At 46.8% G+C, this 71,273-nt stretch overlaps 3 protein-coding genes across 3 annotated transcripts; all 3 read right to left on the reverse strand.

Annotated features, from left to right (window-relative positions):
• Positions 1 to 9,570: 9,570 nt before the first annotated feature.
• On the reverse strand, positions 9,571 to 14,493 carry BPIFA1 (BPI fold containing family A member 1). The gene is made up of 7 exons (XM_059897887.1): positions 14,334 to 14,493; positions 14,009 to 14,168; positions 12,075 to 12,182; positions 11,608 to 11,757; positions 10,675 to 10,759; positions 9,998 to 10,061; positions 9,571 to 9,635 (listed from the first exon to the last, which is right to left on the reverse strand). The coding sequence occupies exons 1-7, from the start codon at positions 14,491 to 14,493 to the stop codon at positions 9,571 to 9,573; spliced, it is 792 nt and encodes a 263-aa protein (XP_059753870.1).
• A 7,478-nt stretch (positions 14,494 to 21,971) lies between these two features.
• Positions 21,972 to 32,850, reverse strand: BPIFA3 (BPI fold containing family A member 3). Its single transcript, XM_059897888.1, has 7 exons — positions 32,727 to 32,850; positions 27,066 to 27,216; positions 25,092 to 25,199; positions 24,293 to 24,442; positions 23,024 to 23,108; positions 22,540 to 22,603; positions 21,972 to 22,006 (listed from the first exon to the last, which is right to left on the reverse strand). The coding sequence occupies exons 1-7, from the start codon at positions 32,848 to 32,850 to the stop codon at positions 21,972 to 21,974; spliced, it is 717 nt and encodes a 238-aa protein (XP_059753871.1).
• Positions 32,851 to 43,381: 10,531 nt separating this feature from the next.
• On the reverse strand, positions 43,382 to 49,682 carry BPIFA2 (BPI fold containing family A member 2). Its single transcript, XM_059897889.1, is given in 5 exon segments — positions 43,382 to 43,568; positions 45,779 to 45,931; positions 46,499 to 46,609; positions 47,769 to 47,913; positions 49,547 to 49,682. Coding segments are annotated over 5 exon segments (732 nt in total).
• Between the last annotated feature and the right edge of the window lie 21,591 nt (positions 49,683 to 71,273).

Genomic DNA, 71,273 nt, shown 5'->3' on the forward strand with positions numbered 1-71,273 from the left:
ACTTCTAGTACCATGGGGTCTGCCTGATCATGTGGCTCAAGCAACAGTGTTGCTTGAACTGCTGCCTGGAGCTGCTGCAGAGCCCTTGATTGCTCTGGGCTCCACTCAAAACTAGCACAGAGTAGATGCTCAATAAATTTTCCCCTCTCTGGGGGAATGCAGTACAGGGCAGGAGTTATAAATACAAATGCCAGTAGGGTAAAGTTGCCAGAAAAAAATATAGGAAGCCCAGTTAAATTTGGATTTCAGATAAAAGATGAATAACTTTAGTTTAAGTTTGTTTCACGCAATATTTGGGACATACTTACACAAAAAATATTCACTGTTTATCTGAAATTCAACCTCAGCTAGGTGTCCTGTATTTTTATTGGTAGATCAGGCAACCCTACTTTTGGAGCCAAGCATTTAACAGCATAAGACAATTTGGTAGGATGGAGGTGTGGGAATAGGTGACTGCATTTACAATCAGTCCACAATTGGAGAATAATCAACACTTGGAGTAATTTAAAGTATAAAGGAAAAACAATGTGCCAGATTTGGCTGGAGGATGGTGAGTTTGCAGCCCCTGGCAAAGAGCTTGGGCTCTAGAGTTTGACTTCTGGGATTTGAATCCTGAATCCGCTGTTCACAGGCTGTATGACCTTGAGTCTTAGAGTCCTTATCTCTGTGAGGATTGAATAAGATCCTGCATTTAAAGAGTTTAGCAAGGTGTTAGGCCCACCATTACTGCCAAATAAATATTAATCTTCAAGATGACTGCTGGTTGCCATGCAGCAGCTCTCTCTAGTGGTCACAAGGCTATGCGAGAGTGCTGGTGCAAGGCTAGGGCCCTGGAGGTTTACGTGGCTTCAGGGTATCCAGCGGCCAGGCTGGCTAGGCATCAGAGGACGGGTCCCCCATTAGAGGACAGGCCCCCAGGGTCCCCAGATTCCAATCATTCACATATCACCTCCACGATTTCTGCCCCAAACCAGCCACCATTACTTTGACTTACTTAATATTCTCCTTTCAATTGTCTCCCTATTTTTAAAGAAAATCTATTGTAATAGGAAACTTCACAATTTTCAGTTAAAAGCCCCAGCATCAACTTTCAGAAATAGAAGATAACCACAAAGTAGATACAAGCGAAAAAGAAAAATGTTAAGTTTTATGGGATAATGTGGTGAGAACAATTGGAGGATCTCTCTCTCTCAAGAGGGATTGTAGCAGCATCACGCAAAGTAGTAAAGACAGACTAGCTCCCAACTGAGACTTTCTTCTTCCTGTGGTCAGAGGAAGGGAAAAAGAATAAAAAAGAGAACAAAAATGTTTCTCCTTTGGGATTTCATGCTCTGTCTCAAGTCATCTCACATACCAGGGGAAGTACCATCACTGCTGGCAAAGACACTGACAATGGGCAGAAATGTTGAAACTGTGCCCTTTATCTCCACTTCAATCAGAGTATTTCTACTTTTGTCTGATTTGAATGTGGTGGGAAGGAAAAACTGCTATTAAACAAACAGTTGCAACAGCAATAATATAAAATCCAAACACTGGATTGTAACCACTTCCACCTTCTAGGGAGGCTAAAGATTTTATCTAAGGAGGAAAGGCTTGTTTGCTTGGGAAAATATGCTTCTGAGCCTTTGGTCATTGAGGGCAATGTCCATGGGAATATCTGGAATGGAGAGGGGGATAGTGGTTTTAAAACACATCCAAATTCTTTGATGCTCCCTTCAAGAGACAGGACTAATTCTTCTCCCCTTGGGTGTGGAGTGGATTTAGTGACTCACTTCTAATGAAGAGAATATGGCAGAAAGTGATGATGTGTGACTTTTAAGACAAGGTGATAAAAGGTCCTGCAGCTTCCCTCTTTCCTTCTCTTGGATCACTTGCTTTGGGGGAGGCCAGCTGCCATGTTGAGAGGACATTCAAGCAGCCCAATGGAGAAGTCTGGGTGGCAAGGAACTGAGGCCTCCAGCCAAAAGCCATGTGCGTGAATCATCTTGGAAATAGATTCTCCAGCCCTGGTCAAGCCTTCGGAAGATGCAGCCCTGGAAAACATTTTAACTGAAACCACATGGGAGACCCTGAACCAGAATCACCCAGCTCTTTCTATATTTCTGACCTACAGAAACTGTGATAGAATAAATGTTTATGGTTTTGAGCCACAAAGTTTTGGGATAACTTGTTACACAGCAGTAGATAACTAATATAAGGGGAGAAGTATTTAGCTGCAGCATAAATAAAATGGTGCCCTTCCAGGGCAGAGAGTTTTCTTCTGAAACAAGGACTCAAATGCTGAAAGTCTCCCATTTCACAGCTTAGAAGACTGAGTCCCAAAAAGGAGGATGCCATGCAGTGAGTTCTGCTCTGCTGCATCACAGTTAATGCTCAAGAGGGCTGTGGGATTGTGACTGGTCTTGGTTACTTTGCATTAAGGGTCACATGCAAGTAGGGGCAGGGTCTGGACCAGCACTCAGTCTCTGGCTCTGCTCCACTGCCTTATCAAGTGCTTGGGCTCTCAACATCATCCACCGGAGGAGCAGGAACTCTCCCCAGCATCCCTGCATCTTTGAACTTGGAGCCTTGGAGGTGGGGAGACACAGAAGCAGGTTCCAGTTTGTCTTTGATCTTCCCCCACTCCACATCCATCTTCCCTTCCTGTCTGCCTGCGCTGCTGACTTCAGGCTCCAGCATCAGATGCAAAGACAACAACTTAACAGAGCCCATTCAACTTGCTCCTACAGTTCCATGAGTTGCAGGGATAAGGGAGCCCTACAATAAATCCCTTATTATACACATCACTCCTAGTGGTTCTATGCTGATCAAACCCTGACTGACCTTGATGCTGATTCTCTCTTGTGTGTCCAATTCCTAGATCCTGGTTGCTCTTCCCTGGAACCAATGATTCCTTCTAGAAAGATTTTGAAGCTAACTCAGGGCAGCAACATTTCTTAAGCACTTACTACGTGCCAGGTCTTGTACACATTATTTTGTGTTCACAATAATGCTGAATGTAGTACTATTATGCCTCCCCCCTTTTTTTTTCAATGATAAAATGAGGCTCAAATAATTTGCTTGAAATGCTATTCCAGGAAATAGTTGGCATGAATGATAATAATAGCTTGTTTCTTGAGCCTGACTCTTGTGTTTTATATGTATCACCTGACTTAATCCCCACAAAACCCCTCTCAGACAGGTTCTGTGATTATCCCCCCTTTTCAGATGAGGAGACTGGGGCTCAGGGGAAGAGAATGGCTAGCCAGTGGAATGTGAAAGAAGTGAAGCATGTCGCTTTTTGGCCCAGCTTTTAATGATGTCCTGCCCATCTGCCAGCCCTCATTACCCTGTCTTGGTGACAGAAGAGGTTGTGCATTCCAGACAGTATCACTCCAAAATGGTGTGTGGAGTGAACGTGGGAGTGAAAAATCAAATTTTATAGTGTTACTCCACTGAGGTTTCAGGGCTCCTTTGTTACTGTAGCACAGCCTTGCTCTGTCCTAACTAATACCATAAAATTGAGATTCCAATTTTTAAAAAGTGAGCAAATTCTGAGACGTTACCATTGAGTGTAATTAGTAAAAGAATGAAATGGAGAGTTGGGGATAGAAAAGAGAATACAAGCAGGTGGCAGAGAAACTGCTGAAGTTTTATGATGAAGATTTGGGAGAGAAGAAAAAGTCTGAGAGACAGTAGACCCAGGCCCTTGTGAGTTAGGCGGTGGGGGAGGACGGGGAGAGATAAAACAAGTCAAGTTGTTGAAGTTGGAAATTAATGATCAGAGACATGATGCATGGTGCAAGGGCAAGAACTCAAGCACATTCCCTCCTTTCCACTGGCTGACATTTGAGGCTGACATTGTGGCCCTGAATGGCTGGTCCTTGTGGATGACCCGCCTTCCCCCTTTCCTCCTGAGAACACCTCTGCTAGGCAGGACCCTGGGCTGGATGGAGCTTCTGCCCCCTTGTGGTCCAGAGTGTTCATGGTTGTGGTGAGACCTGCAGTCTTCATTCCCCTGGCGCATCAACTCCAGTTCATTGAAAATCTTTGATATTTGCCATACGTGTCCTATGGAGTCTTTAGCAGCCTCTGGAGAATTACAAGAGGAAATGCCACTGGACAAGGCAGGCTCACAGAGCCTGGGACGAAGGGCGAGGACTGTGAGTGAATTTATCCAGAGACAAGATAGAGCCTACTAGAGCCAGACACCTCCACACTTACAGGTGTGCGTCCTTGGGCAAGTGACCCCATCTCTCTGTGTCTCAGGCTTTGCATCTGTGAAATGGGGCAGTAACAATGCAAGCCTTGAGGGTTACTGGGAGGATTGATTAATTAATTTAATTAACCTACAAAGAATGCTTAGAGCAGAGGCTGTCCCACAGTCAGGCTCGATCGGTCTGCTCTTGTCATTCTTCCTGCCTCTCTTTTCAATGCCTGCGGGGGCTGTGGGCTGGTGCTGGGGGGCAGAGTGGGGTGTGGGATGGGGAATGAGTCACAGCTCCTCTGATGTTCTTCCTGTGGGCCTGGCTGCCTAGCTCCTGCCCCAGCCCCACCTCACCCAGCTGGGTGACTATAGGGAATTTACTCAACCTCTCTGTGCCTCTGCAAAGGGAGGCCAATAATAACGGTACCTAGCTCAGAGGGCTGTGTGGAGGATTAAATAAGCGATTACAAGCAAAGCTGCAATCACAGGAGAGGCTATGAACCAGAGCTTCCCCCTGAGCCGTCCTGAATTTCTGACCCACAGAAACCAGGGAACACCACGAAATGAGTATTGTTGTTCAAGCTCCTCAATTTTGGGGTGAAATGTTATACAGCAACAGTAACTAGAACATGAACATGAGAGGACCCCTCTGACTATTTTGAGACTCAGAGCAGGGGCAAGGCTGAATGTGTGCCATTGTCCATCCCAAGTGAATGCAAACTGCTTCTGGACTCGTTATCTGACGAGTATCGAAAAGAACACATTTTCCAGATAAATAGCTACATACCAAGTACCAGAGGCTGCATTCAACTGTTCTAATAAAGATAGTACATCTATGAGAGTGCCTGGTTAAATTTCTGGTAGTCCACCATCATGTGTCATAAGCCATTTGGTTTTGCAGATTGGAGAGCTGAAATAGATGGGGTAAGTATACTCCACACTGTCCTTCCTCTGGAATGAAATGAACCCCCTGGACATAGTGAATGAAGTGGCTCTCTGAGAATTCTGAAACATAAATGGTGGATTGGGGAAGGAAGTCATAACTTAAAGAATGAATGATCCGTAGTTGAGTTTCCTGGGTTTTTATCCCACTTATATCTTTCAGGCTGGACCCAAAGACAGTCTGAATCATGGAACTATGTACGGGTGTGAACAGAAAGAGCTCCAAGAGAAGTCCTCTCTTTCTGATCCAAGGACTAGGAAGAGGGACCCTTATGAGAGAAAGACAGTGGAGGAAATCCCTTGTTTAAAAACACAGCCCACAGGAGGTAGTTTGGAAACTGAACTTAACTGGGTTAGATTCTAATTGGGTCAATTGCATGCTAAAACAAACACCCCCCCCCCCCAATATTCTCCATAGGATTTAAATAAGACCCAGATTCTCATAACATAGTATTAAAAAGTATGCAGCCCAAAATTATTTGAAATACAATTAACTAGGAAAGTCTGACAAATTCTCAAGTGAACAGACAACTCAGAGACATCAACTCTGAGACGATCCAGACATTGAAATTAACAAACAATGGCATTAAAGCAGATATTATAAACATGTTCCAAGAATTAAGGACTAACACTTTTGAAACGAATGGAAAGAGAAAGGTCTCAAAAGAGAGATGGAAGCTACAAAAAAGAACTAAATGGAAATCTTAGAGTGTAAAAATAAAAGTAACTGAAATAAAAAATTCAGCGGATAGGTTCAGCAACACAGTGGAGATGAAAGAGGAAATAGTCAATTAACTTGAAGGCAAATCAATAGAAGTTATCCAATCTGAATAAGAGGAAGAAAAAAGGTTGAAAGAAATGAAGAGAGCCTCAGTGACCAGAGAGACTCTAACAAAAAAGCTTCATTCATGTCATCAGAGTCCTAGAATGAAAGGAGAAAAGGAGTGGTTGCAGAAAATAAATTTGAAGAAATAATGGTTAACAACTTCCAAAGAAGTCTCACTTTCAGGATGGCAGTGTGGGGGACTCTGGGGGCCCATCCTCTAGCTAAACGGAACTAACTGGTGAAGACTATGGCAAACTCAGACTTCTAACTTCAGCTCTCACGTGTACAGAGCTTGGAAGTTGTCACTCCCATCCTCACAACAAGAAAAGGGCTCAATGAACTGAAAATCAATGCTTAGATCCATCAGAGAATTGAGGGCATAGGGCAAACTGCCATCCTGAAATCTGGAGAGAGAGATAAACACATAGAATTATAGTCAAGATCATCTTACCTGAAGCAGAGGCTGCTGGAGCCCGTGACTGGCAGGAACATTTAAAAGGTCGTTATGACAAGTTCCTGAAGACTTGAATGTGGACTAGCTTGAGAGTTAAAGACTCCTGGGGACCCAGTCTTAAGGCCTGTGTACTATTTTGACAAATGTCCTTGGGGAAAAGATGATTCATACTGACTGGCTGAACGCTGAGTCAGGTCAAGTAAAGACAGCCTTGAGAACGGGGTCCTCCAGGGAACTAACAGACCGGTCAAACAATGACACTTCTCCGGGAATGAGGCTTTGAAGTTGTTCTAATCAATCCCCTTCTGCCGGCCTTCTGTGGCTGCCAGGCTACTGGTTTTCACCAAGATTATGGGCTTTTGGTTTTCAAGTCTACTGTGGAGCTGGAAAGTGGGAGATGCGTAAGCTAAAATGTCACAAAGCTTGCTGTTCTGACCAAGATTCAGCCATTTTTTATTGAATAAACACCCCCCCAACCCCAGCCCTGGATTGCTGCAAGCCTTTGGTTAATTTCCAGAGTTCTGAAAAAATTGTTTCGGACAATTTTCGCCGTTTTTCTGTTTGCTTTTATGTAGGAGAGAATTTTTGGAGGTCTTTAATCTGCCATTGCCACTGACATCCTTCTGAAGAGCTTTTAAAATGTGAAAATGTCCTATTATAAGTCATAAATGTGTTCTGATTAACCAGGTCACTTGTATCCAGGGGAATCTTAGACTGGTTAATTAGGAATTGAAATTGTTAGGGGAGGGAAGGACCCATCAGTGGGCTATAGGAAGAGGTCCAGGGAGCAGTAGGAAGAAAATAGTATCCAGAGATGGACAGTGGGTGTGTGTCCAGGCAGGAATGCAGTTTGGTGCCATGGTCAGAGGGCAGCAGGACCAGTGCTATAGTCCCAGGTGTGTGTATGTGCCCGTCTTTATCCACCTTGATCCTTGGGGCCTCAGCCCTGGGGGACTCTCAGTCCTGACCTAATGCTTGCCCAGAGAGGACATGAAGGTAGTTAATGCCTGGGTTCTCTCCAAGTCAGGTCCTGATTGCTGGTTTCCAGTCTGGAAGGTCCTTTCTGTATTTCAGGTCTTTCACAGTCATAACAATCATTCAGCTGCTTACAGAGTTTAACTACTCATCCTGAGCTCAAAGATCTTCTACTTCTGTGAGTGTGGAAGATGTTTCCCCTCGTAAACCCTCACCAGAAGACGCGCTGGTTTCCTACAATAAGTCTTCTTGCAGTTCTGAACCCCAGGACTGTCCTCCCCTGACACCATGTTGGTTGGTGGCAATAGCAAGTGGGGATAGTGGTGGGTCCGGACACGATGGCAGGTGTTTGGCAGGAGTTGAGAACCACCAGCCTGAATCTGTTCATTCTCACAAGGTCAGTGGGGTCTCTCAATGTCTAAGATGTTTCCGTCCTTGATTTGCCTTTTTGTTACTCTGTGACCTTGTGCAAGTCATTCACATACAACTCAAGGCCTCAGCTGTGGAGTGAAAGGGTGGGGCTGATCCTCTAAGGACCTCAAACAGTGAAAGCATATTTATTTTTTATTTGAGGGGACAACGTCCCCCAGCCTTGGTAGCCCTTCTTCTTCCTTCTTGCAACCAATTTTTCATAAATCTTACCTGTGTTCACAGTCTCAACTTCCTTACATCCCATTCTCTTCTCAGTTCCTTAAAATCAGGTTTCTTCCTCTAAAAATATGACTCTCACCCAGAGCATCAATAATCTTTTCATATGCAACTCCCATGACCCTTCTCTGTGCTTATCTTTCCCAAGCCTTTCAGCAATGAACATTTTGGACCAGTTTGTCCTTCCTCCTACACTTCCTCCTTGTCATCTTCATCATCCTCTTGCTGAGAGAGCAGAGAAGAGGCCAGTATGACTGGATGCAAGTAGGCAAAAGAGAGATGGTAGAGGACGTGTATCTATCAGCCTCCTGGACGTCTCCCTCGTGGTCCCCCAGGCACTTTCACATAGCAGGGCCACAGCTAAAGGCATAATATTCCTGCTGAGATCAACTCGTCCCCCCATATTTCCAGTTACCTTTGGGATTCCCCACCTGAGACACGGACGGGAGCCTCACCTGCTCCCTCACCTCCACCCTTCCAGGTCCGCCTCCTGGACATCCCTCTAATCTGCCATTTTCACTTCTTGCGTGGTATCTTGTGTATCATCACTTTTGCCTGGAATGTTACATCTACCCAACACTCTGTCCACCCATCCTAAGAACCCCAGAGCAGTCCCTCTGAAATCCACACCCATCTGAACATCTTCCCGTCCTGCCTAAGACCATTAAGATTTCCAATGTAAGGTCCAAACTCTGTTCTACAGCTCCAACCACTCAGGCCAGGGCACTTTCCCACCTATGAGCCCTCCAGTGATGGTGAAGAATGAGAAGGCACCTGGTGCAGAGAAAGGACAGTTTTATTTGGTGATGAACATGGAATGTGACACATGCCTGGTGGGAAAGAAGGGGGAGCAGTTTCCTTGGAGAGAAGGCTGCTCTGGTTTCCAAACATGGCCGTGTCATGGTCCAGGACACGGGCCAGCCTTCTGTGAGCCCTCGGGTGCTGCGCAGGGGGTGGATCGAGCAGCAGGAAATGGTTCTGTTGGGAGAAGACCCCAGCCGGAATGGAGCCTCGAAGTCCCTGAGTCTTGCTGGTATTGGCCCATCATCAAACCCGCCCTCCAGAGGGTGGGGAGGAGGCTGAGACCCTGAGGCTGGGGTGACCTTGTCTCAGCCACCAGGGGAGCCCAGGCCCGGGGTCAGGGAGCTCCTTGTGCATGTGCTTGAGTGTGTGTCTGTGTGTCCATTTGTGCGTGGCGCGTTTGCATGTGTGTGTACATGTGTGCGTGTGCTGACATGAGAGCGTGTGCCTCTGTGTGTCTGTCTGAGTGACCATGTGTGTGTCCGGGCATTTGTGTGTGTGTGTGTGCACGTATCCACGACCATGTGTGTTTCTCTTGGTAGCTGTGTTGCGGTGCCGCCTGTGTCTCTCCACCTCTGTCAGCATTTCTGTGGACGTCTCTGTGCATCTTGGTGTATGTCTATGTGGCTGTTTGTCTCTCTCTTTGGATGTCACTGTCCCAAGCCCCCTGCTGCCCCCACTAGGAGAAGAAAAGCCAGCTCCCAAATCCTGCAGAGTGGGTTGCAATACTCACTCAGCTCAGCAGAGGCCAGGTCCCTTCCTGGAAGGCTTAGACCTTGATTCCAGCCCGTAGATCGGTGAGTCTGGAAAATGAAGAAACAATAACCACAGACCAGAGTGAAGGAGCCCAGGGACTTTCACAGTCCCCTGGAGGCCTGGGACTAGGGAATGGGAACTCTGAGATCCAACCATGCTCAGGCAGGGCTTGGAGGGGACCGTACCGCCTCCACCAACCAGCCCAGCTGTTCTCAGTGTCAGGGCTGATGGGGGGAGATAGAGTCTATGCCTCAACATGATCTGGATAATTCAAGGCAAAGAAGAAATCTGAAGTGGGGAGAGTTGAGGCTGGAGGGACCTAGCTGTCCCACGTGTGCAGGGACAGAGCTCCCTGGGGGAAATCCCTGCTCCTGCAGTGGGGAGAGAGGGCTTGGAAGCAGGTACTTACTGACAGTGGAGTTTACTAGAGTGGTGTCCAAGTGACCGAGAGCCTCACTGAGCAGAGGGCACACCTGACCCAGGGGCAGAGAGGAGAGTTAGGCAAAGTGGCACCTTAGGGAGACCCTGGCAGCAACAGCATCCCCAGTATGCATTCTCTGGGGAGATTTTCTATCATTTTTCTGTATCTGAGAGTGTCTGATTCGAAGCAGTCCCACAGATGAATGTTCACACATCCACAGTGGGTAGAAGGAGAAACTGAAGGCATGGGTGAGGTGCCCAATCATGCAGTGAACTGTTCACTCTGTGATCTGGCATCTGCTTCTGAATAGGGTGGACTACTCTGGGAGGGGTGAGTTTCTGGTTATAGGAGGCACCGAAGCATAGGCTGGGTGGGTCTGGTCTGCAGCCATAGTGGGAGTGGCCTGGGAACTTCTTGGGGCAGGAGCCCATCTATTTCAGCTGTAGTGTGGACACACACAGGGCCTGGCCCAGAGCAGAAACCAATCAATACATTTTGAAGGATGAAAAGAAGAAACATGGACACATGGATCAATGGACAGATAGACTGATGGATGGAATTTACTTATCAAACTGAGAGGCTCAGAAAAGCTCACCCCAGGGGCTTTTTTAGCCTGAGAAGCTCTAAGAGCCAAAGATCAGGAGCCCCGACTTGTACTCACTTACCTTGCCCTGCACCAGCCCAGGAAGGACATTATTCAAGATCCCAGTGATGCTGTCAATCAGGCTTTCACTGGGGAGGGCGCCCAATCTGAAAGAGAAAAGCCACGGGCCATGCAGGGGCCTGAGGCTGGAACGGAGAAGCACTGGTATGTGCCCACTGCAGCCTCAGCCCTGAGTCATGGAACCTGGCCTCGTGCATCCACACCCACGTGCATCCACAACAAGGGGCACATCCAAAGGGAGTGATACACTGTACAGCAGCGCACACACTAGGTACGTGTAGAATAAACCCATAGTTCCAGGACACAGTAGGTGTTCAATAAGGCTTTGTAAAATCCATAACTGAATGAACAGTGCTTAGTATGTAGTTGTCATGAGGACTCAATGAGATGATACATGTGAGGCACAACACATGTGTCCAGTAAACGTGAGCCATGATAGGGACGACTCCTGTATATTATACCTGCCTACCTCTCCCTCGCAGCAGGAACTGAAATAGTAACCCAGGTAAGCTCCATAGCTATTTTACCCTTTACTGGCACAAAGCATGTCCACATCTATTATTTTAGAGCATCTGTCAATAATGCCAAAGTAGCTCCATATTGCAGTTATCTGAGAAAGCTGAGACTCAAGTTGGGGAAGCACTGTTCAAGTTCACACGGGAAGCCCTCCATCTCTTGCCACACCCCTCAGGTAGATGGGGCTTGAACTCAGATTTCTTGTTGCCTAATCCAGCATAGAATTGGTCAGCCTGGCCTAAGAAGGGATAAGTGACCATTTACCTATTCATCCATCCATCCATCCTTCCACCTATCCATCTTCTCACCCTTCTACCCTCCCACTCATCCATTCTCCCTTTGTTCTATCTTCCCAACCATCCATCCATCATCCCATCCTATTGTTTCTGGACAGGAGTAGCCACCCCTCTGGCCTCACCCATCAAGCAGGGAGATTTGCAGGCTGCCAGAGGAGAAAGTGCAGTTGCAATGGACGAGGTGGAACTTCTCCTGTTCATCTTTCACAGCTAAGAGTTCTGCAGTGATGTTTAGCTTCATAGCCAGCTTCAATGGACTTCCGACCAAGGGCCTGCAGAGAAGACAGTCTGTTGCAGCTGGTCCCACCACATCCCAAGGCAGAGGAGGCTTTTCTCCTTGACAGAAATGCCAGCCATCTTGCCCACAGCTGTACTCATCTCATTTCCCAGTAGGGGAAACCAAGGCTCACAGAGGTTAAATGAGTTTCCCAAGTGACTCAAGGTCACTCAGCATGGGAGCAAATGAGCTGAAGTTGGAGGCTCAGGTCTGTTAGACAGACTCCAACACCTTTTTTCTTTTTGACTACCCAAGGTCATCAGGGTCTCCTCTGGTGAGCCATCCTCCCATTCCCCCTTGGGACCCACTCACACTTTCACATTGAGGACCATGTCCAGAGGGATGGTGACATAGTGACGTTGGCCATCAGGGCTCTGCAGGAGGACAGGTTCCAGCAGCTGCGGATCAGTGATCTTCATACTGCCCAGGGAGCAACATTGGAGGGAGAAACATTAACTCCTCTAGTTCTAAACCTAGAAACCACACCTAACTCCACCTTACCCATCCCAGAGTGGGAGCTACCCATGAGGTGGGATGGAGGAGATAGGAGGGGAGTCTTGCAGCAAAAGCCACATGGGTTTCGAGTCTCACATCAGTTTTTCCCAAACTCTGCCCTGGGTCAGATCCAGACACACACATGGCCCTCTCCTCATCTCAAGTCTATAAGGTATTCCAGGATAGAGACTGTGTCTGGGTTATATTTTCGTCCTGTATGCCAGCTCAGAGCCTTACAAAGAAAGGGTCTACTCTGTATTGGTTGACTTTGTAGACTGATGAGCAGGGGGTATATGGATATGTGGGTGGATGCATGGGAGAGTAAGTGGTTAGATGGAGGGAGGATGGACAAACGGATGGATGGATGGGTAAGATGGACAAATGGATGGATGGATGGGTAAGATGGACAAACGGATGGATGGATGGGTAAGATGGACAAACGGATGGATGGATGGGTAAGATGGACAAATGGATGGATGGATGGGTAAGATGGACAAACGGATGGATGGATGGGTAAGATGGACAAATGGATGGATGGATGGGTAAGATGGACAAATGGATGGATGGATGGGTAAGATGGACAAATGGATGGATGGATGGGTAAGATGGACAAATGGATGGATGGATGGGTAAGATGGACAAATGGATGGATGGATGGGTAAGATGGACAAACGGATGGATGGATGGGTAAGATGGACAAATGGATGGATGGATGGGTAAGAGGCTAAGTGGATGATGTCTGGGCAATTGGAGTAAGTCCTTCACAAACATTTATGGTAGGAATCACTCATCCTGCCAAGTTCTTCAATAGCAGGTCAATCAACAATGTTTATCACGGAGATGGAGAAGCAGGAAGTCCGGGAAAATGGAGAGAGGGTGGAAGTAAGTAAGTCTCTTCTCTGAGCCAGCCACTGAGCCAGGTGATCTACATCTTCTCAGTCCTCCCAACAGTTTTTCTCTGTGGGTACCATAATCTTCGTTTTACAGATGAAGAAACCAAGCCCAGAGAGACTGAGTGCCTTGCCCCAGGTCACCCAGCAAGTACATGGTGAATATAAAAATCAAACTCAAGGCTATCTATCTGTCTTCTAGTCAGGGGCAAGCACCTGGGTGGGTAGGAATCATGGGAAAAGCTTTGACCCAGTCCTATGAAGGATCTAGGCTTTGCCAGCTCACTGGCACCAAGCTTTCTACTATTGCCTCTTGCTTAGAGAGCTCTCAGGTGGCTCCTGGGTTGTTCATCTTGGATTGTTCCACGGACATCACATGATGATGTCATTGAGGAGAGTAGCTTACACTTTCTTGCTTACATCAAAGGCCACAGTTTTCTAAGGGATTTCACAGGTGAGGAGAACAAAATTACTATAATATAGTGGAAAAGACCTTGCCTTTGGACTTGAGTCAATTAGAGTTAGAAGCCTCACTCTGCATCACTCCTGTGGTGTGATCACAGGCACCTTTCTGTGCCTCGGTTTTTCCATCTGTAAACTAGGGATTATTAAATTGACCTCAGAGGACTATGGTGAGGATTATAGATGATGCTGGGGACGCAGGATGCGCTTTAGGACTGGGGGCAATTGCTAGTTCAAGAGGGCTGGTGTTCCCTGCCAGACCACGAGGAAGGTCTCAGCCTGAGTCCTGGCCTCATGTTCAGACCACCCCCCCCCTCCTCAGGGCCACTGCCTGGGGCTGTCAGATCTCTAACGGGGGTTCTCTGGTGGGGTCCAAGGCCCTATTTTAGGGCTACTCACTCAACGATGTTGTTCAGGAGAGGAGTCAGTAAGGTCGCTTTCCCAAGCAGGCCCCCCAGCAGGCCTCTGGGAGTGTTCCCTCCAGTCTTCTGGATGTCCAAGAGCGGAAGGTTTTCGAGAATGTCCAATAGATCCCCAGAGAGCAGGCCATTGCTGAGACCTGGAAATGGGTATGGGGTCCTTGGGGGTCAGATCAATTATGGGTCCTCAGTCCTTGCCCTCTTTTATCTCTCTTCCCAACCAACCACACACACACACACACACACACACTAACACAGACATACACACACACCCCTGAAGGAGGTTGTCACAGACTCTCACTTACCACTTGTCAAGCTTCCAGCAAGATCTGTGGGACTCGAGGCCAGGGACGGAATCATAGGCAAGGGCAGTGCCTGGTCCAGGGGCAAGGGCAGGGCTTCCAGCAGGACCGTGGTCTGGGCCAGCAGCCCATAGAAGACAACAAGGCCCCCAGTTTGAAACATCTTCTCATTCAGTATCTGTGGAAAGAATGACAGGTCCCTTGTGGCACGAACACAAGAGAGGAACCCATCCACCGCCTGCCCCTGCCCCTGCACACCAGGGAGTGAATAGCAATAACTAACATGTTTCCTCTGAGCCAGGCTTTGGGCTGAGTCCTCCACACTCAGGCAGTGGAGGGGCGGGGGGATGGAATGGGCAGATCTCACCTGGCTTCTCAGACGTCCCAGCAGATGTCTTGGTCTCCTCTTCCCTGCTGGCTACTGCTGAGGAGACAGCCTCTTTTATAGTGTGGGAATCCGGAAACAAGCAGTTGAATGATGGGTTTCTAGATAACTCAGAATTCTGCAATCTGGTGGTGTCTTTCAAAGTAAGACACCAAAGTAATAATTGCTCTCCAAAGTAAATAATTGCCAATCACATTAGTAGGTGGGACAGTTAAGCCGTGTGATTGACAAGTTAAACAGAGGAAAACTTGAGATGGGGATGTTACTCAAGACTTCATGGTTTCACGTGTGGGGCTGAGGCTGGGAACCCACGCTCTGAGGTGGCCTGAAGATCACATTTGGAAACACTGGGAGAGGCAGCTCGCGGAGCCCAGGAAGGGACCTCAATCTCATATCCAGGCCTTTTCCATTCCTGGTCCAATTATTCTTCTCCAGTTGGAGGGCTCCTGCTCCCAAAATGTCAAAAAAGAGTCAAACTGTCTCTGATTTCCCTACATCTGGGACACCCCTCAGTTCCAGGGCAGGGGTGTCCTGGCTTCTGAATCCTAATTGCATGACAGTCACATGCTGGGGGCTACACATCCTCACAGAACCCTGGAGGGAGGGGTTGCTGTCCCTCCTTTGCAGAGGAGAAAACTGAGGCCCAGCGGGGACAGGTGCCCAAGGACACAGAGAGGATGGGGCAGAGTCAGTGAGACAGGCTGGGGCCTGGGACCTGGGACTCTTTGCTGCAGTGCTTGTACCTGGACAAATGTCTCCTCAAGCAACAATATACAAAGAAACTATAAGGGACTAAACATAACCGCGTGCATGGGCAGTTGGGGCAAATTATGGACAACAAGATACAAAAAGACCTAAAACCCATCTGCCACTTCTGAAGAGCCAGGAGCCAAAACAGAGTACTGTGCATGCCCCCTGAACTCAACACCACCAAAGAGGTGGGCAAACTACGTAAGCCACCCCTCTAGCCTGACCCCTGGACACACCCCTACCCTCACCCCGTAGAAGGAACCAGCTCGCCCTGCCTCGGGGGGTGAGCAAGGGAACCTGTTACTAGTTTTCACTCCCCCCTGCGGCAGAAGGGGCCCCCATAAAGCCTTGCCTGAATTTCTTGTCTGGACTCTAGTCAATTTCTATTGATTAAGGAAGGCCAAAAACCCTGGTCAGTATCATTAGGACTCAACCCACTGGATAATAATAACAATAAAAACAGTGTCAACAGCTAATACTTGTCAAGCTCTTGCTGAATGCCAGGCGCGGCATCGTTTTTCACCTCCAGCCCCTCACAAATCCTCACAACCCTGTGTGGGATGGGAATGAGTACGTCCATTCTACAAGCGGGAAACGGAGGCTTGGAGTGTGAGGTGACACGTCCAGAGTCTCACAGTGGCCATGGGGCCCAGGCATTCACACTCTAGTCCTTTCCCTTAATCGCTGGGCTGAGAGATGAGGATGCCTTGGGCACGCTCTGACCGTTTTGCACCTCCATGTCTGTGAATGTCATGCCTCCCACTTTTATAACCTGGAAAATGCTTTCCAGTTTCCCAGGCCTGAGGGACTGTGTGACATCCTGGCCTCTACCCTTACCCTTTCTTCTTCCCTTCCCCAAATGAAGTAATGAGGCATTTGTTACCACCACTTGGGCCTTTGGAGTCTATTTTACAGATGAAAAAACGAGGGACAGGGAGGTCCAAGCCCTAGTCCAGTGAGAGCAGCTCTTGTCTTGCAGAACCAAACACATTATAAGCAAAAGCGGAGAGAGAAGGGCGAAATGCATATTTATGGACTACCTACTATGTGCCAGGTGCTTTCCATACTTGAACTTCATCTTTGTCATGAGTGGTTGTTATTGTTGAACCTCAAATGTCAGATAAGGAGACTAAGGTTCAGAGAAGGTGATTACTTCCCAGGGATACACAGCGAGTGAGTGGAGTCAGAATTCTCCCCTGTGTCTGATGCCCCTGTAATCAGTGAGCCACGCTGCCTTCCCCTCATGTCAGACCTTCACTGGAGCTGCTCCCACTTCCTGTGAGAGTCTGGCCGATGCCTCCAAGGGGCTGGGCCATGGCCTTGAACTCAATCATCCATTCAAGCACTCACCAGACTCTTCCCACAGCTTGTATGTTGTCAGTCATCCTCAAAGGGGTCCCCTTTTTGTTATCTTGGTACAACTCTTGTGGTTTGTGTCAGGTTGCTACTATTTTTCGGGGAAACGGAAGCAGATAAGCCAAAGAATGGATTCAAGTTTGTTACTGGACAGCTAACAGCTGCTGGGTTGAAGCTAGGAGGCTGCATTTGTGTTACTGCAGAAAGGGGATGGATGTGGGCGCATATTGCCCTGGTTCAAGTCCTGTGACTCTGGGCAAGTCCCTCCAAACCTTTGAACTTCAGTTTCCTCATCTGTAAAACGGGAGGATAATATCTACCTCACAGGGCTGCGGGGGATAATGTCTGGGGACGGGGTATGAACTTCAGTTCATAAACTCATGTGTCTACATTTTTTTTTTGAAGATTTTTTTTGATGTGGACAATTTTCTAAAGTCTTTATTGAATTTGTTACAATATTGCTCCTGTTTTATGTTTTGTTTTCTTGTCAGCGAGGCCCGTGGGATCTTAGCTCCCCAACCAGGGATCAAACCCGCACCCCCTGCATTGGAAGGCAAAGTCTTAACCATTGGACTGCCAGGGAAGTCCCTACATTTTTTTAAAAAATACATAATCCCTTCATTTATTTATTTATTTACTTATTTTTTTTTGTATTTTGGCTGCTCCATGCCATGCAGCATGTGGGATGGTTCCCCAACCAGGGATCTAACCTGGGCCTCTGCAGTGAAAGCTCTGAATCCTAACCACTAGGCCACCAGGGAACTCCCCTACATATTTTTTTTCTAATGTATGTATAGTTCAGCGTTTCAAATGCCATTTTGCTGAGTAACAAAAACTTCCCCATTTCCCCTTGGGATTTTATTTCTGTTCCAGGGGCTTTATTTGTGCCAAGGCATCTGAAGAAGGCTGCCCTGTCCCTGTTTTGACTGGAAATATAGAAACAGCCATATGCCATCTGACCCCTTGATGCCAAGATGCTGTGCTTCCCTCCCGTCCAAAAGGCCCCTTCGAATTTAGCATTTACTTTTTACTGGACACCCTTGCTGGACACCCAGGATTGTTCTGTGTCTTGATTCCTTGGGTCTCAGGCAGGACCCAGGGGGACTGCTGCAGCCCATCTGCCTGGAACTACTGAGAACTTCCAGTTAACTTTCTCTCCCTGGGGTCCTGCCACCTCTCCTGGTTCTGGAAGGGAATGTGGGCACAGAACCCCTCTGTTCTGGAATCCTGCACATCGACTTGGGGTTTCTGCTGTCCTCCTCCCACATCAAGGTTTGCCTGGGGAGAAGCAAGGCCATGAGACACTTCTCAGAACCCACTAGAACTATTTTCTCTTCAATTTCTCTTGGACCCTCACACTCCACCAACCCAACATGGGAAATTTTCTAGTCCTGGGGGCAGGAAACCTTGCTTCAATTCATCATGTATATGCTATTCTTAATGTCTCCTATGTCCCAAATTTTGAAATTGAAAAACCCAGGCTTTGGGAATTCCCTGACAGTTCAGTGGTTAGGATTCAGCGCTTTCACTGCTGTGGCCTGGATTCAATCCCTGGTGGGGGAACTAAGATACTGTAAGCCGCAGGGTATGGCCAAAAAAAAGGGAGAGAGAGTGAAAAAAGAAATAGTATCTTATAACTAAAACAAACAAACCCCCAAACAAACAAACAAAACAACTCAGGCTTTAAAAAAATTTAACCTACAGTAAAATTGACTTTTTTTGGGTGTATAGTTCAATGAGTTTAACACATGAGTAGTTTTATTTAGCCACAATTATACAATAATACAGAACAGTTCCATCATCCCCTAAATACGCTCATGCTGCCCTTTTATAGTTACCCGCTCCCTCTTGCCCTGCAACTGGCAACCACTGATCTGTTCTCTGTCACTGCTCTTTTGTCAGAGACCCAGGCTTTGTAGACTCAAAAGCCTTCTCTCTGCTTCTGCTGAAGTTGCCCTTCCTTGAAGCACAGGTACTGCTTGTTCCAGTGCCCTGAGCAGGGCAAGGGTCGTGGGGCATCAGGAAGCATGGACGGACACCCAGCTAACATTTCAGGACAGTGATTTCCGCATTGGCGACATCAATGCCTCCCCAGTGTGTCTGTCAGAAACTGGAGTTCATGCCCTTTTCTTCCTACGTATCAGATTGTGACTGTGTTTGGGAGCCTTTCCTGGTGTCATTCTGTGAATCAAGGGAGCCATTTTTATGTACTGAATTGAACTATGGTTTAAAGTAGACTGAAAAGGTGTTTCCCCTCTAATAAGTGGTTACTGTAAAGAAGAATGGGTTATTTACAGATCAAATAAGGAAGCTACCTCTTCTCTGTATATCCAGTGTTTGTGGTTCTCTGTATATCCACTTTATATTATTGCTAATGAACATGTGTTCACTGGCGAAAAATCTGGAGGATACAGATGAACTAAAAGGAAAAATTAACATCTGGAGTCCTGCCACTTCCCTTTTTATTTTAATAAATATCTGTCCAGTCCAGTCAAAAAAAAAATGAGATCCATTTCTAAAGGGCAGAGTTCATTTTATTTTTCAAGGGACTCTGAACTGTGCAAGGTCTGTTCTCCAGAACTTGGGGGTGGAATGCTGGTTCTCTTCCCTGGGAGTCAGAACTCTGTACGGAAGGGCATGGACGTTACAAGCACAAGTGGGCAGGGCCTGGAGCAAGCTTCTGAGTATTTGGGGCTGAATTTCTGCTTCAATTACCCCCCCACCCTGGACCCCAGTATCATTATAGAGGTCCATTGTGAAACGAGCTCCTCCAGGAGAAAACACAATGAGTCCACAGCTCTGTGAACCTCAAAATGAAAAGAAAACAGAATGCGAGAAACCCAAGGAGGCCCCTTGAGAAAGGCACCCCTGGAAGGGTCAGAAGGAAGGCAGACAAAAGCTGCCTTCACAGGGACCAGGCAACCTCGTTGGAGGATGGGGCCCAGCCCTCCCGTGTTTGCTCTTTGAATCATGAGCCGGAAAACCCCTGTAAATTCAAGGCTGTCAAGGGGTATCATTCGTGTGAACATGGGTGTTTAGGGTTGCAAATCCCCAGTGAAGCATTTCGGATTAGGGAGTGTGAATTGAAAGATGGAGACATGAATATCTCTTGCCCTATTCTCATCTCTGAGCTGTTGACACTTCCTTGTTTGAGCTTGTCAATCTAGCGGAACGCAGATTTCATCATTTTCCTCTCAGTGCGGGGTTGTGGGTGGGATAGGGGTGTTAGAAGGAAGGGATGGAAGACTGAAGTGGGGATTCAGAGTGGTCAAGGCTGTGGGCTCTGGAGTCTGGCCGCTTGAGTGCAGTCGACTTGGTCATTTCCTGGCTCTGTGACCTTGCGCAAGTGGCTTTCCCTCTCTGAGCCTCAGGATAGCAGTTTTGGACTTCATGGGGTTTCTGTGAGGATTTGATGAGATGCTGGATGCAAGCTCCTAACACCAAGCTTGGCACATGCAGAGTGCTTAGATGTATGTGCTACTATTATTGTGTGTGTGTGTGTGTGTGTGTGTGTGTGTATTTCCTCTTGATTTCTTAGTATGCTGTCCCTTTCCTTGGGTGGAGGAGGGCAGGAATCTATATTTAAGAAGTGAGTAGTCATTAATCAAATAATTAACAATGAATTAAATGACTTTTAATAAGCATTTCCCATGGACCTAGCAGATGCTAAACATATTGCAAATGTCTTTTCATGTACTCCTACAAACATCCTGCATTGTAAATAGCTTTTATTTTCAAAAAAATTTTTTTTGTTAAAGTATAACATACATAAGAAAAATGCACATAAGTGAATAGCTCAGTGAATCTTCACAAACTGAACACCCTCCCCATAAGCAGCACCCAGATCAAGAAACAGAATGTTACCAGCCCTCCAGAAGGCCCTCCTACTACTTCCCGTCACTAACCCTCTCCCTGAGGGTAACCACCATCCTGACCTCTGACAGCATGGATTAGGTTTGCTGTGTTTGAGCCTCATATAGATGGGAGATGTGTGTTTCGGGGCCTGGCTTTGTTAGGTGTGTGAGATCCATCCACGTGGTTGTGTGGGTATAGGTTATTTTCACTACTGTAGAGCATTCCGCTGGTGACTATCCCACAAGATATTTATCCACTCTATTTACCCATTCTTTTGATGGGCATTTAGGGAGTTTTCACTCTGGGGCTATTATGACTGTGGATGCTATGAGCAATCTTGGACACGTCTTGCGGTGCCCATGTGCATGTATTTCTGTACCTAGGATCGGGACTGTGGGTCGGAGGGAGGAACATGTTGCCCTTCAGGAGATGCTGCCACCCAATTTTATAAAGTGGAGATGCGACTTATCTCCCTCCAGCAGTGTGAGGGTTCCTGCTGCCCCACGTCATGTAAGATTTCTATTCCCACTTTGCGGGGGAGGGAGACCAAAAGGTAAAGTGCCTTGTCCCCAATACAGCTAGGGAGTCATAAGACCAGGACTCACCCATTATTTAACCCTGGGTATTTGCTGAGCACACACTTGGTGTCAGGCCTGTGCTAGGGGCTGGAGGGTCATTGGTCACCCTGATGCACATGTCTATACCCTCCTGGAACTTCTCGTTGGGCTGAATCGAATTTGAACTCAGATCTGTTTGGTGCCAGTGTTTATACTTTACCACTCTGTCACCGTTCTTCTTCACTCCCTTGGAGCCCAGCAAAGTTCTGGGCACGTATTAGGTGCTCAGTAAACATGGGTTGAATGAACAAGGGGATGGGAACTCTCAACAGGGCCCTCCCCGCATTGATGAGCACATCCATGGATGGCTATTGGCTGCAACTTACAGGAAAAGAAAGAGTGTTTTCTCTGGCATTTCTGGGCTGATGAGCAAACCCAGGCATATCCTGGGTTTGGGATGGACCTTATCAGCCATCAGCCAAGTCTCAGGATGGACCTTCATCAGGTCTGACTTTTGGAACCCAAACCTCAGGGCCCAGGCAGAAGGACCTCTGTACCGTTCAGAGATAGAATTTATTGTGGAAGAGGACAGGATGTCCACAGGGTCTGTGGTAAAAGTGGGACATCGGAAGCCCCACTCTGAGGGAGACTTGTGGTCTCCAAATCTGGAATCTCCTTCTGATCATCAGTGGGCAGCTAGGGGGTGCTCAAGTCTGGCTCGTGGAAGGCTGGCTGGACTCAAAATTGGTTGAGTTCACGAGCAATAGCCTGCTCTGTAAGGAGAAGAGGCAGAATCAGTCACCAGGTGTCTGCCCTCTGACCCCCAGGTCCACACCGAAGGGGTCTGTCATCCATCCATGCTGACCAAGGCCTGGTGCCGGGAACATTCACATTAAAGCTCTTCAAATGATATCTAATTATTCAGTTCTTGTGTCTTCCACTCACTGTGAGCTCCCTGAAGGCAGGGACTCTATCTGTTTATCTGCAACTGCGATGGGGGTGGGCTTGGGTGTGTGGGAGGGCAGTGCTCCCTAAAGGATTGAGTGGAGATCTTGGGAGAAGCTCTGGTAACCTGGACGTTTGGGTGAATTGGCGGGGCACAGCCTGCTTGGTAGGGGTGCCCTCTGCTGTCCCGGCTCTCTCGGGGGATAGTGAAGGTCATGGTCATATGGTCACCTCTGAGTGTCCTCAGAGCACATGCAGACACCCCTCAGCAGGCCTCAGTGAGAGCTGCAGCAGGGGCACCTCTTCTGGCCATTTGCCCGTCCTGAGTCCTCCCCCCGGAGGGACACAGGTGCTCACTCACCCATGAGGCTTTTCAACAGTTTCACATCCAGCTGCCTGAGGATTTCATCGATCAGAGGACATTCCTGGGCCACCAACACAGAGAGAAGGGTCAGACCAGGGAGTGGGAAAAGAAAACTGGAGGGGCCGTGGCTGGAAGCCACGGGATTTCCACAAGGAATCATGGCAAGTGTGGCTCCCTTGTACTGAACGCCGACTACCCACCAGGTGCTATGCACAGCACTTCCATGCTTTGCCCCCTGAATCCTTGAGACTCTCTGTGCAGTGGGGACTGCGATGGTTCCCATGCTACAGATGGGGAAACTGAGGCTCAGGGAGGCTAAGTCACTTGCCCAAGGACACACAGTCAGTAGATGGCAAAATTGAACATCTTAATTGAGATTTCTCAGGTTCTAAAGCCCAATTCTTCGCTGAAACGTCAATGTATATGCCCTGACCCTCGGACTCAAGAATGCCCAAGGTGAAACTACTTTTCTGAAACTTACCTGACTTTCTATCAGGTGTGGGATAACTTTTTCCAGGTTGTCTCTGAGGTTGTGGAAAAAATGTTTCACCTTTGGTGGGATATCTCTAGAAAGAGAGATAGATGTACAGAACAGAACAGATAAATACAGACAATACTGATGTCAGGTGCTGTGTGTGGAGAACATCTCACACAGCCATTTAATCCTCAGAGAGCCCCGCATGAGAGGCATCATTGTAAGCAATAGTCAAAGGCGCAGCTCAGAGAGGTGATGTGCCTTGCCCAAGGTCACACAGCTAGTTAAGTGCTGATCAGTTTAGAACCAGGTCAGTAACTACAGTCCACAGTCTTCTTCGTGGACGTCTGGCATGATCTAGGCATTCAGTGAATGTCTGATGAATAAATGAATGGACTTCCACTGATGACCTAGTTGCTTTCAGCATTCTGGAATTACAGAGAGAGATCAGACACAAATCTTGCCCTTGAGGGGCTCAGTCTGTTGGGGTTGACACACTTGGTCAGCTAGTCTACAGATCTTTATTTAAGTCTATTTTTCTCTATCTTGTTCACTACTGTATCCCTAGCATCAAGTATGTTGTGCCTAGCACATAGTAGGTTCTCAGCAAATATTTGTTGAATGAATGAGTGATGAGGAGGAGCTTTAAAGAAGGAAGGAGGGGCGTCCAAGCATAAGGGTCAGCATGTGCAAAGGCACCGTGGTATGAAAATGTATGGCATATTGATGGAGGGGGGTTCTTCAGAGAGACTTGAGGGCAAAGGGCTGCAGAGTGGGGTAGGGGACAGGACAAGTAGGGCCTTGAGTGACATCCAGGAGTTTGCTCTTCATCCAGAGGGCATTGGAGAACCATTGGAGTGTCTGGAGCAGGGGCTGGGTGACATGGCTAGATTTCTGCTGCAGGGGGAGAACAGAGTGAAAGCGGTGAGGTCTGAGTCAGGGAAAGTTGGAGGAGGCTCCCACAATGGTCCAGGAAGTGGACGATGAGCCCAGTCAGTGGCTGTGGGGATGGAGAGAAAGGGAGCAGGTGAGGGTTGCCAGGAGGTCACTGATGGGACCTGTGGACGATGGGCTGTGGGGAGTGAGGAGGAGGAGTCTGGCTTCTGGGAGGGTGGCAGTGCCATCTCTGGGATGGGGATGCAGGAGGAGGAACAGATCCTGGGGAAGGGGTGAGATCTGTTTGGGGCTCACCCAGGAGGTGGTGGAGACCTGCGGCTGCAGCCAGGGCCAGTCAGGAAGGGGCCCAGCCCTGGGGAGGGGCGGCTGGGATCTTACTCAGTGAGGACAGTCATGCGGACGCTGCTGGGATCCACGCGGCAGTTGCCTATCACCAGATCCCTCCGGCCAAACTCATCTTTCTCCAGCCAGAACTCCACAGCGAGGTTCATGCGTGCGTGTGTCTTTATGATCTGGTTATTGAAGGGCCTGGGGACAAGAGAGAGGAGGAGGGGGGAGGGGCAAGAGACAGAGAAAGAACAGAAGGAGGAAGAAGCAGCCAACACGGAGAGTGGCTCTTTCAACACACCAGCGCAGTGGGGTTCCACGTTGCCTGGATGTTAAATTCTGTGGTCAGCGATTAAGGAGAAAAACAGTACTAGCCAGAGTGCCTTCTGAAAATCCTTTAAATAGACCAGATTAGGGGGCCTTCGGAAATTTAAAAATTGAGAGTTAATCTTATTCTAAAAACCTTTACCATTTAGTGGAGCCCTCCCAGAGGCAGTGGATGTTAAAGGGTAGTCTAAACCGGAGGAGGGAAGGGTGATGCGATCATTAAAGTGTTTCTCTTTTTAAAATCATTGTAGGGAACTCACATAAGTTTAAATGAGCAAATGACCTGCCTCCACTGACCAGTGATCGCCATCCACATTTCAGCTGAAGAAACCAAGGCTCAGAGATGTGAAGTGACTGGCCCAAGGTTACACAGCAAGTGAGTTCGGAAACCAGGAATTGAAACCAGTTTGCAGCGGAAAGATCTGGGTTCCCCAAATTGCCAAAATCCATCCCCCTGCCCCGACTCCCAGGTTCCCAGTGAAGAGGAACAGTGCCCTTCAGGCCCCGCTTCTGTATGACTTACAGTCTCGAGTCAATGTCAAATTCAAGTGAGATGTTTGCCAAGAACCACTCATTATGGAAAGACATCCAGATCCCACCATAGTCCAGCTGAATGTTGGTGATGTTGGCGCTGCACAAGGAAAGAGCAAAGACCCCCACAAGGGTGAAGGGCCTCAGACCTCAAGGCCTTGGGCGTTACAGACAAGGCTGGCCTGTCTCCTAGCAGTCGGATTTGGAGTCAGAGCCTTTCACAGATGCTCTGAGGGCAAGAGCTCCCTGCAGGAGCCCTGGGGTTACAAGCTGTCCCCGAGTGCCCCCGAATAGCTCCACACAACTGACTTGTGAAACCCACAGCCAACTGCAGACCCAGCCCCTGGGCCCGTTCTCAGAGCCAGCCTCCCGCTCTCAGTGGATAGCCCCACCACCTGCCCAGGGGCCTAGACCCAAACCGTGGCAGCTGTCTTCAACTTCTCTTCATCCCTCACCGCCACATTCCACTCAGTAGCAAATCATGTTGGTTCTGCTTGCAAAATATATCCTGAAATGGGCCACTTCCCATCACTCTGTTGCTTTCGTCTGGTCCAGGTCACCATCACTTCTTGCCTGGAGATGCTCTAGTTTCTCTCTGGGCTCCAGGCCACGATCTTGGCCTCTCCACAAACCATCTCCATGTGGCAGCCAGAGGGGCCTTAACACTCCCCTATCACTCAGTGTTCTCCACTGGTTTCTCACTGCTCTTGCAATAAAATCTGAACTCCACATCACAGCCCCTCAGATCTGCAGGGTCTGGCCTCACCTGCCTCTGCAGCCCCATCTCCTACCACCCTCCCCTTGCTCACCCAGCCACACAGGACTTTTTCTCTTCCTCAAATGCATCAATCTCCTTCCTACCTCAGGGCCTTTGCACTCACTGTGCTCCCATGACCTCATGTCACTCACCTCCTTCTCTTCATTCATATTTCTACTTAAGGGTTAGGAAGGTCCCCCGATCAGCCCTCTCACTCTCACCCTTGACCTGGTTAAATTTGTCTTCGTGTTATATCCCTCCATCTGAAATTAGTTATTTACTTTCGTGGCCTATCTCACTAACTAGGATGTAAGATCCAAAAGGGCAGGGACTGTAGGTCTATGTAGAGCTGCATTCCCAGTACCCAGCCCAGGTGCTGGTACACAGTAGGTGCTCAATGAATAACTGTAATAATTGTTAAAGGAATGAATGAAGGGAAGTGATTGTGGCTGCACACAGCAAGGGAAACCCTGCTGGTGAGTCCTGGTGCTCATTAAAGTGGAAGGAATGAGGGATGCAAATCAGAGAGAAGGTAGGTCAAGGGCACAGCAGGCTGGGATCATGGTGTTACATTTGAGCAGCTTTGAGACCAGGCAGCTGGGGAGGCCTGCATCCATTGAGAGGAAGGGGGGAAAATGGAGGTGGAGGACAGGCCCAGTTCTGCGAGGCTAATTATACCAAGGGCTATGCATCCACTATGTGCCACAGGGAAAGCTCCTAACAGCTCCAGGACGCAGGGATGATTACGCCCATTTCATTGAGGAGGACTCAAGGCTGAAGCTCAGGGAGCTCAAATGCCTTGCCCAGAGTCACACAGCTTTCAAGCAAGAGTGAGGTTCATATGTCTGACTCTAGTCCTGGGTTCCTTTGGCACCCCAGATGTTTATCCAGGCTGTGCTCTGGGTACCCATTTTATAGATGAGGCCAGAGTGGCCCAGCAATTTCCCCAAAGTTGGTGGCAGAGTCAGGATTTAAATGCAGAAACTTTTGCTTCCCAAACCTTCACCTTTATTTATTCTGCTGTGCTGCCTCTCCCAGTGACCCTTTGTACTGGGCCCCCTACTCATCCTTGTGTTGGGTCTGACATCTCCTTCCAATCTTCCCTCCTTTCCCCTTCACAGGCCTTGTACTGCCATGCCCTCAGCTCTGCCCTCTTACTCAGAGCTTTATCAGGAGTCCCAGGGCCAGTGATGGGGTTCAAGATCTCACCTGCCTTCTTGATGCTGCTGAAGGCTCACGCTGCCAATTAGCCAGTCCACCATCCCCGAAGCCATCTGCCTGGAGGCATTCAGACTGTCCAGGAAGCGGATGTTCTGGATTTGGCGCTCTGTATTGTGCTTCATGAGGCCCTGGGCAATAACTGGAAATGGATATGGGACCAGTGACATTGCACGATGCCCTGGCAAAGGTGGGGGGTTTGGAGCCAGGAGGCCCAGGTTGCAGGCTGGCACACCGGCTTCTTGCTGAGTGATTGGTGTGTCATCCCCCTGCCCCCACCACTGAGATCCACATTCTTCATCCGTGAAATGATGCTTTGCAGTGCTGGTGTGACACATTTGCAGAGGGTCTGGCAGGCAATAGCTGCTCAAGAGAGATATTATGGTTGAAAATTTGCTCAGTGCTGTATCTCTGAATCTGGAACACAGAGCCTAACATACAGGATCTAGATCACAGTAAATGTTGGTTGAAGAGAAAAAGAGGTGAGCAAATAAGGAGAGAATAAATGGAAATCCTCCCCCACCATGCTCGGAATAAACTGCAGGGCTGGGTGGAGCTACCAGTGGAAAAGAATGAATTCCAAAAAGGAGGGAAATTTGAAAAGCTATTGACTTGCATGAAGTCCTAGCTCTCTGGGCCCTAGACCCCAGCTGCCCAGGTTGGGGGCCCAGTTCTGACAAACCTCAGAGCTCACCTCAGGACACATTTATTGCACTGACTCAACCCTCTAGGTGTTCAGGCCCCACACTGAGAACTATGTATTACTGCAGAGCCACAGAAGCCATTGTGACACCTCACCCTTATCCTCCAGGGCCAGCCCCCAGACCCCCTTTCAGCACCCCATGTTTCTGCTGCCTACAAACAAGAAAGTGTCTCTGGGGCTTCCCCGGTGGTGCAGTGGTTGGGAGTCCGCCCACCAATGCAGGGGACACAGGTTCGAGTCCCGGTCCAGGAAGATCTCACATGCCGCGGAGCAACCAGGCCTGTGCACCACAACTACTCAAGCCCACGCACCCAGAGCCCGTGCTCCGCAACGGGGGAAGACGCTGCAATGAGAAGCCCGCGCACCGGGACAAAGAGTAGCCCCGGCTCACCGCAACTGGAGAAAGCCCGCGCACAGCAACAAAGACCCAATGCAGCCAAAAATAAATAAGTAAAATTTAAAAATTAAAAAAAAAAAAAAAGAAAGTGTCTCTGGAGTCATAGATCTGGGTTCAAATCCTAGCTCTGCCACCTCCCTGAGTCTTGATTTCCTCATCTGTGTAATAGGGCAGTAATAATACCCATCTCATAGGATACTTACTAGGAATATTGAGACATTTAGCCAAAGGATATTTACTGAGCATCTACTGGGTATCAGGCTCAGTGCTGGGCACTAAACACACAAACCATTTTTCTATCTAGTAGGAGAACATACAGTAAAGAAATAGTTTCAAGGATGGAGTGAAACTATAGGTATGCCTAGAACTCTTAGTAGTTCTTGGTTAATGATGACAGTAGCACTTGGGAATCTGTGAGCAGCAGACACTAGTAGTTGCCAGTCCAGTATCAATCCATCCATCCATCTGTCCATCCATCCATCCTCCCATCTATTCTCCATCTATCTGTCTATCCAATATCCATCCATCAATCCATCCATCTACCCATCCACCTTTCCATCCATCCATCCACTCATCCGTACATCCTCCCATCCATCCTCTTATCCACCCACTCTCCCATCCACCCATTCGTCCTATTCTTCCCATCTGACCCCTGTTTTGATTCAGACACTCTCTTCAATTCCTGGTCCAGATGAGGCTGTTGATTATCATTGCATGGTGACTCTTACAGGTACAAAGTTCGCATATGATCCAAGTTGGTTCTATCAGACTAAACAGAAGACCCTATGCTTCATGTTTGAGGGGAAGGTTTCTTTCTCTTTCTCCTACTGGAAAGGAACAAGACAGCCTATAGCTCCAATGGCCACTGGCCACCATTTGCCTATCACACTGTGAACCAGCAGCCTGCGGATGAAACCATGACGATAACAGAGCTAAAAAAGGATGAAATTCAGTTCTGGTTGGCAGCTTTGAGCTGCTGATTGAACCAAACCCAGAGCTTGCCCTACCTATGACTTTCAGTTGTGTGAAATACTTTTTTCTTATAGTTTAAACCAGATTGACTTGGGTTTTCTGTAACACCCTAACAGATACGTGAGAAGTGGTTGTAGAGATCAACATTTTCACAGTTGAAAAACACTTTGCACATACTTGCCTTCATTTAAGTCTCAAAAGCAGTCCCATGAAACAGCATTCTAACTGCACCTATTGTACAGATGAGGATACCTGGAGCCACAACCACATGTGAATATATTTGATAACCTAAATGCAATGCATACATTTATGGCAAACCATAAAATGCCAAGTCATGATGAGGGGAAATGGAAAACATTGATAACTTAAAACCATTAAGAAATAGAAACAGGTGATCTCATTCCCCAAAAGTTTTGATCTACATGGTTTTATGGAAGACTTTTACCCAACTTTATGAAAAGGTAATTGTGAAAAAAAATAGAAAAAGAAGAAGATGCAAAATTCATTTTATGAGGCTAGTACAACTTGCTTCAAGAACAGTACAAGGAAAAGATATTACACATCAATTTTATGTATGAAAAATTTGCTAAGATCCTAAATAAATTACTAGCTAACAAATCTAATAGCTAATAGTACATTATAAAAATATCATATTACATTATAAAATATAAATTTTAGTTTGATACATTATAAATACATTAATGTATATTATAAAAATAATACATTATAAAAATAATAAAGTACATTATAAAAATAATACAATAATAGCAGATTATAAACAGATAATTATAGTATGTTATAAAAATATTGTATTTATTCCAGAAATGCTAGGATGGGTTCAACATAAGAAAATCTATTAATACAGTTTATCACATTAACAGAGTAGAAGAAAAAGATGGATTAATTTTTAGATGCAGAAAAACATTTGTTAAGGGCCAATACTGATTTATGATTAAGAAAAATTTAGGAAACTAGAAATATAAGGGGACTTCCTTAACATGATAAAAACTATATCCCAAAAACCTACAGAAATATACTAAGTGGAGAATTCTAGATATATTCCCATTCCTATAGGAGGCCTTGGCTATAGTGCAAGATAAGAAAAAGGCACAAGAAGTATAAGGTTTAGAAGAGAAAAGATAAGACTGTCACTATTTGCAGATGATATAATCCTCTAGATAGAAAATTGAACAGAATAAATAAGACAAATTATTAGAACTAATAAATGGTCAGTAAGACTTTTGGATAGCAGATTAATTTTTAAAAATCAACAGCTTTCCTCTCATCTGTACCAGCAATACCAACTAGAAAATATAATAGAAAATTAGGCAATATTTACTGTGGCAACAAAACCCATAAATTCTCTAGGAATCAATTTAACAAAACATGCTTAAGACATTTATATAAATTTAAAATTCTATTAAGGGATTTAAAATATAATCTGAATAAGTTGAAAGATATACTACTTTTGTAATTGCCTAACATAATACTGCAAAAATGTCAATTGTCATTAAATTAATAAACAAATTCAGTGAAACCCTAATTAAATTTCCAGAAGATTTTTCCTCTTTTTTAAGGAACTCAACACAGTCTAAGATTCATTTGGAAGAAGAAAGTTCTATCAGATAAAATGGCATTTTACAAAGATGTAGTATTTAAAATATTATGTTTTTGGTACAGGAACAGTTACACAGACACAGAACACAGAACTCAAAAGGGAATCCATGTGTTTGGAAATTTGACCATTTAGTAGGTGGGTTGAATGGACTCATAAGGAGAGAAGTGAAGCTGAATCTCTAATTTACAGATATAAACATACATAAAGATGGCCTCCAAATGGATTAAAATCCTATATATGAAAAGTGAAACTGTAAAGCTGTTAGAAAAAACAGGGTAGAGACAAGGGCTTAAGACTCATCAGATATAAACCATAAGATGAAATGTTGCTGAGTGTGAAAATATTCCTGTTCAATGAAGTGTCTACAAACAAAGTTAATAGGTGACAGTTTGGGAGAAATGTTCTCAATGCTTAGACCTGACAAGGGACTAATGTCAAGAATAAATTAACATCTTCTCAAATCAAAGAGGATTAAAAAAATTGGAAAGCAAATAGAAAAATGGGCAAAAGATAAGAACAGGGAATTCAAAGAAGTCAAAATGGCTAACAGAATTAAGACGTGTTGCTCAAACTTCTCACTAATCAGATAGTCAAGCTAAAACAATTAGATATCACTCAAATACACATCAGACTGGCAAACAATGAAAGATGCTGTTATGTACTGAATTGTGCTCCCCCTGCCCCAAATCAATATAGTGAAGCCTTAATCTCCAATGTGACTGTATTTGGAGATGGGGCCTTGAAGGAGGAGTTAACATTGAATCAGATCATAAGGGTGGGGCCTTAATCCGATGGGACTGGCGTCCTTATAAGAAGAGGAAGAGACACCAGAACGTGCTCACTCACCCTCTGTACACACACAGAGGAAAGGCCCTGTGAGGACACAGTGAGAAGGTGGCCATCTACAAGCCAGGAAGAGAGGTTTCACCAGAAACCAACCCTGTGGGCAACTTGATCTTGAACTTCCAGCCTCCAGAGCTGTGAGAAAATAAATGTCTGTTGTTCAAGCCACCTGGTCTGTGGTATCTTGCTGTGGCAGCCCAAGGAGGCTGATACCAGTGGATTCTCTCCAGTGTTGGGAAACAAGGGATACAGGTATGCTTGTTTGTTACTGGAATGGGTGTAGACTTGCACAGCCATCCTAGAAAGCGCTCTGGCAGTCTTTAGTTAAATTCAGTTTGCACCTGCCTTAGAGCCCAGCCATCTCCCTTCAGGGTATATCCCAAGGAAATTCTCCCATAGGTTCTAAGAAGGACACGTGAGAATGTTCATCACCGTGTAGTTTATAATAGTGGGGAGTTAGAGACAACTCAAGTGTTCATCCCTAGGGAAATGGCCAAGTGATGATGAAGTGGATGTATTTCATGGACTTTTCTGCACAAGTCTGAAGCAACAGATGTCAACAGCACAGTGTCCAGTGAAAACAGTAAAAAAAAAAAAAAAAAAGAAATCTATATGGCATTACCATTTATGTAAATCAAAACACTGTATGTTTTACAAGGATATGGGCATTTAAAAACACATATTAAAGAATTTCCTGGCTGTCCAGTGGTTAGGACTCTGCGCTTTCACTGCGGGGGCCCGACTTCAATCCTTGGTCAGGGAACTAAGATTCCACAAGCTGCGAAGCACCACCATCCCAAAAAAGCCAACACCTATATTAAACAAGCTGCAGTGCCTGCCAAGGAAGAGGGGAATGGGAGTGAGAATAAGAGGTCGAGAGGAAAATAACATAAAATAAAACACAAGAGGGGTCTTGCTATGGTTCATGATAATGATGATGTGCTAGGAATAGGCATATGATCAACTCAAACTCAATTTTGTGTACTTCAGGTCTAAGAAAAAAGGAAGAGAAGAGGGTAAGTGACCAATTCCAGGTCATCTAGCAAGTCAGTGATGGGGTCAAGTTAATGCTTTCCCTACCCTCCCTGTGACAGCGGGCAGAGCATGGGCTTAGCTTACTTCTCGCCAGACCCGATTTGCTGTCTGTGTGGGTCTTGGCCAGGCCAGGCCAGTGCTGCTTATGTAGTGCCAAGGGCAAGGCCAGCGAGCTGAGGAGGACCAGGAGCCTCCAGAGTGAATGCATCTTGGGTTCTTGGACCTGTGGGTATTAAGAAAGGTCAGATGGTACCCACGCAGATGGCTGCAAGGGTCGCCACCTGGTTGGATGGACTTATGGTTTTCTGTAGGAAGACAACACCGGAGTTAGCCCCAGCATGCTGTGGGGAGGTGTCGTGATGGGCTCTGGCAGCTGCCAGTGGGGCTTGCTCACATGGTGAGGGCAGCAGGTGGAACCCTGCGGGGAGGCCAGGGATCCAGACGGAAGCCTTGTTGCTTAGAGACACGCAGTAGACCCCACTGTTGGGTCATCCAGTGGGAAGCCTCTCCCAGACCAGCACAGGGTGGATGTTGGTGACTCTTCCGTGAATGAATGAATGAATGGATGGGCAAGGATGGTTAATCTCAGGCTTTCCAATTGGACTAGGACTTTCTTAAGGGCAGGATCATCTGCAATGCCTATCGCAATGCTTGCCTGTGAGAAATTAAGTGCTGATGATTGTTGGTTGAGGGACCAAGTGACTGAATACATAAAACAGTGAGGATGGCTGGTCTCTGAATCCCCCACTAAATTATATGTTTCTGGAGCGCAGGGTGTGAATTTAATTAATCATCCTGTGTCCAGTGCCTCCCATGTTTACCACATGGTAGTTACCAGTGATGTTTATTAAGTGATACAAATGAATGAATGAATAATTGGATGGATGGATGGTGTGTGGATAAGGTTTACAGGGAGGGGACAGAGAGCCTTGAAGCCAAAGCATTAGGTTTATCTTGTTGCTCTGGGTTTGAGGGTCATTAAGAATGCAGTTCGAATCCCCTCTCCTCACCATCTCAAGACACGGCATCCCAATCCGTCCAGTTGCTCCAGCCACAGCCCTTGGAGGCCCCCTTGACTCAATCCTCTTTCCTCATCTCCCATGACCCATATGTCAGGAAGTCCTGTCAACACTTCCAGGATCTGACCACATCTAACCACTCCTCCGCAGCTGCCATTCTCTTGGCCTGAGTTATTGCAGGGGTGTCCTACCTGGTGTCCCAGCTTCTTCCCTGGCCCAACTACAATCTCTTTTGCATACAGCTGCCTGAGAAATCATTTTAAGACATAAATCAGACCGTGGCACTCCTCTGCTCAAAACCCTCCAAAATTTCCCATTGCACACAGAGGGAAAGTTGAAATCTGTGCAATGCCTCTCAGAGCCTGCAGGGTCTCTGGTGTCCTCTCTGACCTCACCCCCTACCACTCTGTCTCTCCTCTGCTCTCCTGCAGCTGCACAGGCCTTGGGAGTCTGGACCCGACAATTCAGCTGCCGTGAGCTCTGAGACAAAGGCTCTTTCCCCTTCTTGTCCTCTCCCCCACAAGATGCAGGGGGCATGCAGGGTCCTGTGTGAACTTCCCAGAAGCCCCGGGCCATCCTTGGACACTTCACTTCTGGTCTCGTAAATCAAAAGCATTAGTTCAGGGTGATGGCTTTCCCGATCTGAGGTCCTCTCTCAGTGTTCATGCCCCCCTTGAGGATGTTTGTAGAATATCAATTACTTTAAATGTACTTTTCTAGTCTTCCTGGTCTTGTGTAACCAGTTGGAATTTTGTTATTTTTTTTTGTCAAGAAAATTGGAGAAGAGTGGTCATTGTTGTCCTTGGCTCTTTGGAGAGCTGAACAGGGGGTGGGTGGTTGTCCGCCCCACCTCCTCACAGGCTGTGGTTCTCAGGGCCACTGAGTGTAAAGAAATGATGACGTGTAGGGTGTAGATTTCAGGGTCTGGTGCATGACAAGGGAGCAGGAAGCACTGCTCAGGGATGAGCCCCGGATTTGAAGCCAGCTTAATGCATAATCACACGCGGTTAAGAGCGTGGGCTTCTGAGTCACACAGACCAGGGTGCAAATCCTGGCTTTCCCTCCCGGCAGACTCAGGAGGGAAAGCCAGGATTTGCACCCTGAGTCTGGATAATAGTGTGGGGCTGTAGGGAGACTTAAAGAGAATCCTGCACAGCAATGCTCAAAAACCTTGTTGCTACGATTGCTATCATCCTCACTCTCACCTCTCTGAGCCTCAGCTTCATTACCTGTAAACCAGGGAAGCTGGTGGAGTGAACGACACCAAGTATGATTAGCCTAGAGATGGTGCCCAGGACACTGAAAGTGCACATGTCAAGGAGCCACCTCTCCTGAGCACATCTGCAAATGAGTGTACGGCTGTTTTGGCAATTCTAGCAGGAATTACAACTGGGGGTGCTGTGATGGTTTAGTGCCTGGAGGGAGCTTGCAGACGTCCGATCAGATGGTGGGCTTTGTTCTTGTTCATTCAACAAACAAATAAAGTGGGACTTCCCTGGTGGCCCAGTGGTTAAGAATCCGCCTGCCAAGGCAGGGGACACGGGTTCAAGCCCTGGTCTGGGAAGATCCTACGTGTCGCGGAGCAGCTAAGCCCGTGCACCACAACTACTGAGGCTGCGCTCTAGAGCCCACGTGCCACAGCTACTGAATCCCACGTGCCTAGAGCCCGTGCTCCACAACAAGAGAAGCCACCGCGATGAGAAGCCCGCACACTGCAACGAAGAGTAGCCCCTGCTCGCTGCAACTAGAGAAAGCCCGCGCACAGCAATGAAGACCCAACGCAGCCAAAACCAAAAAAAAAAACAAAAAAAACCCTAATAAAGCAGCTAAAGACAGTGAGTGCTAAGTGGCAGGCACCATGGGCTCTGAGCAGCCAGTTAGGTTCCTCGTCCTCCTGGAGCTCACACGCGCTGGGGAGGCTGACAGTCTGCATCTCTGCCTGCCAGGAGCATGTGGTTATGAAGCACGGCTCTGCTGTGGAGCGGAGGTGGGGGGGCAGGAGGAGCTAAGCAAGGGCGCAGTGAGGGGAGACCTGATAGCTGGGGAGCGGGGTAAGCAGAGAAAAGACGTCTCTGAGGAGGTAGAGCTTGTGCAGCTATTTAAAAGAAAGGCTATAAGTTAGCTGGGTGTTTCCCCGCCCCTGTCCCCCACTGGTGCTCGCAGAGAGGAGGCCACTGGAGGGGTGCTCTGCTCCTGTGGAAGCAGCTACTTTTATCAGGTTGGTGATGCTGATATTTACCTGGTGGCCTCATTCACTGTGCTAAGCCTGCTCCGTGTGGGATCTCACTGCACCCTCCTGCCACACATGAGGGGACGTGAGCCGGAGGAGCTGCCACCCCAGAGCGGCAAGATGCTATTTCCCTTGGGAGATGGAGATGCTGGACACCCCAGACCTCACCCATTAGCAATCTCCTGCACTATTTCAAAGAACTTACCTTAGAACAAGCTTCTTTACATTTTTGGGAGGCATTTTGAAAATGTGATGAAAACTTGGGTTTGTGATCATAAACATATATGTACCTGGTTTAAAAATGTTGCTCACAGTAGCAGGATTTCTGTGGTCCTCTTAAGGCGTGCCCACTCACACTGGTTAAAACCCCTGCTCCTCTGGGTAATTGGCTTTCCAGGAGTTTGACTTGGAGGAGTATTCACTTGTCCAGTCAACCAATATCCCCTGTGGGCCCACTATGTGCCAGGCACTGTGTTTGGCTCTGGGCAACAACAGAATCCCTGCTTCTCCAGCAGCTTATAGTCTGGTGAGAGAACGAGAACAAAAGATGAACAATACGTGAAATAATTACAAATTGTATTGAGAGGGAAAAGTGAGGTGAAATTGGGAATTGCAGGGAGGCCACTTTAGAAAAGGGTTAGGGAAGGTCTCCAGAGAGGTGACATCTGAGCTGGGTCCAGGAGGAGGAGATGGAGCTGGCCTTGGGTGCAGGTGTAGGAGGGCACACCTGGCGGGTGGAACCGCAAGGCAAAGTCCCTGGGGTGGGGAAAGGCCCAACAGGTTGGAGGAACAAAGGAACTAGGTGTGGATGGGACTGGGGGTGAGAAGTCAGCGGCCTTGTGCCCCGAAGAGGCCCTGGCTCACGTCCATGGCTCCAGGGAGGGACACCCAGGGATGTAAGGAGACCTGGCAGAACGAGGGCTGTGCAGGCTTTTCTTCATGAGCGTCCTCCCATGGCCATTGGGAGTGGCCACTTCCTCCTCTCCTTGGGCTCTAAGGCAGCTCTAGGTTCCCCAAAGCAGAGGTCCTCACACTCCAGGGGGCAGTTGAATGGGTGAGTAACATGCAGATTCCTGCACCTGAATCAGTAGGGTCTGGGACAGCCCCGCTTAGTCCATTCACTGAGACTCACTCGTCTAAGGAACAGGATCTATTATTCATGTATCCCATTCTTTGTAGAAATGTACACATTTTACAGTCATGGAAGACTAGACACTGGAACTTTAACCCAAAGTCAAATTTCCCTAAAAGTGGGGGTAGGGCCCTTTCTGAGTGGAATATTAGGTTTGACAAAAGATGATGATGGTGGCTCTTCTGGGCTCTGGGGTGGCCTGGAGAGGGGGACGGGAAAGTGGAAGAGCTTGGGTTTCTGGGAGCATTGTAGTACTTTTGGAGGGATGGGTGGTGCTTGTAAAAATGCAGATTCCTAGGCCACCCCTGAGCAATGGAGTCAGAGTCTTCCTGGAAGTGGGACCTGGGAATAAGCTTCTGGGCAATCCCGCTGTACACGGAGCATGAGGCCCCCTTAGCTGAAATAAGAGTGATGATACTAGTAAACATTTGTTTGTTGAGCGCTAACTGTGCTTGAGGGGCAGTCTAAGCGCTTTGCTTGTAATCGCTTATTTAATCCTCCACACAGCCCTCTGAGCTAGGTACCGTTATCATTGGCCTCCCTTTGCAGAGGCACAGAGAGGTTGAGTAAATTCCCTAAAGTCACCCAGCTGGGTGAGGTGGGTCTGGGACAGGAGCCAGGCAGCCAGGCCCACAGGAGGAACATCAGAGGAGCTGTGACTCATTCCCCATCCCACACCCCACTCTGCCCCCCAGCACCAGCCCACAGCCCCTGCAGGCATTGCAAGGAGAGGCAGGAAGAATGACAAGAGCAGATCCATCGAGCCTGACTATGGGACAGCCTCTGCTCTAAGCATTCTTTGTAGGTTAATTAAATTAATTAATCAATCCTCCCAATAACCCTCGAGGTTTGCATTGTTACTGCCCCATTTCACAGATGCAAAGCCTGAGACACAGAGAGATGGGGTCACTTGCCCAAGGACACACACCTGTAAGTGTGGAGGTGTCTGGCTCTAGTAGGCTCTATCTTGTCTCTGGATAAATTCACTCACAGTCCTCGCCCTTCGTCCCAGGCTCTGTGAGCCTGCCTTGTCCAGTGGCATTTCCTCTTGTAATTCTCCAGAGGCCGCTAAAGACTCCATAGGACACGCATGGCAAATATCAAAGATTTTCAATGAACTGGAGTTGATGCGCCAGAGGAGTGAAGACTGCAGGTCTCACCACGACCGTGAACACTCTGGACCACAACGGGGCAGAAGCTCCATCCAGCCCAGGGTCCTGCCTAGCAGAGGTGTTCTCAGGAGGAAAGGGGGAAGGCAGGTCATCCACAAGGACCAGTCATTCAGGGCCACAATGTCAGCCTTAAATGTCAGCCAGTGGAAAGGAGGGAATTTGCTTGGGTCCTTACCACACACGTCAGACCTGGCATCCTTGTAAGAAATTAGAAAAAGTGAACTAAACCCAAAGCAATTAGAAGCAAGGAAGTAATAAAGAGCAGAGTAGAAACTACTGAAATAAGCATGGAAAAACAATAGAGAAAACCAACAAAATCAAAACCTGGTTCTCTTAGAAGATAAATAAAATTGAAAAAACTCTAGGCAGGGAGATTAGGAAAGAGAGAGAGAAGACACAAATGACCAATATCAGGAATGAGAGGGGTGACAGCATTACAGACTTTACAGGTATTAAAAGGGTAATAAGGAAATATTATGAATAACTTCATGGCAATAAGTTCTATAACTTAGACAAAAAGAACAAATTCCTTGAAAGACACAAACTACCAAAGCTTCTCAAGAAGAAATAGATGATCTGAAAAGCTCTGTATCTATTACAGAAATTGGATTTGTAGAAAAATCCTTATCACACAGAAAGATCTAGGCTAATATGGTGTCATCCCAAACACCACATTATACCCAAGCTATTTCAGAAAGCTGAAGAGAAGGGAACACTTATCAAGTACTTCTGTGAGACCAGCCTTACCCTACTACCAAAACCAAACTAAGACCAATACAGACCAATATCCATTATGAACACAGCGACAAACACCCTCAAAATTTCAGTGATTTAAATATGGCAATGTATAAAAAGGATAATACATCATGACTATATGGGGGTTTATCTCAAGAATGAAAGATTGGTTTAGCATTTGAAAATTATCATATTAACAAACTAAAAAAAATTGCTTGATCATCTCAGTAGATGCAGAAAAAGCATTGGATAGATCTCCAACATCTAACTTTGATTAAAAACTTTCATCAAGCTAGGAAGAGAAGGGAGCTTCCTCAACCTGATAAAGGGCATCTACACAAAACCTACAACTAACATCATAGTTAATAGTAAAAGACTGAATGCTTGCCCTCTAGTTTCAGGAACAAGACAAGGATGTCTGCTCTCACTTCTATTCAACATTGTTTTGGAGGTTCTACCTAGATAAGAAAAGGAAATTAAAATCTGGATTGGAAAGACAGACATAAACTATCTTTATTCACAGATGATATGACCATCCACATAGAAATTTTGATGAACTCTACAAAAAAGTTACTAGAACTAACATGTGAGTTTAGCAAAGTTACAGGATACAAGATTGAGAAACAAAGTCAATTACATTCCTATATGCTAGCCATGAACAATTGGAAATTGAAATTAAAACAGTGCCATATTGATAACATTAAAAATATTAAATACTTTGGAATAATATGACAAAGGATGTATAAGATCTGTACACTGAAAACTACAAAATATTGCTGAGAGGAATTTTTAAAGATCTAAATAAATGGAGAGATATGTTCTGTTGTAAGACTCAATATTGTTAAGAAGTCTTCTCCTCCAAATTGATCTATAGACTCAATGAAATACCAATAAAAATCCCTGCAAGATTTTGTAGAAATTGATAAGGTGATTCTTAAAATTCACATGGAAACGTTAAGGACTTAGAATAGCTAAAATAACTGTGAAACAAAAGAAAACAAAACAAAAGCAAAGTTGTAAATTCCGTGGTACTAGAAGCGTTTGTGATAGGAAATAATAACATGTGGAGCCTTTGTCAAGCCCCAGTAGAAAAATCACAGCACATACCCCTTGGAGTTCTAGAAAAAAGCCATGCCATCTGCTGCAGAGAACTATGCATCATTTGGAAAATAGCACCTAGCTTGATACCAGCACCTGGTAGGTAGACACCTGTGTCTGACCATGGCTATCAAATAACCATGTGGTCAGAACTACTTCTCATGAGCTGAGTACACCCAGACCCAGAAAATAAGCCAGAAAGTCAGGTGGGCCCAGGAGCAATCCATCATACATTGGAAATGTCATATCCAGGATTAGGCACCTTATTAAGGTGCACAGGCAGGTGGCCCAGACCCCATGTCATCCCTCACTGTTGCACTGGCACCTCTTCCTCAACTAACATTTACGGCTTCATGGAGGTTTCCTCTGACCAGCCGACAGAGGAGAAAAAATCTGGAATTTGATTCATGGATGGGTCAGCTTGGTATGCTGGTATAAGAGGAAAATGGTCTGCTGCGGCACTACAGCTCCACTCATGAGGAGCCCAAAGAGGGGACCAAATCATCTCTCTGGGCAGAGCTTTGGGCAGCGCACCTGTCATCTACTCTGTGCAGAGAGAGAAGTGGCCTGAGGTAAGGCTAGACATGGGCTTGTGGGTAGTGATGAAGGGCTCATTGGTCAAAGGACTGGAAGGAACAATATTGGATGATCAGGGATATTGGATGGGTCTGGGGAAAAGGCACATGAATGGACAATGTGAGTGAATACTGCTATAAATGGAATTTTTGTGTCCCCCTGAAATTCATATGTTGAAACCTAACCCCCAATGTGATGGCATTTGGACGTGGGGCCTTTGGGAGGTGATTAGATCATGAAGTTTGCAGGATTAGTGCCCTTATATAGGAGACCCCAGAGCAAAAGATGGCCATCTATGAACCAGGAAGCGAACCCTCAGCAGACACTGAATCTGCCGTTTACTTGATCTTGGGCTTCCCAGTCTGCAGAACTGTGAGAAATAAATTTCTGTTATTTACAAGCCACCCAGTCTATGGTATCTTGTTATAGCAGCTTGAATGAACTGAGACATATACAAAGGGTATGAATCTTTTTTTTCTTAACATCTTTATTGGAATATAATTGCTTTACAGTGTTGTGTTAGTTTCTGCTGTATAACAAAGTGAATCAGCTATATGCATACGTATATCCCCATATCCCCTCCCTCTTGTGTCTCCCTCCCACCCTCCTTATCCCACACCTCTGGGTGGTCGCAAAGCATGGCGCTGATCTCCCTGTGCTATGCAGCTGCTTCCCACTAGCTATCTATTTTACATTTGGTAGTGTATGTATGTCAATGTTACTCTCTCTCTTCGTCCCAGCTTACCCTTCCCCCAACCCGTATCCTCAAGTCCATTCTCCACATCTGTGTCTTTATTCCTGTCCTATCCCTAGGTTCATTAGAACCATTTTTTTTTTTAGATTCCATATATATGTGTTAGTGTACAGTATTGGTTTTTCTCTTTCTTACTTACTTCACTCTGTATGACAGACTCTAGGTCCATCCACCTCACTACAAATAACTCAATTTCGTTTCTTTTTATGGCTGAGTAATATTCCATTGTATATATGTGCCACATCTTCTTTATCCATTCATCTGTCGATGGACACTTAGGTTGCTTCCATGTCCTGGCTATTGTAAATAGTGCTGCAGTGAACATTGTGGCACATGACTCTTTTGAATTATGGTTTTTTCAGGGTATATGCCCAGTAGTGGGATTGCTGGGTCATATGGTAGTTCTATTTTTAGTTTTTTAAGGAACCTCCATACTGTTCTCCATAGTGGCTGTACCAATTTACATTCCCACCAACAGTGCAAGAGGGTTCCCTTTTCTCCACACCCTCTCCAGCATTTATTATTTGTAGATTTTTTGATGATGGCCATTCGGACCGGTGTGAGGTGATACCTCATTGTAGTTTTGATTTGCATTTCTCTAATGATTAGTGATGTCGAGCATCGTTTCATGTGTTTGTTGGCCATCTGTGTATCTTCTTTGGACAAATGTCTATTTAGGTCTTCTGCCTATTTTTGGATTGGGTTGTTTGTTTTTTTGATGTTGAGTTGCATGAGCTGCTTGTATATTTTGGAGATTAATCCTTTGTCAGTTGCTTCGTTTGCAAATATTTTCTCCCATTCTGAGGTTGTCTTTTTGTCTTGTTTATGGTTTCCTTTGCTGTGCAAAAGCTTTTAAGTTTCATTAGGTCCCATTTGTTTATTTTTGTTTTTATTTCCATTTCTCTAGGAGATGGGTCAAAAAGTATCTTGCTGTGATGTATGTCATATAGAGTGTTCTGCCTATGTTTTCCTCAAAGAGTTTTATAGTGTCTGGCCTTACATTTAGGTCTTTAATCCATTCTGAGTTTATTTTTGTGTATGGTGTTAGGAAGTGTTCCAATTTCATTCTTTTACATGTAGCTGTCCAGTTTTCCCAGCACCACTTATTGAAGAGGCAGACTTTTCTCCATTGTATACTCTTGCATCCTTTATCAAAGATAAGGTGACCATATGTGCGTGGGTTTATCTCTGGGTTTTCTATCCTGTTCCATTGATTTATATTTCTGTTTTTGTGCCAGTACCATATTGTCTTGATTATTATAGCTTTGTAGTATAGTCTGAAGTCTGGGAGCCTGATTCCTCCAGCTCTGTTTTTCTTTCTTAAGATGTTTTGGCTATTCGGGGGTCTTTTTGTTTCCATACAAATTGTGCAATTTTTTGTTCTAGTTCTGTGAAAATTGCCATTGGTAGTTTGATAGGGATTGCATTGAATCTGTAGATTGCTTTAGGTAGTATATTCATTTTCACAATATTGAGTCTTCCAATCCAAGAACATGGTATATCTCGTCATCTGTTTGTATCATCTTTAATTTCTTTCATCAGTGTCTTATAGTTTTCTGCATACAGGTCTTTTGTCTCCTTAGGTAGGTTTATTCCTAGGTATTTTATTCTTTTTGTTGCAATGGTAAATGGGAGTGTTTCCTTAATTTCTCTTTCAGATTTTTCATCATTAGTGTATAGGAATGCAAGAGATTTCTGTGCATTAATTTTGTATCCTGCTACTCTACCAAATTCATTGATTAGCTCTAGTAGTTTTCTGGTAGCATCTTTAGGATTCTCTATGTATAGCATCATGTCATCTGCAAACAGGGACAGTTTCACTTCTTCTGTGCTTATTTTTTAATTATATGATAAGTGATATTAATTTCTATTTATGATAGTGGTATAAAGTTTCCTTTTAAAAATAAATGTATTTAAATAAATTTAAGTAAAATTGTGTTGATTAAAGAAAATATTAGCTAGAAGGCCTACTGGCAGTACATGGGTATGCAAATGGTTCAAATGTGGGACCCAGTGATTTCAGCTAATTGTCAGGCCCCTGCTCCCCTCCTCCTGCTGCCAGGCCAGGGAATGTCACACCTGCCCCCCAGCAGGCCTGGCTCTGGGCCCGCAGGAGTTGGGGACTCACCTCATACTGCACCACAAGGGACATTGTCTTTCTCACGAGTTTGACCACAGTGTTCACGGCTTCACTGACCAGTCCAATGGGGCTGGAAAAGGGAGGAAACTGATAAAGCTTGGTGAAGTTGGCAGAGCAGCCAAGCAGGAGACGTGGGAAGAGGGTGGAAGATGGTGGAGCACCTTGAAGTCAGGTGACTTGAGCCTCTATCCAGGGGTATCATCACTTAGAACCCCATGTCTGACCAGCAGCTCACCCCAATACCCCATGAGTCTCATCACAACCCTGAGACCTCATCCATTCATCGATCCATCCATTCATCTATCCATCCATCCATTCATCCATCTATCCATTCATTCATTCAACACATATTTATAGAGCACCAACTATGCGCCAGAAACCAAGTGAGACTGGGGACACAGGGATGAGCAAAGCACAAGCAGCTCCTAAACTGGCACCTAAATAGTATATTAAACAATTTTGGCTAAGGCTGGCTCCTTCCCACCTGCAGCTCTCAGCATAACTGTCACCTCCTCAGAGCAGCCCTCCGTGACTGCTTGCCTAAGGGAGGGCTTTGTATCATAGTACCCTGTTAAGTGTGCTGCTCTGCCCAGGGATCATTGCAATGTGACACTTCCCTTGTGGGCTCTTTATTAGTGTACTGAATGCTCGTCTGTCTGCCTTTCCCTCAAGAGAATAAACTCCATGAGAACAAGTTCCTTGTCTGCTGTCACCAGTACCTTCTCCAGAGCTCAGAATGGTGGCTGCCTGGCATGTAGCAGATGTGTAATACATTTTTGGCTGAAGGAATAAATGAAGTAAACATACAATTAAATATATAATGAAAACTTGTGACAAGAACTCAGAAGGGCAAGGGTAGATTCTTACAAGAGAGAATAGGAGAAACTTTGTTTTAGACCCTGAAGAATGAGACGTACATTGAGATGACTTGGGGGAAAAGGTGTTCTTTGTAGCCAGAGCAGCCCGTGCACAGGTTTTGAGGCGGGAAGAAGTTTGTCTGAGGCACAGAGCAAAAGCTAGCATGTCCAGGGCAGGGTGGGCAAAGGGGAGAGCACAGGGACACGAAGGTGGATCCAGACCAAGCAGTGCCTAGATGGCCCTGAGGAGGGCTTGGGATTCCACCCAAAGTGGAGAGAAAAGCCCTGAGAGAATTTGGAGCAGCAGAGTGGAATGCCATTTTACAGATATGGACACTGGGACCCAGAGGGCAGGATGAATTCCCTGGGACTATGCGCAAGGCAGTATCCAGCAGGGCTCAGGCATTTGGACTTACATCTCAGTCTTTCCAAGTAATAGTAGGCTGTGGAGCCTTTCTTTGGCTTTGGGGGGTCTTTAGGTAACCTGTGATCAGATTCCTTGTTGGGGTAGGATGGATTGACTTCTGCTCATGGCTCAGCCTTGTTCCCTGCCAAAGGCAACCTTCCCCCAGCCTTCAGCTTCCAGACCACTTTTCCTCTGCCAGCCATGACCAGAGTCAGCCTTTCCCCCTCCACTCTCCTCCCTGGGCTACACATGCTCTTTCAAGCACACAGTTTAAGATGTAGATTTTGTGGGTTACCAGAGATCAGTGATTTAAATGGAGAGGATTATGTTTTCAAGATCTCATTTTTGGAATTTTCCAGTGGGTGGAGGATGATTTGGGGAAATCTGAAATTAGAGCCCATGGTAGGTACTCACTCCTCTTTCTCCCTCCGAACTGGAGGCAAGAAGGTAAACACAGTTTATTATTATTATTGTTATTATTATTATTATTATTATTATTAAGAGACATTATATAATAACAAAAGGGTCAGTTTTTCAAGAAGATATAGCAATGCTAAATGTGCATGCACCTAACAACAGATCTTCAAAAAACATAAAGCAAAAATGGGTAAAGCTGAAAGGTGAAATAGGCAAATTCACAGTTATGGTTGGAGAGGTCAACACTCGTGTCTCACTAATGGGAAGAACAAAGAGACAGAAAGTCAGCATGGATATTATTATTACTGAGAGCTTAGTATGTGCCAGGCTGAATGCTAAACACTTGCATTTTCTCATTTGGTCAGCACAGTACCTATGAATTAGGTATTATTATCATCCTCAGTTTACAGATGTGAAAACTGAAGCTCAGAGAGGCTAAATTGGTTACAAAGTCACAAGTTAGTGGCAAAGCAAACTTGACACAAGAGTCTGAACTCCTTTTCACCATACTATGTTCCCTCCCAGGTATAGGAATAAGGTTTAAATTAGGGGTCCCAAATCCTCTGGGAGCCCTGCTCTGGTGAGATGGGTGGGCCTGACCTATCCGGTAAGGTGAGTGAGATGTTGGCTGGGTCGTTGGTGAATTATTCCACGACCACTGTGGAGACACCAGTCTTGGCATCAGTTTCAATGCTGACACTAGTCTGGAGGTCCAAGTTGAGGCCCAGGTCGACAAGCTCACCCAACAGAGGCCTGCAGGAAATAAGATTCACAGTGAACAGAAGTCTAGAAGTCCCTTCACATTGCCCACTTGAGTTCCTCCATCTGTGTGGACATTATATGGGATGTCTATGGATAATGTCAATATGGTCTATTTTCTTTATGGAATCTACTTTTTTACATTAGGAGTTTATTCACCTGGCCACATGGGTTTGGTTCATGTGATATTTCTATACAGTATCACACTGATGATTAAAATAAAAATAATAGTTAACATTTATTGAGAACAAATTCTGTGTTAGGTGTTTCAAAAAAAACTATTTTACATGGATTGATCCATTGAATCATTACACCAATACCATGAGGGGAAAGTACTATTATTATCTCTATTTTCAGAAAGAGGAAACATTTGGTATAGAGAAGTTAAGTAGCTATCCCAAGATCTCATAGCTAATGGATGATGAAATCATAGTGCCGTTAATTTATAAAGACTCTTCTACACATCCTCATTTTCCTATCTCTGTATCTGATTCCAGATTGGAGATTCATCGGCCATGCTGCACTGCCTCTCCCAAACCTCAGATTCTAATGCCTACTCATAGGGTCAGGGTGACGTTAGTGGTGATGGGGATACTCAGGCTAGCGCCTTTGCCATCAGGAGTCACTTCGAATTATTTGATATCCAGGATGTGGACGTTACTGATTTTCAACCTGTGCAAAAACCACAATTCACCCTTGTCACTCCTCATGACAGCCATTGCTGGGCACTTCTCTATGCCAGCATAGTGATGCGAATATGAGCCTCACTGACCTTGCCTGCTTTGTTCTTCATGAGAACCCTGTTCAGAGGTTTGAATCTCTCCATTGGATGGCGTGGCATACTGAGATTCAGACAAATGTGGTTTCCCCCAAGACTCCAAGGGTAAATATGTGCCAGAGCCAGAATTTGTTGTTGTTTTTTTTTAAATTGAAGTATAGTTGCTTTACAATGTTGTCTTAGTTTCAGGTATACTGCAAAGTGATTCAGATATAGATATAGAGATAGATTGAGGTAGATAGAGATATATATTTTATTTCAGATTCTTTCCCCTTATAGGTAATTACAAAATATTGAGTATAGTTCCCTATGCTATGCAGTAGGTCCTTGTTGGTTATCCATTTTATATATAGTAGTGTGTATAAATTAATCCCAAACTCCTAATTTATCCCCCCACAGCGCTTTCCCCTTTGGTAACCATAAGTTTGTTTTTGATGTCAGTGAGTCTGTTTCTGTTTTGTAAATAAGTTCATTTGTGTCATATTTTAGATTCCACATATAAGTGATATCATATGACATTTGCCTTTCTCTGACTTACTTCACTTAGTATGTTCATCTGTAGGTCCATCCATGTTGCTGCAAGTGGCATTATTTCATTCTCTTTTATGTACAGTCAGAATCTGAACCCAGAACTGCTGGACTCTAGAACTTCGTGTGTGGAGCCACCCATGTATTGTGGATTCTGGTTTCCTCTCTCCTGAGGGCATTCAGACTATATATACTCAGCTATTTTCAGAGAAGACAAGTCTTATTCCTTGGAAAAGTGGTTTTAGGCACCAGCAAACAGGTAGAGGTAAGGGTAAAGAGAACCTTCATCCTGACCCTGAAATCACAGAATGAGAAAGCCCAAACCCATGAGATGCCCAGATAGGCCCTGCAGCCCTGCCTGTAATTTACCCAAGCTCTGGTAGAGCTGGCCTCAGACGACTTCCGCTCTGCAGGGACACACAAGGTTTATTCACCTTTCTGTCTTTGACCTTAATCTTACGTCCCTTAAAGATATGTATTCTCTTTTCTTGGAACAAAGATTTCTACCATGAAGCAGCGACTCACCCCATAACCTTTTCCACTACTTGAAAAATTTTAGAAAGGACTTTGTCCAACAAGTTCTCATCTTCCTGGATCTTCTGCTGGGCCTCCTGCCAAGACGTGAATTCCTGGAGCGCCTCCAAGTCGGCCTTCAATTCCTGAAGGATAGCTGTAGAAACAATCTCCATTTAGTGTGATACACAACTTATGAAGCAGCTACTATGCACCAGATACTAAATGAGACCATTTGCCTCTGTTATTTCATTTAATCTTTATAACAACTCCATAAAGTAGATATTATTATTGTCTGCACTCTCAGATGAGGAAATAAAGGATCAAAAGGTTAAGAAATGGGCCTAAAGTCACACAGCTAAGGAGACCTTGTTCCTTCCATGCTGCCTTCACACTAAGATATACTCATCATTCATCAACAAAGCAATCGATCCAGTGACCAGGCAATAGATATTGATTGCACATCAGCTTCTAGTAGTGAAGCTCTAATGAGATGCTCACACAAACAAAATAAACTTAGAATAAACTAAGAAATGGAAAATCTAGAATCAAGGAAAAAATATGGCTCCAACTCACGAAAGTGGCAAATAGGAGTCCCTGGATTACAGCTTCGCAGCAGGCCTAGAAAGCAATAATTCATACAGGAGCAGGAGGACAGAGTGTCCTAAAGGGGGATCTTCAGAGAAAAGAGGGATTTGGTAGAGTAAGTGGTATGGTAGAAGTTGAATGGCACATTTGAAAATAATTAAGAATATATGTGCAGAAAATAATTCAAATAAGAAGCAACAAGGCAACAACTCACTCAAGGAGAAAAAAAAGGCTACAAGAAAAGATATGTAATCATAGTACAACAACATGGCTCTGCAATGGACAGTATCTATCTACCTAGTTATAATGACGCAAACAGAGATGGAAACTACATCTGGTCCTGAAACTAACTAGGTGACCTTGATCCAGACACTTCTGTTTCTGAGCTCAGTTTTATCAGCAATGAAATTGGAGAGTGGATCCCTTCTGTTTCTTTGCAAGTTGCCTAAGCCCTGGCAAGGTTTGAAAGGCAGTCATGTACAGAAGTTAGTTTCTCCTATAAAGAATGTTTGTCAGTGTGCTGCCAATGTTTCCAGAAAATGAAAAGCAGGCCAAGTTCTTTCAAGAAATCATAATTATAAGGAGATATGATTAAGTAGAAAGGTAGGTAGTTTTAAAGCTACCTAAGCTAAGTAGGGCTCAATTTCCAATCAGTTAATACAAATTACTAAGCTAATTGAATGACTCAACAGAAGAATATGCTAAAAATATAAATAAAATATTTGAGTTAAAATATGTAGATTCTTTCATAATTAGAGAGATGGTAAGTGAGATGAATTATAACCTTTCATCTGTGAGACTGGCAAAATATTTAAGTTTTCCATACCAGTGCCGTCAAGGGAGTAGAAAAAAAGACTATTGGAGAAAATGTTAACATAGGGGATTATTTGTCAATATCCAGTATAATTTAAAATGTGCATACCTTTTGAACTTTTGAAATGTTACTTTTAGGAATTTATCCTATGCATGTATTAGAAAATTTACCGTGATATAATATGTAAAGTTTTATTTATTTAAGCATTACTTGTTTCTAGAAAAATAAAAAATGAATGAACCAGGAACCAAATCACCACCTCTCTCAGGAAACCACCCATAAAGAGCAGCCCCTGGTGGCAGCCTTTGGTAATACAGGCATAGTGTTTAGAAGGCAAGCTCCTAGTTGCCACTGATCATCCCTCTTGCTGACTCACGTCCAAGTGTACTGTCAACGGTCTCAAGTCCTTTATCGAGAACAGGTTTCAGCATGCTAACAACATCATTGCCGAGATCCTCAAGAAGAGACGCTGAGGTCCCAGTGAGCAGGCCGCACAAGAGAACAAGTTTCCAAAGCTGAAACATCTTGTCCTGACACCTGGACAGTCATGGGGGGAACAGGAGTGAGAATTACCCATAGAGAAAAGGGATCTTTGATGAGCACCTATCACTCTTACACTCAACAGTCCTTTAAGATCGATGTGGTTATCTCCTCTCTTACAGATGGGCAGCACAGGTCAGAAAGCTAGAGCAACTTGCCCAGACATACACAGCCAGTGAGTGGAGGAGCTGCTATATGACAAGTTACACTTGACTCCAAGTCAATGCTCTTTACACAGAGGTCCTTTGCACATGCTGTCTTCTCTGCCTGGAACATTTCCCTCTTCTTTGCCTTTTTACCTAAGTCACTTCCTACTGACTCTCCAGCTTTGGTAAAGACATCTTGTCCTCTATGAAACCCACTCTAGGCCCCTCCCCAGAGTCTAGGTTTAGGGGGCCCCACTCCACCATTTTGCTGCCTTCATTCTCTAATCGGAGTCCTGGGTACCAATTAGTGATGACTTGTCTATCTTTCCCTCCACTCTGTGAACTCCTTAGAGGAGGGACTGTGACTTATTTCACTGTTGAATTCCCAACCCATAGTAAAAAGTCTGCACCTAGTACAGTACAACAAAATAAAGGTTTGCCAAATAAAAGTATGAACAAATAAAAGGGTGCCACATCATGACCCTGCATTGCTCATCAGTTTGACACTTCTAATATAATCTATCTATTTCTTAATTTCCTATTTTCAAAATAGTAGCTAACTCAAGTGGCCCTTCCCTTTGCCTCTTGCCCCCAACACCTTCTGAAGGCCTCCATGTGGGGAGACATTAATGGGGAAGTCCACCATTCACAGGTTTAGAGGAAAATACCAAATCCTTGCTCCCCTGCACAGTCTCCTGGAATTGTGCTGGGTGGTGATGGCCCTTACATGGTGGCGATGGGATGGGAGGCTGCCCATGGAAGCAAGCCCTGGTTTCAGAGCCATCCAAGGAGACTCCAAAGAAAATAACCCCTGTCCAGAGTGAACACAGAGACTTCCAACCCAAAGGTCACCGAGGATGCTTGAACTGGAATGGATGGATATGGAGAGGACTTTGTGCCAAGACTAAGATCAGGTTCTCATAGAGCCTCCAGCTGCCAAGACGGTTGCCGTTGTGGGTGGGGGCTGGGGTAAAGACTGAGAATGGATAGAATTGATGAGTTGGAGAATGTTCTGGTAGGAGGACCCAGAATATACGGGTCCAGGCTGATCATCCAGCTTAATCCTGTCTTCATTTGGAAACTCAGGCTCAGAGAGGGAAAGCAACCAGCTTGAGGTCACCCAGTAAGACAGGGACAGAGACGGAGCTAGAATTGTGACCCACAGAGTAAGGGTCAGAGACCATTGGGGTCATTTATGCCAACCCTCCTCTGGCTTCTGAGTGCTCTCCACAACATCCCTCATGGTGGAGCCAGCCTCTGGGCAAATGTTTGCAATGACAGGTTGCTCACTACAATCCTCCCAAGCCTGCCTACTCCATTTATTCAGTAGTGTTCCTCCTGAGAGTGAACAAAATCTGCCTCCATATTAACCCCCAATATTCGGTCTCCCTCTGCACACTTGCCCCCAACCCCTCTACCTTCAATGCAGCAGCCAGAGGGGTCTCTCAGCTTAAACCCAAAGTGCTCACCACGGCCCACAAGAGCCTGTGTCATTTGCTCACTGCCTCTCCAAACTCATCTACCCCTCCCTCCCTGGCCCCTACTGTCTTCCTTCTGTTCCAGAAAGATGACAGCCTCTTTGCTGCGTTGGGCCTTTGCACAGACCATTCCCTCTTCCCAGAACTTTCCTCCGCAACTGTCTCTGGCTCTCGACATCACCTCAGAACCTCCGTGACTGCCTGCCTGAGGTGGTCCCTCCCCGTCTTCCCCGATCTCAGCTCCTTGCTGGCTTCTTTCATGGCAAATCATCAAAATTTGACTTTTTTCCTTTGCTCTCTGCCCTCAGCCAGTTGTTACCACACCCACTCTGGGGTTTTCCTCTCACATGGGTCCCCTAGACCCTGACCTGTCTGTAGAATGCTCCAAGCCTCTCTCTGGGGCACCCTATAAGGCCATCTACTACCTGGGAAGGTGGCGAAGGCCCCCTCACCAGAGATGCTCAAGAATTTGATCAGATGACTGCTAAGGTCCTGTGTGACTTCGTGTGACTTCATGTGACTGTGAACCGTGTGTGATTCTAAATTTCCTCAGTCTATTGTTCAAAGACCATTGTTGAATATTTGTATGATTCTTCCCCCCAGATTTTCTTTCTACCTGAGTCTGGCTGCCTCATGGGGATATGGTTCCCTCAGGCTTCCTGCCTCTTTCCTTTTCTCACCCTCCCTCCTCCCAAGACCCCACCTCCACCTGGCCGTGGCCTCCTGGGGTCACAGTGGCTGGTGTGGGTGCTGTTTCTCATCATGGACCACACCCAGGACAAAGCCAGTTTCTCCCACTGATGTCGGCCGCCTCTCATGGCTGAGCTTTGAGGTGAAATTAACTAGACACTCTTGTCCCCTGGGGGTGGGCCTGGAGGTGGGCACACATGCACCTCAAAGGTCCTGCTTTTTAAGGAGCCATATTCTCAGGGTCGCTCACTCCTCTGCAGGTTCACTGGCTCCAACACACATGAGGATAGGACTTTACCACACCCTCAAGGGCCCCCTTCTGCTAAAGGTTTAGTGTACACCAAGTCTGAGGTACACTAGACTAAATCTACCTAAGTGGAGAGAAACCATGCCCCCCTTTTTTCTGAGGTCTTCTGGATCCTAATCCCAGCAGTGTGTGTGGGACTCTTGAACAAGCACATACGTACTTACACATGTGAACATGTGCACATTCACACATGCACGTATGCACACGTGCAAGAACAAGACAGCATAAGCTAGACTCATATGAAGAAAACACATACATTTCCATCCCTACACAAGGGGTACATTTACAGTATCATGGAGACCATATAACTACTGTTCTGGATAAAAGAGCTCACTACCAGCAAAGGGGGCTTTGGGTCTGCACAGATTGCCTGGGTCTGTTTTTGTCCTTAAAAAATTTAGATACAATTATCTGACAAATCTCACTAGAGAATGAAGCCATATTAAGGGAATGAGAAAATGTATCCTTTTAGTGCCTGGATTCAGCTGTGCCTGAAGTCCTCTATGCCCAGGACTTTCCAGTTCAAATACATTTCTCCCTCCCTCTTTTATATTTGTTGAAGCCAGTGTGGTGAGTTGGATCATGCCATTCAAACCCACAGTAAATCCTGACTTAACACATTTGTAGATACACATCTGCTTCCTCCCTTCTGATGACTACTCAAGGGTCACATGACCACATTGGAAACATAACAGACATCAAAGCCACAGGAGAGCTTAGAGTTCATCAATTTAACCTCTTTCCTGGGAAGTCTGGGGAGGCTGTGCCCCAGAGAAGGAGAAGGACTCATCCAAGGCTACACGGTGACGTGAACCCCACTTATTTTCCTCTTTCATTTCATATCTTTTAGGTTTGTTGAAATTTTCTACTCTGGGCAATAACTTTTAAAAAAAAGGTTAAACAAAATCACCTAATAAGTTTGTTTAAACTATAGATGCCTGATGCCCTCCCTAGATACTTAGGGTCAGGGGCTCTGGGATGGAGCTGCCTGGGGGTGGCTGGCTAGAAATGGAAACAACTGGACTAGATGGCTTGAAGGTAATTTCTACCCGAATTCTATGAGCTGTGACCTCCACCCCATCCTCTGGAACCCCAGCTCAGCCCAGACGTGACCCTCACAACCCTAGGTGCTTATCCTGCTTCATCTTGTTTCATCCCCTGAGCAACCACGCAGGGGGTGTTACTGCCCCCATTTCCCGGCTGCGGAGCGTGAGGCTCAGAAGGGGAGGATGACTTGCTCAAGGCCACACAGATGGGAAAGGGCAAGGCTGGAGAGTGCACGCAGTTCTGCATCCTCTCCCATTGAGATCGGCTGTTCCAGCTCGCAGCCTCTGGGGGCAGCAGCGAGTCGCATTCTTTGGCCCCAGTGCCCAGCACCCAGTAGGTGCGGGTGAGTGCCTGGCCCTGGGCTTCTTACTGCAGGTCCACTTTCACCGTTGGTGCCCACGACAACCTCGTGAGGAGGTTTGGAAAGCGCCATTTTCCAGCTGAGGAAACAGGTTCAGGGAAGGGAGGTGGCTCGCCCAGGACTCACAAGGACAGGAATTTGGGTCCCCAGGGAAGGACCTTTCTACCATGTCACTTGAGGCCAGCTGGTGGAGCAGGAGAGTCCTTGGGCTAGAATATCCTGTTTATTCCTCAGCCTCTGCTGTTTGATTTGGTTGTAACGCCTGGTGCATTGGGCCCGTGTCAACCTGGAATACGGTCCAGGAAGCACAGATGGGTGCCCACTTGGCATCAGGCTGGGAGCACCAGCAGAGAGCTCCAGGTCACCCAGTGTCCATCTCCTCCGGTCGCCCACCTGCAGCTCAGTAGGGACCTGTAAGCCTGTCCTCCACATGGACGCGTCCAGAGCAAAGTAGGGGTAGGGCTGGAGGCTTCGGGAGCTAGTTTTCCTCACGCTGACTGTGGTCCCACCATCAGAGCACAGAGCCCGGAGAAGGTGGCAGCCCAGGTGCCCAAGCCTGGGCCTGGGACGTGGAAGATGCCGTCCAGCAGAGCCTTGGGCCGGTCAGCAGACGCCCCTCCCTGGCTGTCTGTGCCCAGTTCTGCAAACACATGAGGTCCCTCTTGCCCTGGTTGTGGGCACAGAGCTGAGGGCTGTGCTGAAATCTTGTGAAGAGAGTTTTTCCCGCCTCAGGAACGCAGCCCAGGGGGCCAAGTGTGATGTAGTGACCTCAGACCCGGTGTTCACACCAGGCCTTAGCTGTCTCATCGTAAAATGGGTAAACACCCGCATGCCTGGATCCAGGTTACCAAATGGAAATTAAAAGGGTACTGAGGGGGTGGTAGTCAGACCCCGGCTCTGGAGTTGGGCAGGCTGGGATCGAATCCTCTCTCGTTGCCTGTTGCTGGCTGTGCTGCCTGGACAAGGGGCTTCATCACCCTGAGCCTCAGGTTCCCCTACCTGTGAAATGGGACTGATGATGGGACTTTCCTCCCAGGCATATTGTGAGGATGCGGTGGGATAATGTGTGGTAGGCCCCCGATACATGGTAACAACAGTGATGATGATGATTATAATTATTGCTGGTTTCTGGTCACTTCACTCCCCTCCAGCTCAGGTCTCCCATCTGTATGCGGCCCCACCCCACAGGGTTATGGAGAAGATTAAATGAGAAGATTAAGCATCCAGTATGCTTAATGCTTAATCAACGGCAACAGCATTTCTTATTTTTGTGTGCAATAAAGACCAGATGAGCTAAAATGGTCTCAGGCCTCCAGTATACCAGTGTCTGGAAATTCCGACTCCCTTAGGTGCTGGTGTATAGCCCTTGGCAGGTGTGATTCCTCACTGAGCCTCAGTTTCCCTTCCGGGGCCACGTAAGGGAACTCTTAAGAACTATGTTCTCAACTACAAGTCTGATTGATTGTAGGGACTGGATGGAGCGTTCTGCTGAGAAGCCCTCCCAGGCAGCTCCTGGGCTTAGAGGGCATCATTGATTAGTAATGTCTGCCACAAGTTCAGGAGGGGAGAGTGGAGCAACCGCACAATTGGTGGTGCGGGACCAGGTCATCTCTAAAGGTCCCTCCAGCTGGTGATGGACACGTTGACACCACATGTTCATGGAGGGTGGGACTCTGGGACCTGCCTTGTGCTGGGGTATGGAGGAGGAGACCCCGATCTGGGTTCCAGTCTTGGCTCTGTTAATAACCTGCTTTGTGACCTGGAGCAAGACACTCATTTTCTCCTAGGGTCTCCGTTTCCTCTAACTACAAAATGAGCAGAGGTTCCCTGCTATTCAGCTGAGCTCTCAGGACTCTGAGAGGTGGTCAGGAACATCTGGGGGCTACTTGCTACATTCCCACCAGCTGGGGCACCCCACGCTCTTGCTCTAAGCAGGAATCGCACCAGCTCCTAGGGCACAGTGATAATCGTCCCTGCTCTGAGGCCATGAGGGCCAGGACCACAGGGCATCATCCCCAGGGCCTGACACACAGTAGATGCTCAATAAATATTTATTACAGTCTGCAGAAGCATTTTTCTTTATTGCTGATTAATTAAAATATACACATTTAAAAATTCATGCATTTTATTTATAACAGCACAATAAGCTTGCTCTTAGTGACAGCCTCGGCTGTGCATCCCAGACTTTTCCCTTGTTGGCTGTGTGACAGCAGGCAAGTACCCTAACCTCTCTGAGGTCTGGGGTTTTTAACCATAAAATGAGAACTAGAATGTCCTCTACCTTAGAAGAGCTGCTGGGGGAACTAAATGAGGAAATGTCAGTAGAGAGCCCAGCCCAGCCCTGGCTGCAGAAGGTGCTCCATGAATAATTGTGATCATCATCATTACTATTACTACAATAAATAGTAGTGAGTGGTGACCTATCACAGCATTTAGGAGCCCAGGAAAATAGGAGGGTGACAAGGGGCAGTGTGTGCAGTTCTCAAAAGCATGCTAGGCCTGGGTTCAAATCCTGACTCTGCCACTTACTAGCCTTGTGACCTTTCCCTCTCAGAGACTCAGCTTACTCACCTGTAAAGTGGGCACAATGGGTCTACCTACCTCACTGAACCAGTCTGAAGGGTACACAAGTTAACATGTATAAACCTGGACACAATCTCTAAAGATGTTCTCCTCTTGCTCTTCCACTGGAATGGGGGCCCCATGAGGCAGGGCTTTTGTCTGTTTTGTTCCCTGATGTGTCCCCAGTGCCATAACAATGTCCTGTAATAGTAGCTGTTGAATACATGTTCCCTGACTTGTCATTGTTGTTGTTGTTGTTGTTATTATAATACACAGATCAGGGACCTTGCCCACGGGTGACTTCCTGAGGGAGAGCCATGTTGCTCTGTTTTCAAGTCCTTTGCTTGCACATCTGCCTCTCCCCAGACACTTGGCACGTTTGCTGCATTACGACCCATTGCTCCTTTCTCTCAGGCCCCTCCATGTTATGGTGACCCCAGGTCTGTGTAGTGGCTGAGAGCGTGGGCTTGGTTGGCCTGGGGCTTCTCCCCTCAACTGTGGGCCCCTCTGAGCCTGTTGTTTCTCTGCTCTGGGCGCTAATGCCAGGCTGAGTGCTTCTCCAGGCGTCTGTGACGTGCAACAAGAAGATGACAGTCGGGTGGGCACAACTCGGGGTGCATCAGTGCCCCTTCCCACCCAAACACTCTCCAAACCCTGCAGGGCCTGGGTATGAGGGGCACGCAAAGGGCGCTGGCGGTGGGTAGGGAGGTTGGTACCCTCTGAGGACACCTGAGGTCCAGACAGGCTGGTCCAAGTCATCCCGGAAAGAGAAGTGATGACAGCTCCTTGCACTGAAGGTATTTGTCTTTCAGGGACAAAGGTCCCAGCCACGAGGGTCGTGAGATGGATTTCTTATTGAAAATCTTCAGCGAGGCATTAAGGGTTAGCCGTCCCAGGACTAGGACATGCTACTCACCGCGTGACTGCTAAACCTCAGCCATGGCAGCTTCCTGGTCCCACTGACTCAGCCCTTAAGCTCCGAGCTGGTATCTCTTTCCAAATGCGGCTCAGCCCCGAGTCGAGAAAGGTCCTAGGAGGTCATCCAAGCTGCTGAGATCAGAGAGGACGTGGACGGGGCTGAGGTTGCACAGAGGCAGGGGCAGGGCTGGCTGAGTCTCCGCGCTCCCACTCAGCTCCCAGGTTCCCCCCACAGGCTCCCCTCCCCCACCACTTCCCTCACAATGGCAGACATACGGAAGGGCACCCACGTCCCATCCACCAAATGTAATTTCTTCATGTTGCTATAAAAAAAGCTGAAAGAATTGTCATTTTGCTTTTGAAATCAGTCAGGCAGGAATAATTCACCCAATTTATAATAGGCTCGCACTTCTCAGACTTGAATTGCTTCCTCGGGAATTCTTGCCAAATACGAAAGATCAAAGTAACAACTGTTTTCAAACATATTGTCATGTTCATGACTGTTAAATATAACAATTAACAAAGTTGTTATAATGTTACAGTCTGAAGACCTTTAATTTAAACTTCAAGATTTTGACATTTTTCTGATTTTGAAGGTGACACATTTTGTTTTTTTTCAGCTTGCAAACATTTTTCTAAGCCCTGGACTCTGTGTCTGGAACACCTATTGGGTTAAACAGCTCCCCCAGGTGCCAGCCCCTAGAAAGTGAAGAACTACTTTTCATGGACTGACCGATGGACAGGCGGCTCGTCCCACACCCCTCCCAGGTTCAGGTCTTCTTCCTTCTGCCGCATGAAATGTCCCCTGAACACTTTGCCCAAATCTCCCAGAGAAGATTCAGCACACAGTTGAAAGGAATGTTCAGCGGGTCTGGCTCCTTCCCCGAGTCCCTTGAAGTCTGGACACCTTACCTTTTTTCACCTTGGTTCCCTCAGAGCAAGATCTGATTAAAGTAGGAATCAAATGATGTTTGTGGGAGGGAAGAAGAGAGAGAGGATGGAAAGAGAGGGGAAGGGAGGAAAGGAAGGAGAAAAGAAGAAAGAGAAGGGTTGGGAAAGGGAGGTCAGCTATGTCCTATCAGATCAGATCTCTGAAGTGAGGGAGCACATCATCTCCGAGGTCCCAGTGACCAGCACAGGACCTGGCTTGGCTAACTGGCATTGGCTGACTGTCTGAATGAATGAATGGGCAAAAGAATGAGGTCAGCAGCCCATTGACATGAGTGAGTTCTGAATCCCTCCCTAGTCTTAGCTGACCTCCCAGAATTTGACCTCTTGTCTGTCTTCACCCTGTGTCATCTTCCGGATCCTTCCTGCTAAAGTGAACTGGGCCCCCCATCCATCTATCTATCCCTTCATTCATTCATTCATTTAACAAATGTTAATAGTTTTGTGCTGGGACCACTCATCCATTTGATAACTGTTTATTGGGCACTTCCTGAGGGCCAAGCCCTATGTCAAAGATGAATGAATCTTGGTCCTTGTCCCAGAGATGGGCCACCCTCCAGGGCAGTAGATGAGCCACTGAGATCAGCTCATGACTGTGGGAAAGTGTAATCTCATTGTTTACTCCTCCAAACAACCAGAGGCAGGTAATATATTATCCCCATTTTATAGACAAGGAAACTGAGGCACAGAGAGGGAAAGTGAATTGTTCAGGGTCACTCACCTAGTAAGTGGCTGAGCTGGGATTCAAACCTAGGTAGCCTGATCCCAGAGCCCATGCTCTGAGCCGCTTACATCACACTGTCATTTACATCTTAATAACTGACATCCCTCTTGGACTGTCTGACCCCTTCAAGGGTAGGAAGCACTCTGATTCATCTCCATTTCCCTAGCATCACTCTGTGTCAGAGGGGTCACTCCATAAAAGTTTGTTGGTTGAAGGAATGTGTGTTAGCCCTTTCCCCTCTGCTAGACTGGGGCTCCTTCAGGTCAGGGACCACGGTTCTGCCATCTTTGTGTCCCCAGGAGCCAGCTAGGGCCTGGCTTGTGGTAGGTCCCAATAAGCACTACATTGAATTAAAGTGAAAAGAGCAACTTAATCAAGTTTGACCAACTGGCTGAATAGATGAATGTAGGGGATGAGACCCAGAATCTAGCAAGAAGAATCCAGAATTCCATCCATCCATCCATCCATCCTCCCACCCTTCCATCCATCCACTCATCCCATCATCCATTCATTCATCACATTTTTTGGGAACTTCTATTCTGGCCCTGCCCCATGCCAGGCTCTGGGGTCCCAAAGAGCACTCATGTGTGCCCACCCTCAGTGCCCACCAGCAGTGGGTGGAGGCAAACATACATACTGACAACTATTTTCCCCAAAGCAGGTAATGTTCTTGAAAATGTTCTGTACATTGAAAACTTCATGCAAATGGTCAGAATTTTCCCTCTTCCTGCCTTGGCTTCTGTCCCTGGCACAGAGCCTGGTCCTGAGGAAAGCCTTTCATAAACACTAAATTGGGTTGAATTGAGCACTTTGGGACATGAAAGAAGAAACAATATGACATTATGGTGTAGCTGGAGATAATACAGATAATACAAAAGACCGATGTTGGCAGAATCCCCAAACTTGGGGTAGCTCTGAGTGTGTTTGTCTCACAGGGCTTTTGATAATTAGCCAGACCTCAGCTGGAACCCTAACCCTGCTGCTGACCAGCTGTGTGACCTTGGGCAAGTTACACAGACTCTCTGAGCCTCCACTCCTCATTTGCCAAGTAGAGCTCACAATAGTGCATTTGATAAAGTTGGTGTGAGGATTAGGTGAGATTTAAGCCTGAAGGCAGTTAGCCCAGTGTCTGGCACATGGTGAGTACTCAGAAAAGCTAACTCTGCCCAGGGGAAGGATTAAGGGTGAGAAAAAGGACAGGGTCTCTTTCCTGACCCTACTTCTTACAGGTGGTGATTTTAGGCAAGTCAGCTCTCTGAACCTCTTCTCTAAAATCAGATGCTGATCCTGGCTGGGAGACACTGGGGATGCACTGAATAAAAAGGAGAATAAAACGTCCTAGAGGGGCTTCCCTGGTGGCGCAGTGATTGAGAATCTGCCTGCCAATGCAGGGAACACGGGTTCGAGCCCTGGTCTGGGAAGATCCCACATGCCGCGGAGCAACTAGGCCCGTGCGCCACAACTACTGAGCCTGCGCGTCTGGAGCCTGTGCTCCGCAACAAGAGAGGCCGCAACAGTGAGAGGCCCGCGCACCGCGATGAAGAGTGGCCCCCGCTCGCCGCAACTAGAGAGGGCCCTCACACAGAAACGAAGACCCAACACAGCCAAAAATAAATAAATAAATAAATAAATAAATAAATTTTAAAAAATGAAAAAAAACCCCAAAACGTCCTGGAGCCTTATGTGGTGGCCACTGAATTAAAGGAGAGGAAATGCAGAGAAAATAGCAGAACTCTTTGTCTTTCCTCACGGGACCCATGTCTTGTGGGGTCTCTCTCACTATCATTCTCAGGCTTCTTGTCTCTCTGGACCATCCCCAGGGCCTCCTCTCTGGCTTCCTGGACCTGCTTTGCACCAACTCCTTCCAGTGCCCAGAGCCAGGTCTGACGATGTCACACCCTGCGGATCTCCCCCATCTGGCAGGACAGGAATAAAGGCGCAGACGTAGAGAATGGACTTGAGGACACGGGGACGGGGAAGGGTATGCTGGGATGAAGTGAGAGAGTGGCAATGGCATATATACACGACCAAATGTAAAATAGAGAGCGAGTGGGAAGCAGCCGCATAGCACAGGGAGATCAGCTTGGTGCTTTGTGACCACCTAGAAGGGTGGGATAGGGACGGTGGGAGGGAGACGCAAGGGGGAGGGGATATGGGGATATATGAATACATATAGCTGATTCACTTTGTTATACAGCAGAAACTAACAAAACATTGTAAAGCAATTATACTCCAATAAAGATGTTAAAAAAAAAATCTCCCCCACCCTTCAGGGAACATCCCCTATGAGACCCTCAATGATCCACCCCGCTGGCCCTTCTTACTTTCCTGCCTTGTGGTTTTTGAATAGGTCTCTTCCTTTTCCACACACACACACACACACACACGATTGTCAACTCTGAGAGGCCAATGTCTGTCTGAGATTCTTCTCTTGTTTCCCAGGATGGCTTACACAGAATGAGCTGAAATGTGTTTGTCAATTGCATCTGTCAGGATTATTTGTGTTATTTGTAATGGAAAACACTACCCAAACTGACTTAAGTGTAAAAGGGAGTCATTGGCTCACATTAACTCAAAGGTCAATGGATTTCAGGCATGGCTGAATCCAAGTGCTCAAAGGAAAGTTTCAGGACGGGTTTCTGTCTGTGACTTGGCTCTGCCTTCTTCTTCATTGGCTTCATTCTCAAACCGACTCTCCCCAAGGGGTAGCAGAGATGACACCAGGCTCACATTCTCTCTTAACAACCCTAGCAGAAAGAGCATTATCTCTCTCCTAATATCTCTTCCAAAGTCTAGGGCTGATCTGCATTGGTCCGGCTGGGGTTACATGCTGAGCTCTGAGCCAATCACAGTGGCTGGGGTGAAGGAATACACTGATGGGCCAATATGAAAACATCATGCCTGCAAAGGCGGCAGAGATGGAATGGTGGGCAGGGCAGGAGGACGGGCAGGGGAGGATGGCCAAGGAAGAGCTGGTTTCAAGGAGGAGGAAGTGATGTCTGCGCTGCCATCAAGTAAGATGAGGCTGAAAAGGGCCCGCTGGTTTCTTCCACGTGGAGATTGTTGACGTCCTGCTGAGCCCTGAGCTGGTAGGGTGACCAGTGAAACTGGGTGGGCAGAGGGGTAAACGTGTCCCAAGCAAGCGTGCTGCTCAGGGGGTGCCCTGTGGGTCAGTAGCATCAGTGTCTCCAGGGAGCTTTGAGGAAATGCAGACTCTCAGGCCCTGGCCCCAACCAACCCACCAGAACCTGCATTTTAACAAGAGCCCCAGGGCGTTTTGCACCTGTTCCAGGCTGAGAAGCCCAGCTCTGGGGAAACCTGGCTGTGAAGGGGGAGAGGGAGGGCAGGAGGGAGCTGGAGGGAACCTGGCATTAAGAGAGGAACCTTGACTCTTCCTTAGGAGGGAGAGCCTGAGACGTGTTCAGTTGTGCATTCTTAACGATGAGAAAAATTAACTTTCTGTTCCCAACATGAAACTTCATTCATATTTTGCAAGACCCTGTTTCAGATTTGCCTAAATCAGATTCACGTAGATGTGACCTGAACGTATTTACTGCCTGAAGGAAGGAACGTCGTGGTGGTGGTGTATCCTGAGAGTCTCCCACGGCAGGTCCTTTGGTGCCTGGAAGCCTCCCTGGGATCATTGATTCTGGACAAGGGACACCTGGCCCCGCAGAGACTTGGGGAAGAACCAAAGGCCACTCCAATTCCTTCTTCTCTCCCTTCTTTGTCCCCCCATCTGGTTCCACGTGACTCTGCCCCAGGCCCATGGAAACCCTCGGAGTGTTCACAGAGATGGTGCTGGCAAAAGGAGGTTGACAAAACAAATGCTGTCACATGTGTCACTGGACCAGAAGGGCACATGAGCCACCACAGTCAAGGTGTCTTCAGGCCGGGGCCCAAGGGGCACGAGGGAGGCCTAGAGAGAACTGGGCTTTGGCGTCGCTTTGTGTGGGGTGTGGGGAGAGCCCTGGGGGCTTGGGACCCTCCTGTCACTGCGGGTTCCCAATGGCCTGACATGGCACCTCCAGGATGTGGTCTCTTGGCTGCCACCCCATGAGTCCCCCCATCCCCAGGATAGAGTTGTAGAACCAGGCAGTGGTGAAGGGGCCCAGCTTCATGAATCCCAATTCCCTGTGGTACCAGTGGGGAAACTGAGGCCAGAGCAACACGGGGGACTCAGCAAGGATATGGCAGGTTAATGCTGGGCCAGAACGAGAACCTAGGGCATCTCTCCTCCCTGAGGCCCTGGGCACCCTCCCTCTTCCAGCTCCTCCTGCTCTCTGCCAGAAGACCTGGGTTCTAATTGACTCTACCTCCTTCCAGCTGTGTGGAAGTCGGCTAGGCAGCAAACCTCTCTGAGCCTCAATTTCCTCATCTGCAAAACAGGGATATTAACAGCCACTTCCTAGGATGGTTGTGAGGACCACATGGAATGGCCCATGTAGGGAGCACAGCACAGGGCTGGGCAGAGACTAAGAATAAACAAACAGCTAAGGTCTATTACCTATCGTAATGGTATTGCTATTATTATCCCTATTTTTCAGATGGGGAGACTGAGGTTAAGTGTCTCAGGAGACTGAAGAATTGGGATCTGAGCCCAAGAGTTCTGACTCCCAACCCACACGTTTAGTAGCATCACTTCTCTGAGCCTCAGTTTCCCATCTTTAAGATGAAGCTAATTACACTGACCTTGAGAGATGGCTTTGAAAATTAAGCGAGATCATGAAAGCCAAGTGCTCAGCACAGTACCCGGCATAAAAAAAAAATGCTGCTTTATACACATTATCTTCACAGTGTAAGAAACATGAATTTGCAGGGTCATGGCTCCACCTTGTGGTGTCATTTGGGAACTGCACGTCTACCACCCAACCTGGGCCAACCCCATGGATTCTTCTTACTCCTTCCTCACGGGGCCAGGAGGGTAGGGGGGTAGGGGGGTTGGGGGGAGTGGAGAAGAAGGTGACTGAAGCTCATGGAGTCTCCAGCCCCTGTGATTGCGGGGGCTCATCTATGGGGAGCAGGAGTGAAGCGGGGTGGGGGGTTGACAGTGTGTTCTCACAGCCCTTTGCATTTTCCCTCCACATCTTTGCACCAGTACTTCCCTCTGCCTCTCAGTTTTTGGACCACCCACCGGTGGAGGCAGTTTGTGACACTGTCCCAGGCTCTGCATCTAGGCTTTCCTCATGCATTGTCTCAGGATTATCCTACAAAATAGCCACTATTCTCACTCCCATTTTGCAGAAGAAACTGAGGTTCAGAGTCAGTGGGAAGGGTAGCATTTGAACGTAGGTCTACCTGACTCCAAAGCTGTGCCCTTCACTGCACACCAAAGTGCCACAACAGGTCACCCACTCACTGAAACACACAACTGCATCATGAAAGTCTCATGCGAAGAAAGGGTTCAGGGCTTCAATTGTGTGAGACCAGCAGGCCCGACATTCCCACCTACTGGGAAGGGCCTGGGATTCCCAGGGCCTTTGAGGCCAGGATTCTGACCTTCTGGAATTCTAAATGTGTATTATCTTACGCTTCAATTTTATCATTTCTAGGCAGATGCTGAAGTGTACCTTATACACTGAAAAAGCGGCTTTGGAGCAATTTTCTTTTTCTTTCTTTTTTTAAAAAAATTTTATTTATTTATTTATTTATTTTTGCCTGTGTTGGGTCTTCGTTGTTGTGCGCGGGCTTTCTCTAGTTGCGTTGAGTGGGGGTTACTCTTCATTGCGGTGTGCGGGCTTCTCATTGCAGTGGCTTCTCTTGTTGCAGAGCACGGGCCCTAGGTGCACGGGCTTCAGTAGTTGTGGCTCGCGGGCCCTTGAGCACAGGCTCAGTAGTTGTGGTGCACGGGCTTAGCTGCTCTGCAGCATGTGGGATCTTCCCGGACCAGGGCTCGAACCCGTGTCCCCTGCATTGGCAGGCGGATTCTTAACCACTGTCCCACCAGGGAAGCCCGGAGCAATTTTCTTATACAGGAAAGGAAGGCAGAGTACAGAGGAGCAGGATTGGGGGATACAGGATTAGAGGGTTACAGGCAGCTTCACTAGTAGCACCTATTGATTCTGAGTCCTAAACATCTTGGAGCCAGTCCTTCAGCCTGGCTTATGCATCTCACTGGAATGCCATTGCTGTACTGGGTGGAACATCTCCTCGGCCTCAGTGGTCCTCAGAAATACGCAGACCCTAGGCTGCAAATCAGACCAACTGCCTGAAGGGGGAGGACATTCACTCCTGTCCCTCACCCATTAGATCCTCACTCTTTTGGTTGGGTTCTTAGAGGCTTTCCTGCCTCAATCAGTACCCACCCTGGAGAGGTGTTTCATTTGATCAGTTCTGAGCAAATCCAAACCCAAGCTCTAACGAAGGGACTATTTGCAGTTTGGCTGTGAGAGATCAATTGTGGGTAAACCAAGATGGCAGTTTCTCGAGATGGGGTCAGAGGGCTCCACAGTGACTCTCCTGGGCTTAACATCCTTACCATGGTCCTGGCAGGGTTCCCAAGCTGATCCTAGTGATAAGAGGACTGCTGGGTCTCTGCAATTGACAGCAAAGAGAGACATTAGAAGATGCCACCGTGAGAAAGACCTGTAGCGGCCACAGTTTTGTCAAGGGCCTCTCTGGCCTCTGGTCTTGTCCCGCCCCCGTTTCCCCGGCACTCATCATTGACGGAAAGATATTTAGAGACTGTGCATGTTTTATAGATGGGAGAAGAGAGGTCCAGAGAGAGGATGGGACTGGTATAGGGTCACCAGAGAGCTGGCAGCTGAACTGGGATTTGAGCCCAGGTCTCCGGATGCCCAGGCCAGGGCATCTTTCTGGTCATCTTCTCTGGCTTTCGCAATAATCATAGAGAATTCCAGGGAAGCAGCAAGAGGGCTCATGGATAAGTCAGGCCCTCCCTGGCTCCACAGGGAGACTATAGGCTGCCCCTCCTGCTTGGCAGGGAATCCTATCTCCTTCCTGCTTCCTGCCTGGGACCCAGTCTTGGTGAGAAGCCCAGAGGAGGTAGAGGCGGCTTGAAAGAGGCTATTGATGAAAATCCAGAAGCTTGGCCAGGACAGCGCTCCTTCTTTGTCCAGCCCAGGCCCCCACAGAGGGCATAAGGGGTTTGGGGATGGAATGGAAGCACAATGACTAAACAAATTCCTTTAAGACTCAGAAATCAGTTGGCTCTACTGGAAAGCTCCTCACAATAGATCAGTGGAGTATCTCCAGAATCTCACCACAATGCTCTTTACCATAAAGTGGGATAGGCTGGAAACTTAACCATAATATGAACAAACGCCTCACCAAGGAAAGGGACTGGCCTAGAAACCTAATGGAATGAGATATTCCCATTAACTGACCACCAGAGTGAAATATTTTAGGAATCCATCATGTAGTCTTCCCTACGGGGTGAGATAGCCCAGGAATCCCATAACACTGATCATTATGGAGTAAAGAATTTCAGCAATTTCACTAAAAGATTAATCATTATAGAGTAGGTGATTCCAGGAATGTCATGACAGAACTCTTCGCCATGGAGTAGGTTAGTTCAGGAGCTCCACCTTGACACTGCTGACTCTGGAGTGGGCTGTCCCGGGAACCTACTCTAACACTCATCACTATGGAATGGGCTGCTCCAGACATCTCTCTCTAGCAAGAGTCACTATGGAATAAGACAGCCTGGACGCCCACCGTCACAATCACTATGGAATGGGCGATCTCAGGAACCCTACTGTGACACTGGTCCCTGGGGAGCCAGTGTCCACGAAGCCAGCTTCAGTGCTCGATGTTGATCAAAGCATGGAATCTGTGTCCGGTGGGCTCTCTGTGGTCCCAAGATTTTACACCTGCTTTCAGGACTCTTGAGGAAGAACAGTTCAACATGAAGATGGAGGGGACTGGGAGACAGTGGGGGTAGGTATGAGAAGAAAAAACTTACATTCAGTCAGCCAGTTAATGAAAGAGGCCGGGAAGTGTTTGCCCTGGGAAAAGCCAGAAAGCCCACGTTAACTGAGCACCTACTACACCAAGTTCTGCGCCTCTCATTTAATCCTCACAACAACCTCGCAATATAGGGACCATAGACAAGGAAGAGAAGACTCAGAGATGTGAATGGCTTTGCCCAGGTCATACAGGATGCTGGTGGCAGAGCTGTTCCTAAAATCTGGACTTTTGACTTTTATCCTGAACAGCTGAGTGCTGGGAGCACAGGGGCTGTTAGTCCCAAGGTCCCTGAAGTTCTTACTTTGTGGAGCAAAGCACATTCCCCATAAATCAGGACTTCCCATTAGTTAGACGGGGCTGGCAGTATCATGTTAATGCTTAAAAGAAGCTCAGAAGGGAAGGATGCATTTAAGACCACCATGAACCACTCCTCCATTCTGGGGTCCCCATGTACTGTGATGCCAAGTACCTAGCTTGATTGTTTGTTTTAAATATTTAAATCAAGGGCAAAGGGGAATAAACCACTAGTTTTTTCGTTCCTCCTCTGCGCTGGACAAATAATCAGACATCTTCTCATCTAGCCATTGTACTATATTACATGCATGCCAAGATATCATTTATGAAGGTACACATTATTTAATATGTCAGTAAGAAAAAATTTTAATTCCCAGTTGAACTGTGGCATACCACTGAATGTAGGACACAAGCCAATTTTAGAAATGTTATAATGTGGGGAAAATGTGTGTCTTGGAAGTGATGCTCTATGATAACTTTACATGGGTATGATAATCATCCTCATCTGATAGATGAGAAAACTGAGATGTGGAGAGGTAAGGGGACTTGCCCAAGGTTGCACAGTCAAAGCAGCAGCTAAGCCTGCCTGTCTCCAAAACCATGGCGCATACACTTCTCTTGATGGGATAGCAGTGGGAACATTTGCCTGGCCAAGGAGACTCCAGTGAGTGATGGGGTGGGGCCGCCATTAGCTGCTCATACCTGAAAATCCAGGCAGTAATATGGCTCAGATGCTGGGGGCACTCTGGAGAGAGCAGAGTGGAGGTTCCTAAATAACTCAAGTGAGTGGACATCTGATGAAGAGAGAGGGAGAGAGGTGGCAGTGAGAAGGGAGGACAAGAGATTAAGTTGACTGAAACACAGACTCATAAAACTCATTCATTTGTCCCTGTCATACACAGACTTATCCAGAAGAGGGAGATTATTCCCAAACTATTGGAAAATACACTGTAGCCCCAATGCCCTACCATCTTCTAGCACAAGAGAGTGGAGCAGTCTCACCTTGGCAGGTAGTAACCCATCCATTCATCCATCCATCCATTCGTATGTCCTACTTGCCTCCCTTACCATCATCTTTCTCCTCATCTTCCCATTTACCCACCTATCCATCCACCTAATATTCCCTCCCTCCCTTCCTTTTATCCATCCACCCTCCATCCATCTCTATAATTTCCTTTTTTCTTCCTTCACCCATTCAATTAATACATATATTGTCTATACACACCTCTCCACCATCCATCTTCCCACACAACAGTAATAGACCCTTCTTTCCTTCCATTCATCCACTCACCCACCTGTCTATATATGTACCCTTTCACCCATTCATCCTTTTATCCAACCATCCTCTCTTGCTTCTTTCATTATTTTATCCATTCTTCTTTCCATCCATTCATCCGTCTATCCCTCCATCCCTCCATCATCTTTCATCTTTCCAGTTTCTCTTATATCCATCAATCATTTTATCTCTTTCCTTTGTCTTTCCATCTATCCATAAATCCACTTATATTCCCTTTCTTCCATTTTTCCCTCCTTCCATCATATTCTGTTCACACCTCCTTGTATTTATCCATCCACGCATCCAACCATCTATCCACCTACTCTTCCATACATATTTCCACTTATTTATATTTATACTTTTGTCCTTTGTTCCATTCATCGATGTTCTTCTCTTTCATCTCCAGTTCATATTCCAACAAAGTATACTTGGAGTGCCTCCTCTGTGCCTAACTAGGAACTATGAGACAAACACAAGAAAGAATATAATACAGAGTCCCTGCTCTCAAGGAGCTTCTGTTCTCGTGGAAGAAACAGCCAAGAAGCAGACAAGTACTACACAGTCTGGTACAAGTGATGGATAGGTGTGCGTGGGAGTCCTGAGGAGGGAGTCGTTCTACCTGGAGAGGTCTGCAAAGGCTTTGGGGGGAACTAACCATTGGAGTCACACCTTGAAGGGGTGCAGAAATTTTCCAGGTGCAGAAGGAGGGTGTGGGAAGTCATTCGGAGCAAAGCTATAATGTCTCAAAAGGGCCTGGAGCGTATGGGATGATTGAGATCAGCTGGCTGAAGCAGCATGAGGGGGACAGAGGAGAATAAGGCTGGGGCAGTTGCAGGAAAGACCTTGACTGCCAACTTTGGGGGTTTGAACTTGATCCTCCTACAGAAGACTCTGAGCAGAGTTGTGATTCAGAAAAACCTCTCTGGAAGCCATGAAAGGGAGAAAACAGGAGCGGGTGTGTGGCTACTGCAATAGTCTAAGCCAGAGAGCAAGTCTCAGGTCCATAACACAACTTACTTTTCAGGATGCTCAACTGTTGATTGATGATGTAGAACCAGAATCGGACCACTGAGCACAGGTAAAATACAGAGGAGCAGAGGCCTCCCACCTTCCAGCCCAGCCTGACCTCTGACTGGTTGTATAAAACTGAGTGGTTCTATCAGAGGCTTTTATAAACACAATACAAATCATCCTCTCCCACAGGTGTAAACTGCTTAGCACACATTAGTCCCTCAGTAAATGTCCCTTCCCCAGGAGCAGGGACCTGGACAAAGGACAGGACAGCAAAGCTCTGGGAGGCTGGAGAGTCCAAAGACAAAATCGCCTGCCCTGGCTGCCTCTCTCTACCTTGGTTGCTTCTCTGTGCCTCCAGCTGCAAAGCCTTTCCAGCTAATCTCTAGGGTCTGCCTGGGGCCCACTTTGTCAAACTCACCATGTTGGGTAGAGAGCTCTGCAGGATCTGTTTCAGCATGGCTTCTCTCACTGCAGAGAGCAGGCTGGGGAAGGGAACAGGGGCATTCGAAATAATGACAATTATGGCTAATGGTTACAAAATGTTTCCTCCACTCCAGGGACTAGCCTAAGTACTTGGCATATACTAACTCAAATTACTATAATATTAAAAACACAGATTGCTTGAAACCCAGCACCACTACTTCCTGGCTGTGTGACCTTGCCCAATTTACATAACGTCTCTGTGCCTCTCATGTGTAATATGTAAAATAGAGTTGCTGTGAGGTTGCAGTGAGTGAAAGAAAGAGATGGGCTAGAGGACATTCAACCCTTCACCAGCAGGGCTTCTGCCACCTCACAAACAGGTGGTGTCTTTTACATTCTTTGTGACTTGATTTAAGGCACATAGAGGGCATTTCCTCTTAGAAATCAGCTTCCAAGATAGAGGCTGCAGAATAGTAGGTTGCAGCCCAAATGAGGTCCATAGGTGTGTTTTCTTTTTCAAGGACAGTCTTTTAAAACTTTACAGTTTTAAAAATTCAAATTTACAATTTCTCTTTAAAATACAGAAAACGGACAAGACTGGGCCCACCTTCCCACATGGCCACAGTCAACTGGAGCTGAAGAGGAGCTGCCCTCTTCAGATGAGGCATATGCTGTCCAGTTTGCCACAGACCCCACCACTCTCTATTGCCTCCCTAAAATTGAAATTGAACTTGTATGCTGTACTTCTCTTAAACGGGGCTCCCTTACTAATTTATGCTAAATTCTTACCGCAATAGGCATTTAAGTTTGTGATCTCTATGCTAAGTTGTTGAATTCAGAATCTGAGAACTACAAAGGATCTCAGATACCAGGCAGTTGGGTTCTCAGGCTAGCCTGCCTATCTTTTAAAACTCATAATGAAATTTAACTGTAGCACTCCTGAGTTATAGCACCTATCTGTGACTTACAGCATCCTTCTCAACCATGAAATAATGACATTAGAGATCATCTTTAAGGTGGTGATTGGGCGCAGCCCAGGCTCTGGACATCATTTTAGAGAATGGCCTGTTTGAAATATAGTGCTACAGAATCTGATTAACCCTTAGCTCATTGCTCTTAAATTAAGTAGGCATGCATTTTCAGACTTCATCTAGTGAAACAAGCTTAGGTTTTCAGGGTACTCCACAAAAGTCTTTTTGTCAGTTTATCTTTTCACCCTTCAATCCATTCCTCCATCCATATGTCCATCCATATGTCCATCCATCCTTGCATCCATCCACTCATCAACCATCCATCCATCCATCCATCCATCCATCCATCCATCCTCCCAGCTACCCATCCTCCCACTCATCCTCCCACTCATCTATCTGTGCAACCATGTACTCATCCTTCTCTGTCTTGTTCCCCAATGTATCTCCAGGAACAACTCTGTAGTGGCTGGCTCAATATTTGTTGAAT

The sequence above is a fragment of the Balaenoptera ricei genome, chromosome 15 (assembly GCF_028023285.1).
Source record: "Balaenoptera ricei isolate mBalRic1 chromosome 15, mBalRic1.hap2, whole genome shotgun sequence".
Lineage (NCBI taxonomy): Eukaryota > Metazoa > Chordata > Mammalia > Artiodactyla > Balaenopteridae > Balaenoptera > Balaenoptera ricei.

Coding starts and splice junctions, on each gene's coding strand:
- BPIFA1 (XM_059897887.1), bottom strand. CDS start 14,493: ATGTTTCAAACTGGGGGCCTTGTTGTCTTCTATGGGCTGCTGGCCCAG. Junction 10,760..11,607: donor CAAATCTCCCTGCTTGATGG/GTGAGGCCAGAG, acceptor TTTCTCTTTCAG/ATTGGGCGCCCTCCCCAGTG. Junction 10,062..10,674: donor CTGGGCTGGTGCAGGGCAAG/GTAAGTGAGTAC, acceptor CCCCTGGGTCAG/GTGTGCCCTCTGCTCAGTGA.
- BPIFA3 (XM_059897888.1), bottom strand. CDS start 32,850: ATGCATTCACTCTGGAGGCTCCTGGTCCTCCTCAGCTCGCTGGCCTTG. Junction 25,200..27,065: donor CAGCAGCATCAAGAAGGCAG/GTGAGATCTTGA, acceptor TTCCTTGTGCAG/CGCCAACATCACCAACATTC. Junction 22,604..23,023: donor CACACCTGATAGAAAGTCAG/GTAAGTTTCAGA, acceptor TTGGTGGCCCAG/GAATGTCCTCTGATCGATGA.